Genomic DNA, 72,089 nt, shown 5'->3' with positions numbered 1-72,089 from the left:
TGTTGTTTACTCCTTTCATTTCACATTGATTTCGTTATGCAGATAGTATAGTTTTCCTGCAGAAGGAAATGAAACACACTTTGTAATGATGCTCCTAACTAAATATTTGTAATTGAGAGGGTCAGCACAGTTTAACACTCAAGCTGTTGACATGATTTTTACTACTTCCAGCACCTGCTGAAAAGATGAGAAAATTTTACAAGATATAATATGCAAAGTCAAGAAAGACCTTTGATAGAGCCAATTCACCTGTTCCAGTGTACAACATAGTCAGTCACTTCTGCTCAGCTGAAACTTTCTAACAAGTAGCAAATAATTTCTGGGACCACATTTTCTTCTTGCTGACATCCATTAAGATATACATGAGAATTTCCCATAATTCCTTAATAAAGACAATGAAGGTATTATTTAAAAACTTTTTTGTTTTCTTTTGGCCAATTAGTTGTTCTGTAAATAAGGCAGATAGAAGTTCACTGTAATTTCTGCTTTCAAAGGCAACTTAGTTCTTTAGAGAAGCTAGTTGCCAGTTAATAAAATTAATTTTCATTAAAATATGACATGAAAGTGATTTTAGGTGAAGTAACAAGTAGCTTTGTTGACAGCAAAAACAAAGTTTACTTGGAGAGATATAGTTCACTGGAGCCAAGTACCACTTACCTGATAATTGATATCTGAGAAGAAAAAAAAAAAATTAAAATACCAAGAGCTCCTTTAAATTATTCCCCGAGGACAGTAGAATTTTTTAGATTATTTGTTTTAATTTTTTTCCTTCCATGGAAAAGGTATGTTCCTTTATCTATGTTAGGTGAAAGGGAAATATGTGAGTGAAAATATTGCATACTTCTAGCCAGAATGCCAGAAGAGCCAGTTCACTGAGCACTTGGAAGGCTCTGCAGGCTCTCGATGTAAAGTGGAACCATATGTCATCATATTTATTAAACTGTACAAAATAAAGCAGGGGTTTTTTCTGTGGCTGGGTTCTTGTTGCTCTTAGAAATTTGGTGGGTTTAATGAACAGTGTTTGGCTGTTTAATTTTCCCTATTTAATCATTGCTTCAGCAGAAAGGCAAAAGCTGTCTGTTTATATGACTTTTGGCATTTTGATCACAGACTATGCTCCTTGTATGATTTGAGTTTTCTCTTTTTCCTCTTTAGGAATTCATTGTAGCAACTTCTGCTGTCTAACCAGCAAAGAAACTGCCTGACCACCAGAGATATGATCCAAATCTAAGTGTAATTTATGTGATCTTCTACCTGCATTTAGTAGGATTTGCATTAAATTTTGCACTTAGCAATATGCGCGGAACGTGGTAGGATGCAAACAGATGGTGGAAATGTGTTAGTTTAGGTGGTCAGAGATAGAATTAATTACTAAAATCCTTTAGAAATTTCTTTTTAGGTGGCAATTTTTCGACAAATATTAAGTCCTTTCAATGGTACTACTGAGGAATAAAACAAAATACTGCAAGCAATCCTTCTGGATTTTGGATGGGAAGAGATGGTCAAGAGGAGACCTTTCTTCAGTTACTTTTATGATAACAGAGAAAAAGACACACTATTTATGTAAATTGAGGTGGAAAATGAAAGTCATTACCAAATAAAGACATAATTTTCCTTCATCATGGGTAAAAAAAGTAAAAAATAAAAATTAAAAAGAAGGTTTGGTAGAAGTCTTAAACCTTCTGTTCACCAGCTTCTGACTGCTACTACATAAGTCTTTCCAGTGAAGCTGAAAATGACCCACAATATCAAAGGCTCAGCAGCTTCTGTGCCTTTTACTGTTTGGGAAGGCTTTGCTGTCATGACAGGCTGGATTTTCTGATGTTTTTGAGAACAAAGGACAAAAACAGGAAAGAATCAGAAGAAAAAACTCTGGAGTGCTGCTGGGAATTCAAGTCTTCCATCTCTCTCCTGACAGTCAGCGCCAGGCTAGCAGCAAATGAAAGAGAGAAACAATGGAAAACACGCCTTTGTTTTTTCTATTAATTTTCAATGCATGGACACGTAACATGCCACACGATGGCAGCACAGGCTGAAAAATGCAGAGGAGTTGCTGTACACAAAAAAAGGGACAAACAGATGATTTAATGTTGAAGCTCCTGTCTTGCAGAGGCTTCTGAGGGGTAGGGTATCACTGAAAATTACTGGCTGCAAAGTGAGGCTTTCCTGTACACAAGTCATGTCTGTAGAGATCACTTTTCCAGCAAAGACTGTCTCTTTGAGATGGTATAGGTATTTCTTCTCAGAATTATAAGGACTTTATTGTCCCTAGTGACCTTTTACTTTCCCACTGCCCCAAATTTTCTGTGCTTTCTTTAAACAGAAGTAATGCCTTCATCTCAGAATGCACTGCTGCACTCTGTGACCTGCTCCACCTGCACAAGGTGAAGGTTACAGCTTAGCAGGACAGGGCATACTTGAAGGTGGAGAGTGGTTCTAGCAGAAATCTTTGCTTTTAACATACATCTCTGGCACCATTTCAAAGATTTCATGTTTCAAAAGGAAAGGCAGGATGAACCTCAGGAAGGAAAATACATTGTAATTTTGAAAACTGATTGAAGGCAGGCTTGGGAGCTGTGATGAAGAAGGACTGGGTTTGAAAGCTGAACAAGGTGCCCTTCTCTGCTGCCTTTTTAACTTCCCCTTTGATTTTTTTTTACTTCCTTTCTGTCCCAGAAATCCTGGACATCTGACTTTGTGCTCCTTTTTCATCTGTTGGTGATTAAGTGGTCTCTAGCACACATCAAATGAAAATACAAAAATCATAGCACTTACTGAAAAGAAACTGCCATCTAGAAATAAAATTGAATGCATCACTTTGTCTGGATGTGGGATTATGATACCTTTTAATTCTATTTCACCCTAACATGATTTTGCGGTGTGTTGCTGCAACCTTTAGTCTGCATTTTGCTCGTTTGCAGCAGCCCAGGATGCAGTTTGGGTTGGAACTGATTATTAGAAGCTCTCTCTTTTGTGCCATCGCATGCTGCCATCCTGAGGCCAGTTCCTGCAGTGCCGGGAGCCGTGCTCACTCCGGGCTGGCTGTGTCGGGATGCACAAGCACCGTGCGTCCCTACCTGCTGAGAGACCACCCCAGATCAAAGTTTGAGTCTTTTGAGAGCCATGGCAGCTTCAGAGGTAGCTCAAGATAATTTTTAATTTTCATTCCAAGCAGTTAAATTAAATTTTGCTTTTAGTAAGCACTCAAGTTTATCTTGAGTTTGTATTTTTTAGTCTGAAACCGTGCAATTAGTATTTTTACAACTGAAAGTAAAATTGGTGTAGTTCTTCACTTGATTAATATAATTTTGCCAGGCACAATCATTCTTTGCCTTTTCTGGATCATAGATTATCTGCCTCTATTGTCTTGGTTACAGTAACTCCCTGAAGTACTATAGGCTGGGGATGGTGTGGCTGGACAGGGCCCAGGCAGAAAGGGACCTGGGGGTGCTGGTCCACAGCCAGCTGAACATGAGCCAGCAGTGTGCCCTGGGGGCCAAGGCCAATGGCATCCTGGCCTGTACCAGGAACAGTGTGGCCAGCAGGAGCAGGGAGGTCATTCTGCCCCTGTACTTGGCACTGGTGAGGCCACACCTTGAGTGCTGTGTCCATTGCTGGGCCCTCAGTTTGGGAAGGACACTGAGATGCTGGAGCACACCCAGAGGAGACAACAAGGGGCTTGGAACACAAGCTCTGTGAGGAACGACTGAGGGAGCTGGGGGTGTTTAGCTTGGAGAAAAGGAGACTCAGAGGTGACCTTATCGCTCTCTACAACTTCCAGAAGGGTGTTTGTAGCCAAGTGGGGGTTGGTCTCTTTCTCCAAGCAACAAGTGTCAGAAACAAGAGGACACAGTCTCAGACTGTGTCAGGGGAAATATAGGTTGGATATTAGGAAGAAGTTTTTCACAGAAAGAGTGATAAAATATTGGAATGGCCTGCCTGGGGAGGTGGTGGAGTCACCATCCCTGCATGTGCTCAAAAAAAGACTGGATATGGCTCTTGGTGCCATGGTTTAGTTAAGGTGTTTAAGGCACGAGTTTGATGATCTTGAAGGTCTCTTCCAACCTAGTCATTCTGTGATTCTGTGTATAAGTGGTGTATAACTCATGACTGGTTATCTTTGGGTCCAAAATGCTGTCCTAGAATTTGGGAGGATGAGTATGTCACCCTCATAGCTGCACACTCTTTCTAGTATATGTTTTGATCATAGGAAAAAGCCCTGAAATGAAAGTGAATGTTGCCAAGCTTTGGGATAACACACACGAAGATGAGTGAGGCAGCAGGAACTGGGAACTGTGACCATTAGAATAACAAAGGTCATGATGCCAGCCATGTGGGTGGGCATGGAGAAAGAGGCAGGAGACAAAGACTCAGGAGCAAGAGTGAGACTGTCGCTCGACTGGCACATGGGGAGACTGTGAGGGTAAAAAAGCCCAGGGGCTCCTTGGCTGGGGATCCTCTTCAGATGCACCAGCTCAAGCTGTTCTGTGTTACTGCACCGTGAATAAATGGCTTTATGGAGTGAGACATCTGGGACTTTGCCATAGGACACCTGGGGTAAAACTGGTGAGGGAACATGGTCTGACTGTGTGAGTGGGATGTGTGATGAGTCAGGTGGGGACTCGTTGGGTCACTGGAGCCTCCTGCTGTGAAAGGGCTTCTGTCCCAGCAGTGAAAATCTCTGGCCTTGGGAGTACAAATGTTGGAGAGGCTTGTGAATGGTCAGACTGGGAAATTTCCTTAACAAATGAGCTCCACAAGTTTCTATTACAACTCACAATGACAGAATGGGTAAAAAGACTGGGCTCAAAGTGACATTTGCTCTTTAGTTCAACTGTGGATTCCTATGTGCCAGGGAAATCATCTGCTTTGGTCCCAGTAGGAAGAATGAGTGTCAAAATGTAAACTGAGTCCTGTTATAGACTGGACTAGTAGTTAATGTAGTCCTATATTGTGTTTCTAAAATCAATTGCAGATGAACCATAAAACTAGTTAGTTATTAGTAATAAAATTGTTTGTTTCAACTAGTGTTGATCTTCTAAAATGAAACTCAGTTCCTTTAACTGCTGTCTCTGACATCCACCCCAATGTAGCTGCAGTGTTTCCTTCTTTGTGTAAAACATTAATTCTTTAGAACTAATTTCATAAGACATAGTCTGTCTCCATGTGGCTCACTTCAATATTTAATTTTAAATGTTTTCCTATTTAGGATCAGTGGATTTGTTCAGGATGGAGCTTTACTGACAAGAAGCACAGAACGGAGCTTGGAGGATCCAAGTTTCCCAGGTTCTCTTTCAATCAATAACTGCTATCAGGATCCTCAAAAAACACTGAAAAAAAACTCAGATAAACTTCTTTCCTGACATCTGACAGCAGAAGAAATGGAAGTGTAGCAGTAGAAAGTTGTAGGACAGGAGAAAGAGAACTTTCAGGCTGTCTGTTTCTCAGCTTACTGTTGTGGAGTACATTAAGCTGTGAAAGTGATTCAGGATCTTTATCCTGTGATCCTAAGTTAAACATTGAATGCATACAGCCTGTAGCTACATGCCATTTCTAAAACTTCTACAAACAAAAATACATTAAATATGGAATTATAATGTTCTTTTCTGCAGGGGTTTCTTTGGGAAAACTTGAAGTGCTAGATCTAGTGGAAGTCAGTTCTGGAATTATTACATCCCCTTTTAGCATGAATTGATACAAGTATTTCTTATCTCTGTAAGTACACATGGCTAGATTTGCATTAATTTTCATTGTTTGTTTGTTTGTTTGTTTTCTTTACAGCAAACTTGTGATATGATTTAATTCTTGCCTATAGAAGATTTATTAGGTAATAAATTGAGAAGGGAGCTTGGAGAAAATCAGCTCGTAACACATTAGTGAGAATATTATAATTAAAATATTCATGGCTTGTTGAAACTTGGATAATTATGAAAATCAATGCAGTAGAGACACTCAGTTGTCATATATGAATATTAGGATAAGAGGAGAAGCCCATATTACCTCAACTGAAATAGAGAGCAAATCTTTTCCTTTGTAGTAACATGAGATAGAGAAACATGAAGTGTGTGAATAAGTGTTTTACATAAACTATAATTATCATTCTGAGGGGAAAAAAGTCATGTTTCCTGTCGTAAGATGAATGAAAAATCTATGAGTACATGAGAGGAACAGTGTAAAAAGCAGCACCATATGATAAAATCCAGGTGGAATACTGAGGGGCTGCTACATCTGTTGACTGGAGAAGCACCCAGCTGTGTTAGGCAGTGTTGTACATCTGATAATGCTGTCCTTTGCCTTTCAATCAAAGTTCCTTGATTCACTTCTGTCGTGGTTTAACCTCAACAGGCCGCTAAACAGCTGCTTGCTCACTCCCCTACAGAGGGGTAGGGGAGAAAATAAGAAGAACAAAAGTGTGAAAAGCCATGGGTTGAGATAAGGACAGTTTAAAAGGGAAAGCAAAGGCTGTGCACAAAGCAATGCAAAGCAAAATAAGGAATTAATTCACCACTTCCCATTGGCAGGAAGGTGCTCTGCCATCTTCAGGAAAACAGCTCTATCACACATGAGAGTTACTTGGGAAGACAGATTCTATAATTCCAAATTTCTCTCCTTCTGCCTTCTTCCCCCATTTCTGGTCAGCTGGGGTCAGCTGTTCTAACTGTGCCCCCTCCAGCTCCTTGTGCTCTCCCACCCTCCTCACTGGTTTGGTGGGGTGAGGAGCAGAAAAGACCTTGATTCAATGTAAGTGCTGCTCAACAACAAGAAAAATACCCCAAACTTATCAATGCTAATTTCATCCCAAACCCTTACCACAGCACCATTCAAGCTACTATACTCCAGCCAAAACCAATGCAACTTATTTAGAGTGCATATAACTTATTTAGAGTGCACCTGCTCTGAAGTGTAGTCTCTTCTTTTTTGTTTTCAACTTGTACAGGGTAAGCACAGTAAATCTCTGACCTACGAGTCTTGCTATTAGCTGGACTACAGACAGTGCAGTCTTTGGCTACAAAGCAGTTACCAGCCCTCCTGCAGGAGTGAAGGATTGAGGCAAAGAAAATTTGCAGCAATACAAAAAGCACAAATAATGTTTCTCCAGCATGTCACACCATTATACATTTTTACTCTCAGCCTTCGTTTCAGTGGTGTAAGTTCACTTCCTTGTGTTTTTCAAGCAACTGGAACAGTTTATGCCGATATCTTGGCAAAAGAGTTTGTCTTAGCCACTGCTGTTCTAACTGGTTCATGTTCTCTGGGAATTGGCCCAAGAGATGAATGCTGCAAATCTAAAAGAGCACAAAACTTAGAGAACTGCCAACTTGTTCTTCCATGCATTTGCATCTTAGATAGTAGTGAAGTTCATGCGCTCCATCCTGGTTCACTTTTCCCATAAAGCTCAGGAGTTACTCCTTAGCCCTAAGAAAGATTTTTGGCATAATTTCTTTTGCTTCTAGTCTTCATTTCCTCTGATAGCTACTACACCACAATATTATTATTTTTTATATGAACATCATAAGGCATGTGGGAATGCACTTGTTAGGAACAACAGTGGAAAAAAGCGATAGAGCAGTTCTGGCTGCAGCGCACAGTGCAGACGAATAGGAACAGATCTGCACAGCAAATTGCCTGTTGTGGAGGGGAGTGTCCACCCTACAGAACAGGGGAATTCATGATCAGCTACAGCTATTCTCATCCCACAGGCTATGTGTCCCTGTGTGTTTCACTGCCCAAGGAGAAGGCCAAAAGCCAGGACAATGAAACAGAAAACACAGAGGAGAAACAAAGAACTTTGACAAGCAAGAAACAGAGATTATGTTGATGACGTGCACCTAAGCAAGCTAAACTAAAGATCCACCCTTCAGCTTCTGAACTCTTGCTTCCAGGCACTCACCAATCACGTTTGTGGTTTGGTGTTCTGCAACAGGTTATTCACTTTGAAGAGCTTAATCTTCCTTAGAGTTTAATCTTCCTTTCATATATGATTTTCTGATGATTGTGTTGGCCCAGTTGCCTCACAGGACATTGTATTCTAATGTTCCTTTCCAGAAGAGTAAATTCAAGACTTTACTTTTTGCCAAGTCTTTTGGCAAAATTAGCTTTACTGGGTGTCTCATGTGGCAAGAGTCAGATTTAGTTGCTCAACATTTCTCTTCTTCTATTGCATTTATGTTTGATCTTGTTCACAACTGAGTCACTGTTGAGAGAAATTTTGCAATCATTGTTCTTTGAGAATTTTTATTATCATAGCAACTTTGTTGGGAGCCAATTAAACCACGTTGGTAAAACATGTTTGGACAGTAAAAGGAAACTGCATTGTAGCAGCAGAACAGTACTCAGTAAGAGTGTCAAATCAAATCAAGCAGCAAACTTCACAAACAAATATATGAATTTCAGCTTGCTTTTTAAAGCAGGTTGCATGACCAAAATAGAAGCTAGTAAGCAAGTCAATGTAAACTAGATATTTGTACCTCTGTCAATGGATGCAATGCTTTCAAATGTATTTCACTTTTCTTTCTCATTGCTCATCTCACTTCTCCCTTCTCTCCTCATTTCTTTTCTTTTCTTTTCATCAATTTTATTCATTGAGCAACTAATAATTTTAATATTTTGAAAGGGTTGCTGGAGTATATGTTTTCTCTGCTCATTTCATATGTTTTCTCTGCTCACATTTATTTCCTGTGTGTACCTGGAAGGTAAAGGAGTATTTTATATAAATCACAAAGACAAATACATAGGAAATATCATTTTGAGAAATAGAAGATGTTGATTTCAGAATATGAGGAGGCAGTATTATTCTAGTAAATATGAATAATTTCTCAGTTCAATAAAATGCTAATGATTTTTATATAAGCTCAAAGATGTAGCTGATGCATTACTTAAACTTTTTTTAAACTTGGCTTGAAAATTGGTTTGAGCAACTCATATTCACACAGTCATTATCTGCATTTAATCTAACTAGTTTTGATATGTGCCTTCTGCCTTGATCTTAACTACTTTTAATATTCTCTTCATTCTTAGGATGATGCTATCAGTTGTCCCAGATTCTGCACCTACTATGTCATCAAAAATTTCCTGTGCTTCACTAGCAAGATGTTCACCAGTTTCTGCACAGCTACAGACTTACAAGTTGATCCAGCCAAACAAATCCTGTTTTCCTTGTGCATTTGAGTTTCACAGCCTAGGGTGAATATGACCTTAACTCAAATTATATCAACAAATTTGTCACTTGATGATTTTAAAATATTAAACCTGTCTCATTTCTTCTTTTATTGCAATGAACCTGTCTTTCCAAGTGGAGTGACCCAAATAAATGTGGTAGCTGTTGCTGAAGGCAACCAGAAAAATATTAGATCCTCATATATCTCTAAATTTAGTGAAATACGATAAGAAGTCCTTGATGAACATCACGCAATATGAACTTAGGGATGACTTCTTACAGCGTCAGACAGAAGAGAGCTTTATAGCAGATGCCAGGTCTCACATGCTTTTGACAAACTGCTGGCTTGCATTGGGCAAGGGTGCCCCAGTCATCAAAGCAGTTTCTACACTGACATTTCTCTCTAGAGTACTTTGACATAAATGTCCAAGTCACCCCCACTTACTGCATGCTGATGCAGTTCTCAGACCTGTTCTGGAAGCAGCAAACTGAATTTGTTTAGGAGGAAACTCAACCAAAATCTCTGCTCTGTGTGTGCATTAAATACACTCATCACTCCTAATGATGATACAAAGCTTCAACCAGTGAGCAGCCCTCAAATGTCCTTTAATCACAGGAAGGGGATGTTCCTGTCAGGGAGCCAGGTTAAATCTTGGCTGAGGTCACCTGAAACTGCCCTAATCATCCTCAATGTGTAAGTAGAAGCCTTGGCACCAAGCACTCTAAGGTACTGATCCAGTGTGACAGATTGTTTGGTAATGTGAAATTAATCTGGAATGCCTACAGCCCCTGTAGGATCAGCCTCCGGGGTTCTGGCCACGCAGTCGTGGAGTGTACAACATGGTTCTGGAAAACTCCCCTCATGCCAGCAGTTCTGAGCACCATCACACAATGGTCTAGCTGTTAGAATTTAAACAATATTTTAAAAGGAAGTGATTGCTCCCTTTTAACCGAGCAGATCTATGCAACGGACAAGTCATTTACAAATTTTATTTTTACTCAATTTCAGTCTTGTCTTACAATTATTAACTTGTGCTAAAATGCTTCCGTTTACTTTCAGTAAAAGGGTCAAGCAAGGTTTCAAATTTAGGTCTGTTTTCATTCTAAGACACATTGTACGTAGATGCTTATTAGGTCATAAATGTTGAAATTTTTGCCTAAATTTTGTTGCAATGCACCATAGAGAGGAAATCTATGCTCTGCATATCCTGTGATGGATGTGATGAGTGTAGGTCTGTTCTCCTAATGTCAAAAACATCAATTATTTGCATTTTTCATCTGAATTCACATACATCATAGTGCATTTATACTCTATCATACCAATAGCTGAATAATATTCTGTTTTTTGCAGTTCCTGTTTCTACCTTGTTCCCATCCTTAATGGAAACAACTTTCACTCATAGCTGTGGTCCTTGTTAACACTAACAGCACAGCATGTTAGTTTTCCATCAGTCGGGTCTGTCAGACTCTGTACTCACAGATTTTTATGTACATAAATTTATGTCAAACTGATGGCCACTGTCCCACACCTGGCTATAAGTCCACGTTTGAAAACACAACTTCAGCTTCCAGGATCAGCTGCAAATTATCTCGTGCTGCACAAGTTATCTCGTGCTTAAATCAAACCTTGTGTTTCAGCTGCAATAACAACAAATCAGGAGTTTATTTTATTACAACACCTGCCCTACTTTTTTTTTTTGACCAATTAAACCATTTCTTAATCTTTCAAGCAGAATTAATTGGTTTGCAAGTGTTTAACTGCACAACAGCTTTCAAGGTTTATCCTCCCTTTTGAAATGACATCACAGACACTCTTCACCCCATCTACGTGTTTTCCTTTTTTTTTTGTATATATTATTGTGTGCGTGTACATGTCCCCAGAAAAATATAGGAAGTATTTAATGGTGTAGAAAATTAGTTCCAAACTTTGTATTTATCAGCAGCAAACTGTCGTAGGTGACACTAGGCTCCAATATTAGGAGCTCCAGCTTTTCCATAACTGTATCGAGCGTGAGAAAATATATAGTGCTGCATTCTTGGCGGCTTTGCTGGCTGCACTCTGCTCTTCCCTGCAAACCCATTTTCAGAAACATTATACAGAGCAGAGCTGGCCTGTTCTCCCAGGCTTGGCACCTCCTTCGATGCCTGCCCGTGGCTCAGCAGCAAGGGCTGCTTAGTTGGGGCACAGGCTGGGAAGGGTGTAGAGATGTACACGCTCACTGCAGGGAGGGATGAACAAATGGAGGCAGATACTGCTGCCAGAACTCTCATTCCTGCCATCCTTTAGTATGCATTTCAGTTGACCTGTTCTCTTTCATGTTCCTAATTGAAGGGGTGAATACTGCAAAAGTGCTGAGAGCTGGTGAAGTGGGTTTTTTAAACACTCTGTAGGGTACTTAGAACGAAATGCATTCTCCTCCGAAAGTGATGGCTCTGAGATCTTCACATTGAGTATTATATCTCGGGTATTTGCATTGACACCCTATCTCAATACTCATGTATTGGGCTAACAGAAAGCAGAGCAGTTTTTGGAAAAATTATATACTTTTAATAATAATAATGAGGAAAATAAGGTTTCATCTTCTCAGTGTTTACACTTGATTTGACCCAAAGACAAGGGAGTTTTGCAGTGAATAAATTGAGCATAGCTATTTCTAACATCTTCCTGACACCATTTCTCTGGTAAGAGCAAACCATGCTTTTTTCCATTTTTTCCTGATATTCATGTTGCAGACCAGTGTGATCCATGCTAAACTGTCACCAGTACTCAAACAAAGAAAACAGCTATCCTAGGAAACAAATTATATAAAACATCACTGGTTAGAAAAAGAAAAAAGATTTTTTTTGTCTTAAACTAGAACAAAATAGGGTTAATATTTTATGAAAAATTTTCCTCCATACAATTTCTGTTAGATAAAAACTAATTAAGCTAACACTGCAAAGGTTATGTTTGTTTTTGTAGTGCTACCCCACAAAATGATATGATCTTTAAATTTTCCTTTTTTTAGTATTTCCTTCATAATTACTAAAAATAATTATCTGTTAATAAAAAATTATCTGTTGTGTAAATTTTTGCTGGCTCTTACTAACTCTGTAAGTCTGGAGTTCTAGACATCTGGGTAATTTCAGAGAAAACAACTAAAACCTTAGCTTCAGTAACAGACATCCACTGGTCATCAGAAAAGGTTTTTTATGTAAGTACAGAATTTATCAGTAGCATGAGAAAATCGTGTATCCTTTGATTACTACCTAAAGGCTTCCTGTATTTGCTTTATGTTAGTGTGATATACATAACTTCTTCCCTTTAGTTTTGTTACTGATGTAGTGACTGATTGAGCTGTGTACAAAACAAAACCAAGGTATAAAGTGATCTCAAAACCATGTGTTAGCAAGGCAAGGAAAAGGTGCCAATGGCTTTTGTGTTCTAGAGCACAGGGGGATCATAAAACCTCATCATATACTCTTTGATCTGGTCAAATTACAGCCTCCTCGGAGTGGGAGGAAAGAGTTGGGACTTTATGAGCTTATTTCATTTTTACTATTTATGTGAAAAGTTTGTCATGGTTTGGTTGTAGTTATGGAATGGCTTAATTATAGGTTGATCCAGCAAAGTTACCCATATTTAAAGAGTTGTGTAATGCAGCTGTGTTTGCCCAAGACTACTTTCAGTCTAATAATTTCAAGTGATAAAGATCATTTGCATTGAAAATCTAAGTTGTTTGGCATTAGGTGGAGGCTGACTTTTTTCTTAAAAAAAAGCATATTTAACTTTAGCTCAAAAATCTAATGCTTTCTTAGAGACTGAAAGAAAAAATCGTGTGCAGACATGCAACCTTCCTGTTCAAAAGTTTCAGCGTCTCTAGTTTTTCCAATAGAAGTTTGACTATTTCCATGGGATTATTCTCCTTAGTTATATGTGTATTTTCAGTTACGTGTGTATTGGTACCATGCCTGTCCCCCTTGATCAAATTAAGAGTCTGATTTGCAACTTGCAGACAGCCTTTGAGTGTCTGTTGGCTCATATGCAAAGAATGACCTTTCTGAAACACCCTTTGTCTAAGGATCTTCAAAGTTGACTAAGGCTTTCCTTTCAATTGCCACTGTAACCATAATTTTCTAACTGAAATTAGATACCCACGAAGTAGGACTCATTTAACCAAATAGAAACCTTTATCTTCAGATTGAATGAATCATGATCCAAAACTCCATTATCTAAATCTCTGCTAACTACAAATTCACTGTGTGATGACTACCTCATTTGTAGATGTCTACATTTTTAAAATGTAAGTTATATAAGTTATTTGCCTTTTCCTCACAGACCCTGTACTGGTGTGCAAACAGCCCTCTCAGATGCAGATTACACAGAAGCTAGACTGCAAGAAGAGAGGGCAAATTGCAAAAGAGGTGTTTGACAAATGAAAAAAACAAAAAAAAGACAAAACATATCCTTTGAGAGGTAAGAAATTATATCAGCATTCACACAGAGACATGTCCTGAGGCCAAGGCTGAGAACAAAAACAAAGGGGAAGAGAAAACTAGGATAAGAAAGGGATCTGGAGGCTAGAGCTAAAGAGGAAAAGTCCCAAAATAGTATGAGGAGGCTGGGATCAGAGAACAGAACAAATTGCTTGGAGAGTTGCTTGAAAATAAGTAATGTCATCTCTCCATAACTTTTGAAGCTAGTACTTTGGAGTTGCAGATTTCTTCAAGGTATTTGCTGATGGAAAGCATTGCACACAGAGTTTTCAACATGCCTCAGCCAAAACAATACTCTAGGCATTTGAAAACTGTTCAAAACAATGTACTGCTTCTGTAGATCTCCTTGTTTAACTTTGGTGATCATCAATATCACCAGGGCAACTTTAAATCCAGCAAATCTGATTTTTATATATAACCCCTTTTTGTTTAATGTCACAGATTTATCTGAAGATATTATAGACATTTGAATGAATATTCCCATTGTTCCACTTGAATTTATACTGAAGGGTAATAATCAATAAATATTTCAGTGGAAATCAACAATAATCCTTGTGAAAACACACACTGTACCCTAAAATAAGGATAAATCACAAAAGTTGTAAGGCCAAAACAAAAACCATTGCAAAAAATGATAAATTTAATGGTAGTCTATTTTCTGTTAGACAAGCTTGGTGCCCTTCTCATCTCAAGTACATTTTTGTTCTAATAAGATAGTGCTTTTAACCTAAAACACTTGTCTTATTTTCATTCAGAAGGCTCTGAAGAGTAAGAACAGCGTGCTGTGTAACAGTCTCCTGATAAAAGAACGCTTTGCCCCCTTACTCTCCCCCTAGGAAAATACATAAAATCAGGACAAATGCAAGATCAGTGAGAGACTTTGAATCCCATTTTCATTGTTATGCTTAAGTATAACTCCAGCTTGAGGCTGACTGAGGTTGAGGTGACTCAGTTTCAGGTCTTTTTTTCTTTCCCCTCCCACCAGTTTCTCCACAGCTCAGTCGCCCCAGCATAGTGGATGTATCCACTCTCCATCTCATGAATATGGCCAGGACACAAATGCTGAGCTCAGCCCTCTGATGCTGGCTGTTCGATGAGGCAGCATGGAGTGCCACGGACCCTCACCATGCTGTCTGTGTGACCTCACTCCTCCTCCGCCTCCTCCTCTTACAGTCTCACAGCACCAAAAAATACAGGGCTGGAAAGAGGGGCACCCTCTGTATGAACTGAAAAACACCAGTGGCATAAATATTGACAAGGAGTGACTATTGGGGCAGGTTCTCTGCTCTCAAAGCTAAGGAGGAACAAGGTGTGCTCTCAAGAGAAGCATCTGTGCCCGCTGACTCTGAGCCATGCAGAGGCACCAGGAGGAAACAGCAAGTGGGTGACAGCAGTGGGTGGCTCTCTGCTTTAAGGGACAGATAGACCCAGCTGTCAGTCTGACTGCTCTTGACAATTTTGCTCTTTGCTCACTGAAAACTTATCAGAGAGGATTAAGGAGTAGACAATGTGGGTGACAAGGTAACGAGTGTCTGCTATGCATCCCCTGACCAGGAAGGACACGTGCATGAGGCTTTCCATGGGCAGCCAGAAGCAGCCTCCCATCTACAGACTCTGGTCCTCATGCGGCATTTTTACCACCCTGATACCTGCTGGAATGGCATAAGCAGCAGCATAGGACCTGGAGCTCCTGGGGGGATATCATGAGTCAATGTGCTTTCCCACAAAGGAGGCCAATGACATTTTAGGCTGCATGTGGAGTGTTGCCTCCTGGTCAAAGTGATCCTTCCCTTCTCATCAGCACTGGTGAGGCCACACCTGGGCTGTTGTGTCTAGCTCTGGGCTCCTTAGTACAAGAGACATGGGCATACTGCAGACAGTCCAAAGAAGGCACAAAAAATGATGAAGGGATTGGAGCCTCTCTCTGATGAGAAAAGGCTGAGTAATGTGAACTGTTCAACCTGGAGAAGGTTCAGGGCTGATCTTATTAATTTATACCTGTACCTGAAGCAAAGGTGCATAGGTGGCAGAGCCAGGCTCTTTTCAGTGGTGCCCAGAACACAGGCAGCACTATCTGAAGGCCAGGAAGAACATTTTCACTTTGAAGGTGACTGAGCACTGGAACAGGGTTCCCAGAGAGGCTGTAGTCTCCATCTTTGGAGATGCTCAAAATCCACATGGTCCAGAACAACAGCTGTTAAGTGGCCATGCTTGAGCAAAGAGGTTGGGCCAGAGGACCTCCAGAGGTCCCATCTAATCTAATTCACAGCCATTCTGTGAATTTCCTTCTCCTTGAAGCTGGATAACCAAATTTACTTACAATTCCACTTGTCTGTTGACCATAATAACATAACCCCCACCATACTGATATTTTGCAGCTTTACATGCCAAACAAATTAACATTGGGTTATCTGCTGCTACTGGTTTTCAAATGGTTTTTATGAGGTTTGCAAAGCAGGCACTGTGTATTTTTTACAAATTATCAGCAAGATGACAGAGTAATGCCTTTGTACTCTTAATATCCTGAATTTGCCAAGTATAAACTTCAGTGAGATCCCCCTCAGCTCATGCTGCAAGGACAACTACTACTTGCATTACAGCGCTATAGTGGCACAAAAGCACTGCATTAAAATTTAAAAATTCAATCTCCTTCAGAAATAGGCATACTTATCTTCATTAACTGATCCATGTACAAGAAATTAATAGTTTTAATAGAACATCCTTTTATTTTGCAAAAAATTTATTACTCACTGTTGTACAAAATAAACCTAAAAATATGATGTTAAGATAATTTTGACACAGCTAGGTAGATTGCACATAACCTAGTTGCAGGGAAGAAATCTTCACAATTTTTAAGGCAATTCAAGACAGTAACAACAAGTGAATTATACATTTTGAAATATTCCTTTTATAAGATTTACACAAATGTTACCTGGTACTTGGTATCTGTAAACTTTAATGTTTTATACAATGTTTCCATTCACATAATTAGAAGACATAATGAAAACAATATTTTTGCAGTTCTTTTTTTAAAGCATCTCACTTCTAGTCTTGGTTTTACAAAAACAGTTGGTTCAACTCTGAATTTTAGTTTTTAAAAGATATGAAGGAGTAAAAGGGATTCCAGATTTCTAGTTTGTTTAAAATGGAAAAAAATAATTATCCATGTTTTCTGAAATGTAAAAAAACAAAAAATAACCAAAAAACCAAAACCAAATAAAACATTTTTAAGGTAAATTAGACTAGTAAGGTATTATTTTGATTTAAGCAATGTAGTATTTTAACTCTAGGATGGTAAGTTGACAACCATCTGCTTAAAACAGCCAATTCAATTTAAACTCATACAAATTTGGTCTATTCTTTCCTGTATTTCATGAGGAAAGAAACCATACTTGCAGAGTTTTCTCTACACCACCCTCCAAGTAATTTTCAAAAGAGTGCAGTCATTATTTATCCTAGGTCCTTCTGAACCACAGGATTTTTTATATAATTTAAAATACAAACAAACAAAAACACCACCAAACATTAAGAGAGGGAAAGGGAGACATTACTATTACCTTTAAAAGTGTATAGCCAATAACTAAACATAAAATGCAAGACAAAGCAGCACGAAAATTACTACGGAACAGATCTTCACCTGACAAAGTCAGCACAGCTCCACTGGCATCAGCAGAGAAATTTTGACTCCTGTCAGTCACAGATCTGACCGTCCATGCACAGTAAATCTTGTTTATGTCAGTGATAAAGATGAGCAGTGTTCAGAAGAGAAGTGTTAGCACACATTTTTTAAAAGAAGCAAGTTTGTAACACCTTGCTTCTCACCTAGTATTTTGCTGCTGATGATTGTCATTCTTGCCACTGGCAGTGTATTTACTTCAGGATGAATTCATTACCACTTTCAAATGATACAGGAAAATATATTTAACATTGGTCTATGAAGTTCTTAACCACAGCTAGTTCTTACTCAAAATACTCTGAAGCCCATTTACAGTGCAAAACATAGTTTTAAAAGTAGTATTTTATAATGTTGCTAAGTTTCTATCCTGTTATGGGTTTTCCCTGACTATAATTCTTATGGAATGAACTGCAACCACTGGAAGTCAGCAGTGACTGAGATTTAGAGCAGCATGACTCTTGGTTGTTAGCAATTATTACTATTACAGATCATTAGCTATAGTAAATTTTTTAAAATATCTCTAAGGCATATGTTTACAGAGCAAATCCTAAAAGCAGACTTATAGCTACAGAAATAAGTAATTGCACAAGTTTCTCATAGGCACCAAGATGTTCTTTTAAGGCACAAGAGAATTCCCAGAAAGCAGAAGAAAGATTACTTAACGAGGAGTGCAAATATTAAAAAAAAAACACCTAAAACCTGGGAAGCAGAGGTGTAATACCACCTGCTGCTTATGGCAGCATTCAAGTCACTCTACTGTCATCTACCAAAGGTATTTCAGACTTTTGTGTGTTTGTGTATATATATATATAGTGTATATGTATGCTTAATCTAGTACAGTAACAAAGGGGATTCAGATGGTTTCTGCCAGAGATGTGTGTAAACGCTGACCTCTAAACTACCCCAAACTACACTCAAAACAAACCAGTTTCTCCTACTGTATTTCTGCATCTCAATAAAAATGTATCTCAAAACCACATTATTAACACTGTTCTTAATCCATTTGAGCCTATCTTCTGTCAAGCTCTACTTCCAAAAAGAAACAGTTTAACAGCAGGGCAAGTAGAAAAGGTAGTGGTAGCTACACTGGACAAAACTCTTGGCAATGGTCAGAATTTCTGCAATGATACTATGTCAAAACTCACAAGAAACTGAGGTACAAACTTGTGTGAAGTAAACATGAGATTTATATTGCATTCATTTGAAGTATGATAGTTTCCTCTATTGCATGATTATTTTTTTTGATCTCTTATTTCCTTAAAAGAAATATACATCCTCGCATACAATGCTGATACCCTATGTGGTGATGCCATAAATCCCTTAGGATAGCAAGTTTGATGGGTGGTAACCCATTAGGAGAAAAATATACTTTTGAATATTATTTTACATATATACAATATATATATATATATTTAATTTTCAATCAAAAAGTAAAGTTTTCTTATATATTCATGAGTATTTTTATGTCCAAAATGAAAAAATATTTCGTATCTCAGCTCATATAAGTTAACAAGGTATTTGATATGCACCAACAACATGATTTGCTTCATTTCTACAAAATTAAAAGAAAACAAAGAAACAGTGAGTTATAAAGCTTTCCTTCTCCAAAGCCAAATACAATAAAATTTTGAAGCTGGAAAATTAATTAAAAGAACACAAAGTTTTGCATTGTGAGCAATCACAAAGAATGCAAAATGTAATCTAAGTAGAAACTAGCATTACTATATTAAACTAAAGAAAAGATATTTTGAATCCCTTTGTTCTGACAGAATGTGTCCAGTGTAAGAAAATGTAAATTTAAAGCAAGAGTCATTTACACTCTTACCAGTCTATCTTAATTTTGATAAACCTCTAGCCCTCTCAATTCCAAATTACCTAATATCACAAAGGATGACAGCCACTTATTTACAGGTTTTTTCAGCACTCTGAAAGGCACATTTATCTTTTGATGCATGTTTCTGCTAATGTCCTAAACTTGGGTTCCAACTGATCTAAGAAGTCAAGTGCCTCTTCTTCATGCTGATCACTGCAGCAGCCTACAGAGCCAGCCAAAGATCCTTTTCCTTCATAGTTATATGAAAGGAGATAATCTTCAGAATGCTTCTGTTCTTCATCCTGTCTGCATAGGTGCACCTTCTGGATAGGAACAGAACAGATCTTATCATTTTCTTAAATTGTTATCCTGAACATATTGCAAAAAAAAAATTTCTTTTTGATTTACCTTTCATTCAATTATTTTTAATCACAGTGTGTCCTCTAATGGATTCCTACATACAAAAAATGCACATGATTGGTCTATATCATTATGACTACAAAATATAAGTATTTAATAAAGAAATAATTTCTACTAATTACATATGTAACAATAAAAGAGGAAGAACCTGTTTAAATAACCTGTCAAGCAACTAAAATTCACTGAAAATTAAAAGACTGATTTATACATAACTAGTTAGACAAGTAGTGAGAGTTTTTTGATCTCCAAGAAATGGACTACATTTTTAATGCTGTACATTCATTCCTGCTCCATTGCTAATTAAAGTATGAGGTTTAAATTAGCATGAAGTAAGCAGTTAGACTAAAAGCAAACAGACATCCTCAGAAAAACTCACAAAAGCTTCAGTAATTATTCAAAATGAAAAACAGCACACTGCCTATAGCTTAAGCCAGGAGAAGAAAGTAATTTACACTTACGCCTGAAATATGTCAAGGATTACTCCTTGAAAGAGCAATATTCCAAAGGGGATGCAGAGGAGCACAGAGAGGAAAAATGAAATAAAACCAAAACCAGAAAGCCACCTTTCTAGCACATTTACATGTCTTCCTTCAAAAGCCTGTATATATTGACCATAACCACTACACTTCAAAGAAAATCAGTTTCAGAATACTTACTTCGCCTAAACGAGGATGTGTGAAATTATGCCACTCTGAATAGGAGTATCTACAAGTATCCATCATAGTCTGTCCTCCTCCTTCTTTAACTGATCCCAGAGTCTGATGTCCACTTCCCTTGACTGATTCCAAGGTATGCCCTCTGCCTTTTACCATTTCAAATGTTTGCTGCTCCCCTGTTTTTACTCCATACCCTCCTTGATCGCATGTACTTTGTAGAGGAATTATATTGTGATCCTAAACAAAAAAAAAAAGAAAAAAAGAAAAAAGCAGTAGTGAGGACATTTTTTTTCTCCTCATTTCCTTTTCCTTTTTAATTCAAAAAGAAGAAACAGCAATCAGAAACTTTCACAATTGAAATTTGAGAAGTCTCTTTCTTGGCACTGTGATATTTTGAACAAAGTGCTATCCTTAATGTCTAAAGATCAGTAAATCCTGGAAAGGATGCTATGATGAGAGAAGAGAGGATATCTGCATTTAAATATGATATGACGATATGATATCAAAGAATGGAAGTTTTATCCCAGTGAAATATGTACAATCCGTATTTTGAGTTTATAATGGCATTACATTATTCTTCATAGGCAACAAGAAATTTGACTCTTGCCACCACGAGTTTTTGGTTTCTTGGTTTTCAACATGAAAAATTATTTTTCAACTCATCTCCTCTTCTTGGGGAAGACAATGTCAGGGGGTGGAGGATGACAGAAAAGAGGTAGTCTAAAGAACTAAGTTATTCATGAATGCAGTCCTGGACTGAACTATGCTCATGGTAGACTGAAAGAAGCTTAGATGTAAAAAGCAAGAAAAATTTCATGAACACCTGTTCATGAAATCAACTACACCTGAGGTCATTTTTCAGGGGAAGGGAAGAAATTGCACCTGCAATTTACACAGCTATCTGCTAAATATAAAAATCCTTCTCCAAGGAAAAAGAATGTTTTTCCATTAACACATTTTCAACAGAGGCAAAATAATAAATTTCAATCTAATGTCAATGTTAAAAATGACTGCAAGGTTATTAAAATGTTCACCTGAAGCTGCCAATCAAATCCTTAAAATCTGGAAGAATTACAAGTAGCTAGCCTAACGACTACAAAGTATGTTTAAATGTATATGGTACTACCACCTCTGCCTAAAGAAAAATTTTCAAATTCTTATTAAATAGCAAAGTACATCTAATGATCCCTTCATTGTTTGCCTATTTCCTTTATCAAAACACTTACTTGCAGGTGGTCCTGTTCTCAAATTGCAATGCTATAGACACCACAATTGCGGGTTTCTATGTTGAAACAGACAACTTACCATCACTTCTTCTCCCGGAGCTTCTGTGTTTGAAATGATTAAATTGTGATTGGCACAATCATCAGTCACCTGCCTGTTCATTACCCCAGTGCCACAGCAGCCACAAATTGTGATCAGGATTACTATGGAAAAGGAAATAATACTATGAATTTTACCTCACAGTGGTATCTACTTATGTTGGATAACAAATTTTAAGGATCTGAGCATCAAGATTGGTTTAAAAAGAAATTCATTTCCAAAAATGCCCATACTTAAAGCTTTATATATTCACTTTTTTTTTTCCAAACAGTACAGGGAGTAATCACTGCATTGTTGAATTATTTCATTCTTCTAAAACACATCTGGTTATATAAAAGAAATGCAAGCATCCTTTATGAAAGCATTGTGACTTACTCAATTTCACAGTAATGAAAAATTTAGTCCAAACCCAGGTGAAAAATCGTGTCTTATGCCTAAAATTAGGTTGTACAGGAGATTATTTTTCATGTCTGAATATGTAAATGTCAAATTATATCATAAGACACTAATGGGCAAGCTAAATGTCCTAACACCAGAAATTTCTGCTTCATAGGAAAGGTCAGCAGAATCCTGGAGGACTTCCAGGATTATGCTATAGAACAATCTTATTTAATCCCTTGTATTCATTATATTCCTCTTAATAATACTACTTTTTGTTGTCAGAAACTCACCCAGAAATGACTTTGAATAACAGAATCATGATTAATAAATACCTTTCCTAAACAAATGACTAAACCTTTCATTCAGAGAACCATTCTGTTTTCTGCACTTTTCAAATTGCTAGCTTAAAAATAAAGAAGCCCATGAGGGAGAGTTCTGCCTAAATGCCCACTGAGAAATTTGATCTCTGAACATATAAACTTCTGTGAAAATTGGCTAAGAGCCACTTTCAAGATAATTTAGCTTCTCTAGCATCAGCTGTCAGAGAGATCTGCATCAATGATTCTAGCAGGTTGCCTCCTGATGCTGACAGATGGGAAGAAAACATCCGTGACAGCACTGAGCAGAGGATGCACAGGGTAAAACCTATCCACAGTAAAATAAAGGATCTATTTGTAAGGGATGCAGTCAAGAGGCAGTGAAAAAGAGGTAGGTGACATTTCACACAGTTCCTCTACTGCAGGTTCCCACATCTGAAAATTCATCTTCAGGATATATTCCAAATTTGAGTACCTGCCCCACTGAGATAAAACATTGATCTAGCTAGCCTTCAAAACATGTCCATGTCCCAGTGTTCTAGCTACTTAAGTAAGGACAGCTAGCTGAGATTCAACTGGAGCAAGACAGTTTTCCTATGACCAGAAAAAATGGATAAGAAAGAAGGAAAAAAACCCAAAAACCCAGATTCTGAAATACTAGATACTGCATGTCCTCTGTAGTTTTTAAAGATGTTATTAGTCAGAATAACATGACTGATTGTGGTAAAAAAAAAAACAACAAAAAAACAAACAAAAAAAAAAACCTTCCTTTTGCTTTTCTGTATCACCATCATTGTCTCACTGCTTAACAGCAATATTACTCTTCTCAGAACCTGTTTTGGATAGCTCCAGCAGCACAACAAATATTCAAGGTTTTGGTCTGTTGTGAACTATTCACCCTGTCCTTTAATGTTTCTGCACCTCAGATGAGGCAACCCTGGATGTGTTTGTAAACTGGGGAAAGAGATGCTGGAGAACAAAGCTGCAGAAAGGGACCTGGGGGTCCTGGTCCATGGCTCTGGAGGGAAGTGGTCAGAGCACCAAGCCTGGCAGAATTCAGGAAGTGTTTGGACAATGTTCTCAGGCACATGGTGTGATTATTGGTGCCATGGGCAAGGCCAGGATTTGGATGCACTGATCCTGATGGGTCCTTTTCAACTCAGTATATTCAATTGTTCCATGATTATATGGGGTCTTGTAAAATCCTTTGTGAAATCCAGTGTATCAGATACCCCATGTTTTAATCCACAGCACAAGAGAAATCACAAAATACTCTGGGAAATTGATTTCAGCATTCCTAGAAACAGAAATGTGTCTAGAACTCACAAACTTTTTTGAAGTCTTTTGGTTCAAGTGCTAAATGCAGGTGGTTTTGGCCTCACTTACCTGAACATACAGAACCTCTCACACAAAATATACTTAAACAAATAAACAGAAATCCACACACAGTAACTACAACACAAGATGAGAGCAGGAAGCCTGTGATACTGATATGAACAGAGCAGGTACATTAAGTCAGTGATGATAGCTATACAACAGCCAAAATAAAAAATGAATCGAGTTTGAATCCAGTTCTCTCAGCTAATCTTATAATTAAGTGACTTGTACTTTGTGTTTAAAAAAAATGTACTTACGCAGCAATAACAATGATCCTAAGATCATTGCAAGGATGGCCCAGAGACCAAGGGTAACATTTCCACCAGCAAGCTGACGAGTTCTGCCATCGCATTCAGTTGGAGTAACGCAGTCACAGAGATTAACTCTCACTATGTTCTCTCCTATCTTTCCTCCATTATCAATCACACTTACAGGAATTTCATAAATTCCATACGGAATATCACCCTTTGGTGAAAGATACCAAGAATTATCTGTAAACAAAAAGACAAAACCAAATCTAGGGTCAACGATGCTTGGAACTCAGTTGTCACAAATGTGACCATAATTACAATTTTTCCTTCTGTTACAGCCATACTGCTACCAGATCCACAGTAATGAGTTTCAAGTTAGATTAAATGTGTTGATACAAAACTAGATCTTGAATGGGTTTATACTTTCAGCACCTTTTAAATATTAGAACTGACAAAGCATACCTTACACAGCCCTCTGAAAACATATGATTTGAAACTCTGAAGTTGATTTAGTTCATTATAGGAAATGACACTACTTCAGCTCACTAGTAAAGATCATCAACTAAACTGACAGTTATTAAGAAGGCTTTTGGTAATGTGATTGGAATAATTAATTATAAACTTATACCCCTCCTACTCTTTAGTTATATTGCTGTATTCAGGGAGAATGACTATTTCCAGTGGGGGAAAAATCCATTTAATCTGCTGCCCTGTTCAGAGGCAATGATTAATGACCATATTCTTTGAGGGCCAAAAGAAATAATTTGTAAAAAAAGGTAAAAGACTGACACTGATGTACATACTGGTTGTTTTATGATGAGCTATATGAAACATGTATCATCCAAAATGTGATTTTCAATTTACCTGATATAAAACTTGAATCTATTAGAGGTCTTTGCTTTCAGACTTTTCTGTCTTTTGCCTTTCTTAGTGAGATAGAATGTTGCAGAATCATATCCTTTGCAACTAATTTGTGTCACCATAGCAGCAAATGTATGTGCTGCTCTTGTTGCCCTCATCCGGCAACCACCAGGAAACCACGATCAGCTTTAACTTTTTATATCAACAAATTTCAGGAAACAGTGATATCTTTGCTAATAAATTGTTTATCTACTGCTCAGGTCAGCTTTACAATAAGTGTGCTGGGTTACAGCAGTAGTAACATAAAAACTTCCAGAACTTTTTTTTTTGTCAGCCTATAATCAATTTTAGGTTAAGTTTCAGTTTCCCAGTCCTCCACCATAATAACAGACTAAGAAAAGTTCTATTTCTCTTTGGAATACCAGCCATTTCATTCTTAAATTCCTTATGAATTATGAATCTATGGTTCATTTTCCAGGTGTTAATGCAATGCATTATATCAGGTTTTGTTCCTTCTCCTGATCTTCTTACATCATAATTTCAGACAACAGCTGATTTCTGACCCAAGGATGCTTGGGACAGATTCTTCCTCTTCATGGTTTAAGAGACAGATCTTTCTCCTTGCCTTTGGAATGCCAACAATGTCATCACTGGATGAGAACTAGAGGAACCACTAGAGATCATCACCAAGCCCCAAAGTACCTCCACTGACTACACCAATTCCAAGCAGAGATTCATCCAATCTATTCTTTCAGAACACCCAAGTGAGAGACAGCAAAGCCTCCTCTGGCAGCCTGCAGCTGAGTGAGGAGGAGGAGGAGGAAGTTTCCACATACCATCGTGCGGAGTTAGCTTCCACATGGAAGCCAGTCTGCGGTCGTTTATGCGGTACTCGAAGGGTGCGCTGTACGGAGCCTCGTCGCCGTCCTGCGCCGTGAGGGAAATCGGGGTTCTGTCTCTGCACATGATGTGGTCAGTTTGAGTGATTCGGGGGAAATTCTTGTTGCCAGGCACGATGCAAACCTGAATTGTTCCAGTGCCTGTTTTACCATCTATGAGATAAAAATAACTGGGTTTAGCGCTTACTCCTAACATTGACACACTAGTTTCTGGTCTGAACTTTCACAATTAAATATCATCAACTGTAATATTCATGTTTAGAAGTAAGCTAGAAAGCAACTGCTGATTTAGCCAGAGAGAGAGGGGGAGTTCTCACAGGTCCTTCTTGGCTGCTTCTCTTTGCTTGGCTGGTTGCAGATGCATCAGCAGTTCCACATCTCCATATTCTGCATGTGCAGACTGTATTTTGCTGAGTGTGTGTGTCTGTGTGGAAACATATACTACTCTGACAGGTAGGAGGGGTAAGAGGAGGAAGAGCTCATAAACTAGGAGTAAAGGATACTATGACAAGCAGAGAAAAAAAGCAGAAAGTAAAGATTTCCAGCCTTCTAACTTCCAGAAGGAGAAAATTAACTACACTTTCCCTACCTTCACCTCTCTTTTGTGGGAAAAAAAACACTAAGGGAACAGAGCACTTCTTTCTGTCCTCTACCCTTTAATTTACCATGCATTCATCAGTGGCACATACCACGTCACCAAAGTCAACACACAAGAAATAAACGAAGTCTTCCTTCCTATTACAATTTTTCCAATACACAAATAGTCAATGCTTTTCATATACATCCCAGTGAAATGACATCAAGTCTACTTTTTAATCCTTTTTCTAGAAATAGCTGATTGCAGATGCCTATCATGCTTACTACATAGACAATAGAATTTTAAACAATTTAAATTTGCATTATTTACATTTGACTTTAAAATGCAAACTTTGACAGAGTTAGAATTGTTTGCTGCAAGTTCAATGACTTCTTTTCAAAAAGTCCTCTCTACTTTCTCTGTTGTCTAGCTCACAACTGCCAGGAGCTATTACTTAAAAAAGAATTGTCAAGAAATAGAAGAAATATACTCCAGAGAAAAATATCTCAATTTAAAATTACTAAAGGCTTTTAAATGGAGCATATAACTTCTCAAAACATTGAGATCATGCCTGATTTATAAAGGCTCTCCCTGCTAAATAATATTCCCTAAGCATTTGACAGAGTTATCACAAAGACAAGACGACAATGGACCAGGTGTGCCACTGGTCTGAACCACTACAGTTGTGCCCACACTACATTTGCACATAAACATCTGTTACACACCACAGAGACTCCAACAACATTTAGTACTCACTTCTGTCTATTGCAAGGACTGTGATATTGCATTGACCTCGTCTCATTTCTCCTATGTCTCGGTCCAAGACCCTAACAGTTCTGATTTCACCTGATTTGTCATCTATGTTGACCCAATTACACTGGCCAGGTGGTATCCGGTATCTGTGAAGAATAATTTGTCTTGTTAAAGATCCCAAACATAGCACACGTGTGTGTATACACAAACACATTTAGATACATGTATTCATATACACTGATAGGTGTGCAGGTGCACACACATACATACAACCTCAACAACTATTTCCTGTATACTTCCTGTATCCCACCCATGCTGTACTAAAAAAAAAACCTAGTAAATAACATAGCTTCATACCTTATGCCCTCACTATTTCCAGTTTCTGGATCTTCTGCTACATATCTCCCAATAGCTGTCCCAATATCTTCGCACTCTTTAACGTCTAAGCGCAACAGACAGGGTTTAAACACCGGTCCCTCGTCCACATCCAGGACATGCACAGTAACAGAGCAAGTGCTCTGGGAAAGTTGTTGGGAATGGGGAGCCAGCAGGTAGGGTGCCTCATTGTTGACTCCAATAACCAGGATCCTTTGCTTGGCAGCTTCATAGTCCAGTCCCTGTAACAAAGGTGAGGTGGTATTTTTTCCCTTCAAACCAATACAAAACCTAACATTCTTTTCACCACATAATTATTACAGCTGGAACTGTACCACATTTACAAAAGAAGCCAACTGTCCTCAAATAAGCCATTGAGACAGAGTAAAAGGACATGACTTTTTTTTAATGTAAAGTTTTAAGTTAGTCAAAGAAAAAGGCCTAAAAAATACCCAAGCAAGAAATATCACTGCAAAATTTTGGATAAATATTCTGAAAATTAGTTACTAAAAGAACAAAAAGCAATTAAATGTAGTGGGGGGATTTTCTTCTTCCCATTTAGTTAGTCATTATTTTAGCTTACACGTGTTTCCTTTTCACCAATGGTCAATCACACTTCTCTCTAGAAGCTACAAATCCACCTGAGAATTTATGGAGTTGACAGTAAGTAGTAACAATTTATTCTTCAGACATGTTCTCCAAAGTCATTTTATGCCTTTAATAGAGCTAATATTATCCTAAAGTCATAATATTCTCTAGTCTACTGCAGCATTACAATAAATGTAAGAAATTTCAACTATGTTCATATACCAGGGACAGAGCTTTAGAAAAAGTTCTAATCATTACTAGGAACAAAAAACCCATAATAAATAATATTAATTTAAAAATTACTAGCATCTCTACCTCTACAATTTCCATGTTCAAGTTTTAATACTAATCTTTTCTGCTCCTTAGAAGTTATTGCTTATTGCAGTTATAAAAGATAATGAAAAAGAGGAAAGGGATCTGCTGAAGGACAGATGCAATGGGCCTTTTACCTCACATCTGTAAAAGACTTATAACAAATAATTAAACTGACACAAATTCTTTTATGCATATCGACTTCCTCACATGCCAGAAAAGCAAACCTGAAGTCAGTACACTGCAAAATAAAACCTGGAGGGCTTTATGCTGAACGAGGAAGTCTACTTAACTCCCAGAGAGAACAAGACTGAAGAAGGTACTCAATCTTTCCCTGCTTTGCCACTCTCTCATTTCTGTTAAAAACCATGAATCATTCCTCAGTTACACCCCTAAGTCTAAACAACTCCAACTGTAGAACCAGGCCAAAGCACCAAGCTCTTCTGAAATGAAAAACCAAATTCTTTGGATTCTGAACACCAAAATTGAGGAACAGTCTGGAAGGTGAGCTTTGTGTGTTATGTTTTAAAACCAAAACCTGAAAATCCATAAATTTTCCCTTAGCCCTTCAATTTTTACTTACCTTAGTAACACACAGTATTCCTTCGTTTGTGTTTTTGTCTGTTGTAATTTCAAAGGCCTGATCATCATTTCCTCTTATAATTTCATATACTGCTCCTGAGCCAGGTGAACCCGGTTCATCAAGATCAACAACAGAGATTCTCAGTACTTCTACATTCACTCTGTTTTCTTCCACTCGTGTTTCATACTTGGAGTACCCAAAAAAAAAATTAATTTAAATCAGAGAATAGTGTTCCACAAGGCAAGACTGAAGAACATCATATTTAAATAAGACTACTTCAACCTAAGGAGTTAATTTACCAGGTTGATGCAATTATTTATTTTGTTTTCGTGCATTAGCGTATTTTTCCCATTCCTCCCTTATACCCTGTGTCAAACAATAAACATTTCCTGACAGCACAATTGAAATCTCAGCTTCTTCATACACTCAAACTACCACTGACACAATTAATTCTGGAATTCTCCTTACAGGAAAGGTAAATTAGCAGTTTCCCTCAGTTACATCAGCTATAGATTGTAATTTGGATTCAACATGATCAAGCTGAGAATTAGAAAAGGTATTGGGGTAAATGTTAAAAAATATATAAATAAACCAACAATAACTTGCAAAAATCCAAAATGGATTAAATACATCTCTGCTTTGATGGCAAAAGATAAAAGGATGTTTTGTATTTTTATGTTATTCTCTACAAGTTGAAGAAGAGCAGATAAGAGTATTCTCAATTATATTACTGATGACATTCTACAGTAGTGACCAGAAAGGGTAAATTACATGTATTCCTTATGAATAACAAATTCTTTTTTCATATATTTCATATTACAAAATCTCCTGTGGTATTTGAGATGCATACACAGTTGTTGAGACATGCTCTTTGCCCTGAATCATACTTGTGGCTGGAATAAGCAAAGACATCTATATTGGCATTAACTGTCTCAGGGCATTAGACTTCATATTTGAGGGACTGTCCATCAGGAAATTAGAAAGGAGATGAAAACACATTTTTTAAAGCTTTATACAAACATTTTACTCATGCAGACTTACTTGTAACTGTTTAAAGGTTGGTGCATTGTCATTCGTATCCTCGATTTTGACGACAACTGTTCCTGTAGTGCACAAACCAAAAGGCTGACCTGCCATATCTCTCACTTCAACTAACAAGGTGTAACTGGGCACAAGCTAAAAAGAAGAATAAAAGCATAAAGAAGTTTTTCATACTCACTTTTTTTAACTGCATAGTAACACATAGTTACAAAGGAGTAGAACTAAATATTTCATTCCTGTTCCATAATTCTGCTCTAAATTCAGTGTTTTCCAACAAAATGAGACAATTGGCTTTGGGGTTTTTTGCCCTATTGCTCAAAAGGAAAAGGAGCAAAATAATTTTCAGTGGCTAAGCAGTACTGAGTTCAGCCAGCATTTGTTAGTAACATGCATACTATATCCTGTATCAAATAAAGCTTCTCACAATGTCAGTGTTATTTTCCAGAACCTGAAGTTTTGGAAGATACAGATGACATACTTTCATCTGCTATTTGCCTCCCCTTTGGAGCAACAGAGTATTCCCTCAGGTTGTCAATAGGTGAAGTGTTTCAATGCACATCTCTTATTTCACTGAGGATGAAGAAAACTGTGCTGCAATCAGCCTCTGTCTGGGCAACACAGGTTAAGGCAATGCCTGTCATTTGGCAGGGTCTGGCACTGAAGGAGTCAGCATCCTTATCAATTCCAAGGGGATCCCCAATAGGAAGCAGCCCACTTAAATCCCTAACTTGAACCAGAACAGCAGAAAGCTTTCTTTTTTAATTTGAACAACCAAGGAAAGAGGGACCAGGGGGAAAAAAGATGTGGGCAGAGGGGAGAGAACATGCAACAGTACAGATGGGTTAGGCACAAAAAGAGAAAGTTTGTAAATCAAGACAATAACTCTAGTTCTGAATGCCTGGAAGTAGCACTGGTTTCTCTGGTGCAGAAATGAAATCTCCTGTTCTACTTCATAAGTTTATCTTAAAAGATAGGCAGTGGACTAGCTTTTCAATCCCTCCTTCCTTCAAGTAGTCACTGTGACAGCTTCCTCAGCAATTTTCTCCTGCTAATAAAGCTAAGCGCTCTAACTGCAAGCGCAAAGTTTTGCAACGTGATGTTTTACATGGATTTTCAGCCATGAAACAACACAAGTATGCCATAATATAGCTCCTTTTATCTTCAGACAAGTTGTGCCTGCTGCAATGTCTCCTAAAATGACTGTCCTATGCTAGAATTATTATTTTGAATTACACGCACATGTCATTTTTTTCCTAGTACAAACTATCTCACATGACATTCTATCAAAAAAAAAGAAATCCTGTATCCTATCTGTTTGAAAGCTAGCTGATAAAAATAAATGGGTGGAACATTATTTTAAGAAATGGTATGTTACTGTTTAGGTTTCAATTATTGGGAGATATTTCTGGTTAGTATAGGATGACTGACTACTTCTAGAGAAACCGGTTCATCTTCTCTGTGAAGAAGCAAGAAGCACCACAAATCGAGCTTAAACAGGAGGAAACAGTGGGTCATGGGATTCCTGAACACAGAAAGTGTTCAGACAAAAAAGTGAAAAATCCATAGGTTGAACAGCTGAGCAGTAAGAAGTTCTCTGCCAAGGTTAGCTAGAATATGGTAATCTATGCAGAAACTCTCTGGACTAATTACAGGTCTCTGAAAAGCTTCAGAAGAAGCCTTAGACACATAAACAAAAAAATGAGAAAGAAGCTGTCTGTTGATCCACATGCCAACACTTCATAGAGTCATCGAAAAGCTTGGTTTGGAAGGGATTCTAAAAATCATCTAGTTCCAAACTGCCCATGCTATGGGATTTCACCCCCATGAACTTCCACCCCCTAAATCAGTTTGCTTAGGGCATGGTACAATGTGGCCCTGAACATTTCCAGGATTGGGGCATCCACAACCTCTCTGGGCAACCTGCTCCAGTGTCTCACTACCTCTGAGTCAAGAACTTCTTCTCAACATCTAACCTAAATATCTCCTCTTTTGGTTTAAAACCACTTTCCTATTCCCATTGCCCTATCACTACCTGCCCATGTTAAAAAAAAAAATCCTTTTTTTATAAGCCCCATTTAACAACTAAAAGGCTGTAATGAGATTTCTCTAGGCTGAACAACTCCAACTCTCTCAGCCTCTCTTCATAGAAGAAGTGCTCCACCTTTTGGATTTGAACTTCTTCACACCCTTCCTCTGGACCTGCACTAATAGAACCATGTCCTTTCTGCACTGAGGAGCCCAGAGCTGGGTGCAGCCCTGCAGGTGAGGTCTCACAAGGGCAGAGCAGAGCAGTGTTAAGCTATCTGTGTGCACTAAATGACAGCTGAGAATGCTTCAGGAAAGATCACCTCTCTGTCCAGCTGTGGCAGCAACACAGAGATGACACCGGTGTCCCCATGTAAAGAGAACGCTGGGGTAATCGGTGGGGTTTGTGACACAATGCGGTATTTCAGCGTGGTATGCAGAGTATAAGGCTCATCTCTGTCCTCTGCAATCACTTTCCCAACAACAACACCTGTGAACACAATGCAGCAATTTTTAGTTCCCGAGAAATCTGCAAATAGTAAAAAAAAACATTTGAAAAGGTATTTCTGTTTTAAACATGTGAAGAGAGCTACTTGAACATTTACTGCTGCTCTTTGCAAATTCAGTCTTTGCTGTAATATAATACTCCCCAGGGAACCTCACTGAAATGTCTTAAAAGACAGGATCACACCTAGTCATACTGGTGTGTAACAAAGCTGAGTAGTGGTAAGTATGTTCAGAGACTTAAAACAATTCTTACCAGGTCTGGAATTTTCAGGGACACAAAATTCAAAAAGGTCTTGTGTAAAATATGGAGCATTATCATTGTCGTCCTCTATCCTGATTGTATGCACAAGTGGTACTTCTGGTGAATAACCATCTGGAGTAGTTGCAAAGCAGATGATCTGGAAGAAAAATTCAGTGCTTAAGCAACATGCAGAACTTTCAGTTCAATGGGGGAGTCCATAAAACAGAATTAAATACAGCATGCAAAGGACATCCTTCTCAAGACCAGGCTCTTCAGGCACATGGACTGGGATGTTACTGCTATCTTAGGAGTGAAAGCAGAACACAACCTCTGAATGCTTTCCAATCTTTCCCCCTTCCATTCTTCACGCACTCTAAGTACTTTAATCACTTTCTCCCTGACCCCTCCTCCAACTCTATCACTTTTTTCAAGTTTCCTGAACACTTTTTTTTCAGGTGTTCACAAAGCACCTCAGCTCTCAAAATGTAGATGCATATATTGTTATTTAGAACAAAACAAGAACAAGAGCAAAACTACTTGCCCCATTATAACATGACCTAATAAAATGCAGCAATAGGTACTGATAATTACGTTTTAGAAACTGTTTCTACTGGTTGACTTCTTACACTTCTCAGCCAGTAGAGAGAGCAGTGTACCTTGTTAATAGATCTGAACAGCCTGAAGACTCAGAAAACCATAGTCATCTAGAGTTTACCATTATTTCTGTTTTCTGCAGATCTTTTCAAACTTTCCTAAAAAATTCTTCCTAGAAGTGATGTAAATCCAATAGCTCACTATATTTATGCTGCAATTAGAGATTAAGCAGTGAAAAGCAAAACTACTTTCAAGATCTAGATGGCCAGCCATTTATTTGCTACTGATTTTATCTCTTCAACATCAAGGATATTACTCAGAATAGACAGGTGATTTCAGATCTTGTTTGCTACCATTTCCCCTGCAACCCAACTGTCAAATATATGCATGACAGATTTAAAATTATATATGTATATATTTAATTATATTTACACAACATAGGCCTGTACCTGAAAACTTGGATACTGTTCACGGTCTACCGCACGAGTAGCAAAGATATTTCCAGTTTCTCTTTCTATGTAAAACAAACCCTTTGGATCTTGATCAATTCCTGGTCCACTTGCAGAATAATAAATTGTGTAGTTCTGAGCTGTGTCTGACTGGACCTATAAGAAGATATTTTTAAGCCCAAGGAAAAACATCAACAGATGTCAATACATTTCCACCTTTTCATGATCATATTTAGCACAAACAAAAACTCCTAAAACGAAAAAACCAAACCTGATTTACTGTTCACAGAACAGTAGGAGAACAGCTTGACATGTGACTGCCTTCCTTTATAATATGTGTACATAAGAAGGGGAGTTAATTCAACTCATAAATATTTAAAATTATCAAATTAAAGAGAAGACTTTATAAGGGAAAAAAATTTTGAAATCCAATCTATAGAATATCTCACACAAGGCATATTCAGATACAGATGGCTTATTTCTGGACCTGTTCAAGAGACTTTAGTGTTAGTGCATTCACTGAGAATGTGGTTTGCACCTAAAGAAAAAGTGAAGGAAGGCAAGAAGGAATAAAGACCACATAGAGTACAGTTCAGAGATATGCCAATTCAGATAGCCTCTGCATCTCATTACAAGCACCAAGGAGGCAACATTAGACTTATCTATTTATAAACACTCTTCTCCCAAAACACTTTCCTTATTTACTGAATGCCAGAAGTTAGCAGGGTAAGATTAGTAGAAGAAGGATTGCTCTGCACAGACTCTGTTATTACACTTGTCTCTACACATCTGCTACCAGCTAGTCTGTAATCTAGTGAAGGCTAGATGGATCTATGATAACTTTAATTCTTGCATTTCTCTTTCACGCCTACTTGTTTTCTCCCACTAACTACTTTTCTGAATAACACAGGCCATACTCAGTCTTCAAGGCTGAAGGTGCACACCTCGAGCTCCAGAAAGGATGTAGACAAGCAGGCAAAATTTACCCCAGTCTGTGTTTACAAAATCCTTTTCTAAGCAATGTTTAGTGGATGGTTATTTGCTGCTGCTTTTCTTTTAATTACACACACTGATTTCCAGGCCAAAGAGCTCTCTTTGATAGTACGTCTCCTTTCTTTTTCCAACTTTTGCACAATGCCATTTGACTCCGACAACTAAGATCACAAGTTATTTCAGGTACAAGATCACGAGATATACAATGAATAGGACAGAACAAGACAAAGGAATAATAGCAGGAATGTCACTGGTAGATAACACAAGACAGCTCATCTTATTTATCATAAAAGTCACATAAAAACTAGCATGGGTGATAAAATTAAGGTTTATATAAAATGTACCTGCTGTATTTGCAGTGGGAAAGGTCCCAGTGAGTTCTCTATCATGACAGATGGAATAGGGCCCCACCTTCTTTTGGTTCTCTTCAGAACTGTATCCCTAGCATGCCTGGTATTCGGTGTCTGGGTCAAGAAGACAGAAAGACAGATGAGAATACATCCATATATTCTTAACTGCATGTATTTTTGCTTAACTGCCATCCTGCATTTCCATCTTTTACTCCCCATTCCAGTCTTCCTACTGACAATTTGTTTTTCCAAGGTCTTCATTTCTGATTATATCTGTGATAATATTCCAAGCTTTTTCATTTCTTGTGATACTTTGCATGAATAAGATCTGCTTTAATTCCTCAAACATGGCTTTTAAGATTCTTGACATTCCTGATTATGCTACTTGCTAGCATTTCCCATTTGAGAAAGAAAATCTGCTGACTCAAGCAACACAGTAATCAAAAATTGCTAAATAAAAACACACGCTACACCAGTATTTTGCCTGATTATTTGAATTCTAAAACTTTACTACAGATACTTATTATAAAGCTGTATTCTGTGAAAAAGTATTTCAAATAAGTAAGATATCTTGAAATTAGAACCTAACCTTTTTTTCTTCTTCCACCAAGTCAACATGTATTTTCTTTTCAACTTGTTCTTGAATGTCCTTAAGTATTATGGTAAAAGTCTTTTTCTCAGCAGACAAAGAAAGAGCAGATGTTGTATACACAGAACCATCCTCTAGAACCTTGAAGTTCCCATCACTGGAACTGATTAAGTCTGCAGACTGAAGGCATTCTTTCAAATCAACTGTAAAAAAATATTCAAACAATAACTCAAACAGCAAAAAACAATATCCCTCATAAAACAAACCCTAAACCCCAAGTAAAAACTGTATTTACTGACAGACAGAATCTTCAACAGCTTGTCACTCAGTATTTAAGCAACACCAATACTGATTTTAAAACCCACTTATGCACTCAAATTTGATCTTTTCATTTATTTCCACTCTTGTATTCATTAGTGCTTCCTAAACAACATGGGTGCTATAAGGATATCGTCCAACAAAACACTATTACACTGGTAAAATTATTGAAGCATCAGAGATGCAATTATGTACATTTAAATACAAAAATCCTTGCAGACATGCCCATTATTGGAGCAGTAGCTATTGCATTTGCCTCGTGCTCCATGCCCTACAATATCGGTGAAGACGATTAATTAATGTAAATGCCCAATGGAGATGTTACATCTTGGAAGTTTTGCCCTCAGGAGGAAAGCACTGACTGGTACTATGTGATTTAATACTCTTGGGAGGACAAAGGCCTTTAAATTATGAGGCAGACAGATGGAAGAGATAAAGAGTAACCCTAGAACAAACAATTAGCAATTTTTTAATATGCATGTGATAGAATCCCATACAGGCAATTTCAGCATACTTCCCAGGTATTTTTCATTGTATTTTATGTCACTTGTGGCTAAAATAGATTTTTTGACTTCAATAAACTCAGTTCACCAGCAAGTAGTTTAGTACCACACCTGGAAAAAAAGCAAAATCAGCCCTAAAAGAGGATGATTTGGCACGTTGAAAAGGATGAAGGTCAGAGACTCAAACTCCAAACAAATGATCATTGCAGAGCACAAGAGGTGTGTCATGGTCTCAAAACCAAAACTTTTCAATACTCTTTCAATGGTATCATAGTGGGTGGGACACTGCTGTATGAAAGCTGATTGCAAAATTCATGAAGATTCAGAATTACATCCTGTATATGTAAATGACATTTTCAATAAACTAAATTTCATTCCGCTTTCAAAACTGCAAAAACAGATGGGAACCATAATTTAAAATGCTATGTGATTTCTTCTTCCTCTTAAGTCTGTCCTTTAAATGCACAAATGAAGATTTCCTAGACTTTCTATGGTACTGCAGCAGTGACTCCTATCCTTTTTTCATCTGTACAGTGCAAACAGAGTATTGAAAAGAATATCACTGCCTCACTTAAATGTGCCTTATACTGCTGCCTATTACAGCACTGCATTTCCACAAATACCAGACTGGAGATATTGTTTCTGATGGTTATATGAGTCAGCCCTATGGTCCATTAGTTATAGTTTTGTGGGACATTTTTCTTTAAAAACTCTAGTATAAGATATAAAGTACCCTAATGATAAGCAGGAAAATCATGACTAATTTCACTGTCAAGGTATGGTCCTTTTATCAATTCAAAATATTTCTCCATAAATGCGTAAGTAATGTCTTTTGAGCTATAATGGTTTTGTTTAAGGTTTTGGGGGGGAAAAAAATTGAGTTCCGTATTATGCAAGTTCTTCCAAAGCAGTGCAATAACATGAAGTTCTATTTTTATATAAATGAAGTTTATTTACATAGAGAAATGTTAAAGTCTATGAAAACTCACTCACACAGCTGTAGCAGTTTTTTTTGTTTTAAAATTTAAATGTAAGATCAAGGAATTTTCACTATAAAGCTAGATTTTCTGAGCAATTGTGATGAACTACCAATTCACTTTATTTGTTCTTTCTACAGAAATATGGGTTAGGACTGCAGACTTGGAGCACACTTCTCTGTTGTCACAGGACCCACAAAGGGCACCCCTGAATCTCAAATTCAGTCTGAGGCAGCACAGAATCCTTCAGCACCTCCTATGCCACACCTTTCAAAGCTGCCTTTGAAAGACTGGTCTGAAAAACAAATAGGAGTGGGATGTTTTCTGGTCTCCTCTATTCCTCCCAGTCACCTGCAAGGTGCCCTGAACTGAGGCAGACTGTCCAGTCAGACAGGAGCACTCTCCCAACTGAGTGTGCATGCAGGACACCTCTGCACCACGTCCCCTCGTGTGCTCTGAATGCCCCAGCACTGCTGAGCAGTCACATCCATGTTTCACACAGAAGCAGCCTCTTGCTGCCTGGTTAAGCAGGTTTTGTCTTCTTTTTTTAAATCATTTCCTTCGTCCAAATGACTTATTCTCTTCTTCATATGACCGTGGGTTATGGGTGCAGTTTGGAATATCAAGCATTTATTTAAATAGTAAGCCTTAAACTCCAAATTTTGAAAATATTAAATTTTTAAATTTAGTTTTAAATTAAATCCTGTAATCTGACAATAGCTCTTTATGCAAAAGGTGAAGGGATGCATGGAGCTGGTGTTCAAATCCGTAACAAACACAGGGCGTATCCTTCATAAAAAGCTGATCCAGCTGTTTAGCTGGCTCTCCAGTCATCCATTCATTCCATTAAAAACAAAGTCTCCTCCACTGTTAACAGCATCTCCAGCAAAGGTGCAATGCTGTGTTGTTAAGCTGGGAATTTCATAGTTTCTCTCACCTCTGCCAACTAACTTGTCAGCCTCTAGTTCAGAAGGAACATGAAAAATTACTTTCTTGCAAGCTTCACAGCACAAACTCAGCACCTAGAAAACAAATGAAGAAATCAGGAAAAAAAACCCGCATAATTACATGGTATTTTGAACTAGACACTGATGCTGACTTTGGTTGGTTTGTTTGTTTGTTATGACAAGCAAGTGAAACAGCACTGAGAGAACTCCTCCCTAAAAATTCAGGTACCGGGCAGCACAGTACACAAAGTTTCAAACTGGAAACAAGATCTGACTACAGCTCCTGTATTTGTCCAAGGGTCGTGTTTAGGGGTTTTTTTCTAAAATCACTGGCATTAACAGTAAGATTTCCCTTTGACTAGAGGATTTTGCCTACAGTCCTGCTTCAGTAGAGATTCGATAAAATACAGCCTCGCTGTGCACTTCTTCTGACAGCATTCCTGGCCAGTTTAGATCCCAGGTTTCTAAGTATTAAGGTTTAAATGCACCAACACTCAGTTTATGAGAATTGTGGCAATGCTGAACATTAAAGGGACAAGTGTCTCATTAAATCACATGACGACACTTGCACTTATATATCACTTTGCATCTTAAAAGTGCATTCTCAACAAACTAATTAAATGTAGCTTCAGCAATTAGATATGACATAAATAAAACGTCGTGCATCACAGCAGTCCACTCCCATATAACCAGTTACAAAATAGGGTCCTCCTAAAATTCAGATGAGTAGTAGATAACCAGACCTTTTTCTAAAAAGAATTACATAGAGGTACAAAGATTTTCCTCAGCACAAGAGAGTGAATCCTGATCTCAGATTACATGTATGTGTTTTTGCCTAGTTTCTATCTCTGTGTTTAAAATTGTAATCCAAAAATCACACAGACAATTAAACAAAGACATAGAAAAATGTAAACAAATCTATCCACCCTTTTATGTGCATTTACTCTTTCAGGATGAAAGTCTAGCAAAAAAGGAAAAGCATTTTTATTTTGCACATACCTTTAGGATTAAAGGTATAACAAAGTGAATAGCTAATGGAAATCCTGAAAATTACTTCTGATGCTTATTAAGAAAATATTTAAATAAAAATACTTTAAACTCTGAAAGACATTAGGACCCTTTAGAAAAAAAATGCTGTGTCTGCATCATAAAAGCTCTTCATATAGTTCCATATATATATATATATACGCAGATATAAAAATTGCATATATACAAATAATTTAAACATCCCTGCTTATGTATTAGTAGGCTTTCCTTATTAATAGACAATAAAAAACTCTCTCCTGAAAGTCAGTGCACTAATTTTTTAAGTTATTGGAATCACAACATATTTTTACACTGTTCTGAAATATTTTAAGAGTCAAGGTGACATCTAATTTTAAAATAGTAATGCCAAGCCCAGTCTGATGTCAGCATAAAAAAACTATTGAGGAGTTAAACAAAAGTAAGTGGTAGTTATTCATGGACATCAAGACATAAGGGTAAAAAAAAGTTGCAATGTCCTTTTCCCTTTACACAAAGAAGACACCTCAGGATTTTTTTCCTTTGAGTGTTGTTTGGTTTTTTCTTGCTTGACAGAAGAATTTTTTCCTTTTTTTAATTAGATATATGAATAAAGGTGCTTGCATTTCTTTCAATTTTACTTTAATATCCTGGCAAAGGCAGGCACACAGTGTCTGAAATAGTAACATTATCATTAAAATGTGCATATATAATTAATATTACAATAATAAATTCAGTGCTTCAACACTACCAAGTATTTTTCTTTCACAGGCTCAACCGACCATCTGCCCTCTTTTTGTGAATGCAATGTTAATACGGAGGAAAGGGGCTAGGAAACAATAGAAAAATCACTTTTACTCATCTACTATAAATTTAAAAAAATAAAAACGTGAGAGAGAACTACCACGCTTTGCCTGCCAAAGGCCTTTCTGGAGCTGATAATTATGTACAAATACAAGAAACTGAATGCAAAGGAAATCGCTGAAAAGTGTTTCATGCACAACCAACTCTTTTAGGGCAGCTCAACACGCTCCACACTGTGTAACAATCCTTCCCACGGAAAAAGGAGAACCAGGTGGGGAGAGGCAGAGTGCGAGATTTAAATAAAATCAACTGCGGTATTTTTTTTCCTATGAATATCCAGCAGCAGCATCAGCGACCCGAGCGTGTGCCCGTCGCGTAACCTCGCGGGAGGCTCCAGAAGCCACCGGACCGCCTGTCCCAAGGCGAGCCGCGCATCCCGCTGGATTCCTGCCCGCGCCGAAGCCCCCCGAGAGCGCCCCGCGGCCGCGTAGCCTCCGCGCTGCTCCGCGCCCTTCGCAAGGGCCCCGCCGAGCAGGAACCGGACTTGGAGCCAAGAGCCAGGCAGAGATCACCGCTCGGATGCCTCCCCTGAGCGCTGCGCACCCGCGGAGCAGCAGGGACAGCGCGGGGGAAAGGCGCGGCCAGGTGCGCTCCCCTCGGCGCCGGCGCCCACCCACTCATCCCACTCATGCCAGCGATCCCGCTCGCTCCCTCCCTCACTCACCAGGAGGCCGAGGACCAGACGGGGGGCTGCGGGGGCCATGGTGCGCGGGGCCGGGCGGGAAGGGGGGAGCCGCCGCCGTCGGTGCTGCCACGGCGGGCGAGGGAGCGAGCGCGAAGTGGCGGCGGAGGTGGCGGCGCGACTCGGCGGGAGCGCGGCTCTGCTGTCCCCTCCCGTCTGCCACGGGAGCCGGCCGGTGGGGAGGGTGGGACCGCGCGCGGCAGCGGCGACTTTAATTACTGCCTTTTTTTTTTTTCCGCCTTTTGGGTAATGCCCGGCCCGGGCCCGGCGCTGGAACACCCCGCCCGCTCGCCGCCCACCTCCGCGGCCGGGCGCTGCCCGGGCCCTCCCTTCGCTGCCCCGCCCCGCCGCGGCGCCGGCTGCGCGCAGAGCCGAGCGGAGCCGCGCCCGGGACAGCGCTGCCCCCGCCCCGGCGTGCCGCTCCCGGGCGCGGCTCCCTCGCCTGCCTCCCCTCCCTTCTCCCTGCCCTTCCCTTGCCTTCCCTTTCCCTGCGGGCCGCGCTCCGCGGGGCGCAGGTTCCGCACGGGCGGGTCCCGTCCCATCCCATCCCGTCGGGGCGGTGCCGGCCGGCGGCCGCCATGGCAGGACATGGTGCCCTGCGCTCAGAGACAAAGTTTGGGATTTTCGGCCGTGTTTCTTCTTTTCGGGAGGATTGTGCGAGGCCGCGCGTGCTCGCCTGTGGCTTCTGGGCTTCGAAGTGGCTTCAGGTGAATAAAAGCCGAAATGACAGTGACAAACCCGGAGACGCGGGCTGCACACGCAGGAGGTGGGCTTCCCATGGGAGCAGCCTGAGCTCAAAAGACCTTTCAGCCTGAAGCAAGGAATGGTGTTTCTATTGCCGCCTACACTTTATCCACGTTTTGCTTTAGAAACAATTACTACTGTAGCCAGTCAATTATTGTAGCCAGTCCCAAAGCACGCCAAAAAGGAGACCAAGTAGATTGCACTATTTGTTTACATTCGTGTACGTTGAAATTCACAGTTCAGGAGCAAAAATTCTGAAAACTAAATCTGTTTTTTACAATTTTTTGCTAATAAGGAGAGATCAGTTGAATCTGGCAGCATGAGACATTCACTGCTGGAGGTCACCAGTAGTGACTGTAGGTGGCAAGAAGGTAGGGAGGGGTAAAAAGATCGGGCAGTGGCAGTGGGACGTGCACGTTTGTATGGACATGAGAATGCTGGAATGCCCAGAAGCATGGCCATGTGCCCCCCTCTAGTCATGTGGGCATTCAGAGAGGTGTATGAGCAGCTGGTTACATAGCAGTGCACTGCGGGCACGGGGCACTCTGTGGGTAACCTGTGGTAACGTGTGATAACCTCTGATAACACTCACAACTATGTGCTGCAGTACTCCATGGCATGTTGGTGTTGTAGGATGGCTCTGCTGATGGTTGCACCCTAAACATTGCACCGAATAACATCATGCAGACTCAGTGGGAGCAGACAAAGAAAGGCTGTGTCACTTCTTTTCCTTTTTTTTTTTTTTGCTTTTTTTTTTTTTTTTTTTGAACGGGTAAAGCATGATTTGTCTTAAGAAGCAACTCACAGTGGCTGTCCGACTTGAAGTGTTCAGATAAGCACAAAATAAGAGCCCTCAGTCCTCTGCAGCCCCCTGCAGCTGCATCAGACCCTCCTCTTTGCCTTACCGAGGTTTCCAGCCTGGTGGGAAGCACAGAGCCAAATTTCTTACTATTTTAATTCATTATGCTCCATTCAAGCACTTGTGGACATAGAAAGGGAATGAATTGTCTGGACCTGCAATAATTTCCATCCAAACCTAATAACTCAGAATATTTACCTTGTGGTCAAAACTTCATTTTTGAGCTTTTGAATTCTTTGCTTAGTGTCAGTGTGGGGCAAACCCACATCTGTCAGAATAGGTGCCTAGATTGGGTTGACCCAGACTGTCTATTCCAAAGCCCTAATTAACAATCTTAAAATTCTGGCCTGGCCTCGTACCACTCGTGTTTTCCTCCTCCTACATGCTGTTCAGTACTTGCAGTAACACACTGGACCCCTACACTGTATGTGATGCTGCTGCTGTGGTTGAGAAAGCAGGAATTAAGAGAAGACAGGGCAAATGCTGGAAGGAAAGATATAGATAGAAATAGTAATGAGATGGGATTGTGGTACCCTCAGCCCAAGGCTGTCTTTTTCTGGTTGTTGGTTTACAGCCAGAGCTGGAGAAAGCACACTGGGCTAGAGAGGCCATTGACTTTGACACAACTTGGCTGGTCTTTCATGTGCTGCTGTGCTACCATTAGCTCCTCACAGAAAATCTTGGGTCTTCCTTAACGTCAGTTGCATCAAAGTCGCTCAGCTGTTCAAAAATCCAGTTGGAAGTTCCACCTGAGCAAATGCCTTTTAGTCACAGCACTTTTTTAGAGTCATTCACGCCTTCCTCATCACCAGGGAGCATTTGTACAGCAGAGAGGTATTTGACAATGGGCTGTCCTGCCCATAGGAAGAGCAGTATTGTGTAACTGTAGTAAATCCCTGCCCTATGAGCTGTGTGTCCATGAGCTTATACACCGATTTCAAGGCTTTGGTTTGATCATGAGCAATCTCTCATAGCTGGAGCTCTGAATTAACCTTCTTCTCACACCATACTTTTGACCATAAGTGTGCATGGATATATTTATGTTTTAAGTTCCTGCGAGTGCTTTCTTAGGTCTAGAGTCAAGCAACAAGAATGTGGGGGGGAAGCATCCCTTTATTTCCATGCTATTTTGGGCATAGACCCCCTACCAATTTCCACAACAGAATCACATAATTGCAGAATAAATCCTCCAGCAGTTTTATTTAAAACTTTGACATCACTGGTACATGTGATAGTCTTGGGGGAAAATCTTTGACAAAAAAAAACTTACTTGTAATTTGATTATCTTGGAGACCAGTTAGTATAAGGAATTTTTAAAGGGTGGGCTTGGTAAGCATATGAAGTCATATGAAATATTGGAGAAGAGTTAGCATTACTGTCATAGAGGGCTGTTTCATCTCAAAAATCAACCAGAGTGTAAGACTGGACTCAATACATAAATTGCTAAGCTTCACCTGTTCAGTGCAGGAGTTTTATCCAAGAGCTTGATAAAGCCTGTCACCAAAAACGATCCTAAATTAAAATTGCAATAGGACTAGAGGTTTTTCTGTGATCATAAATGGTTTTAAATAGGGAAAAGAAGAATTATGTAAGTTGTGTTGTAGAGGAGATTGGCAGCTGGACATGACCATCTTTTCATAAAGGATGTGTGAAAGGAGATTAGTACTAACACAGTAACAATGGAGAATTTGTTGTATTCATGGCAGCCACATTTGAGGCTGGCTACCCAAAGTAAAACAAAAATGTTACCATGTTTCACTCAAAGGGGAGTTAAAGTTGCTAAATTGATAACTGAAATTTTAAATTAATATAGTAATGGACTTAATGGGATGTGAATAGAATGGCAGGCTCTAGCCTTGCTGCTACTTTGCTGAGAACAGGTTCTCTGCAAATATGTTGAGCTCAGTGGCTAATGTCAATCAAAGGGAAATAAACCAGCATAATTCTTTTGAAAGAAACAACATGAACCTCTTAATGTTTAATGTTATATTCTCTGTAGCCACAGGTACCTCCATATATTGAAAAGTGTATATTTGCAATTCTGTTAAGCTATTTCATAAAAGGGGTAGTAGAAACAAAAACAGTACCAAGAAAAGCAACAAGAAAAGACCGTAGCTGTGAAGATTAAGTGGACTGGATTCTTGAGCTTGGAAAAAAGAAGGAGTGTGTTAGAGGGATACACAATTGGTAACAATAGAGAAGACAAGCTGGGAAGGACTGCATACTTTCTCATAGTCTAAATATCAGAATAATTAGATCTTGGATATTAAAAGCAGTTTCACCTTTCATTCAGAAAGTTCTAAGATGCTAATGTTTGGAAGCTGGAAGAGATTATGTATATTTTTTATAGGTAGGAGGGATAATTCAATAATTTATTATTTCTACTCTTTTTCTGTAAAATCAGCTACTACTGCTGAGATAGCAAGCTATTGAGATAGAATGGCAAACCAGTCCTTACTGCTTCCTTTGATAGCTCAGAGTGCTTTTCTGTCTGGCTGTGCTCACTACACATGAAGCAACATGGCACCAATAAAAAGTTTGGAAAACATGGAAGCCACTTTTCCCTGAGCAGCAGGATGGTGCAACCTTTGTTGGTCGAGTAGCCAAGAACCTGCAGCCAGATGTTTATGTTGGATCACATCCTTGGATGTGAAATTTACTTCCTTGGCCAAATGTGATTCCATTCCATTCCTTCTGAGGCCACCCCAGAAGAGAGAGGCACAGCATATATTTTGGTCAGGGGTTTCTGCTACTGTGCATTATTAATAAAATGTGCAAAATGTGCCTAATTTAGGTCAGGCATACTAATTACCTTAAGAGTTCCTGAACAATAAACAACAATGACCCTTACTGAGAAACTAATTAGCTTTGAAAATTTGGCTTTCTTAATCATCAAAGAAGATGGGTTAAAGCTCATCTTTAATTTAGAGAATAATTATTATCAGTGGTCTGAAGCTTTCACATTACTCATTCCCACAGGAGGGTTGGATTGAATAAGGCACTGGAGACTATAGCCTCATACTTTTGCACTTCTGTTTTTCTCATATTAAAATACAAGCATACTCTGAAATTTAAGATAAAATTCCCAGTTTTGAAACTCTTTTCATTTAAATGCTTATCCAAATTTTTATTTATATCAGTTTTACATTAGAGAATAATAAAATGCACCCTCTGTGCTTAAGCCTGCTTTTCTTGTTTGCACTTATTAATTCTAATTACTATTCTTATATGAAAACCACTATTTGTCTAGCAAAAGGTGTACTTTTCATGATCTGAGTTTACCTGTTGTCACAGCAGATCTTGATTTTCATGTGCTTTTTTCAAAGGGGAAATAATCAGGTATTTCATAGAGTAATTTCAAACAAATGCTAGGTAATTTCCTTCTTTGCCATTTAAGTATATATACCTCCAGATCTTTATATAAAAAACTTTTATGAATTTAAACATTTTCATTTTATTAAATAGTTCTTGTTTTAATAAAATAATTTGAAATACAGATAATGAATCTTTAAATTAGATTGAAATAGTTTATTTAAAACTGCATGGGCATTTTTAACACTTGGTTGAAAAACTATGTCTCCCAGTAAAAATCCAGGAAAATTTTTGCTGCTATATCAGTTTATTTGGAAGTGAAAATCCAGAATTTTCTACCTCCAAGTGACAATGAAGTAAATATTATAGGCAAGGGGTTTTGCCAAGTTCAGGCCAAAACCAAGACCAAAAGGAAGCAAAAACTCTTATTAAAACTAGGGGGTTTTTTCAAAACTAGTTCAAAAACTTTGTCCAAATCAAAAGATTTTAAAAGGAAGTGGTTGGTGGTGAAATGTCATAAGCTCAACTAATGAAAAAATTGAGCAGTAGAAGGCAAAATATGTCTTGTAGGTAAGAAAGTAGGGCAGCTTTTTTTCTGTGTTTAACAAGTGTTTAGCCAACTGATCTTCACGATTACCAAAATATAAGTGATTATTTTCTGCAAGTGTACACACTTGGTCCTGAGTTGCAGGAAAAGGCATGAACAGCTTTCCAATGCAGAAACCCCTCATTGTAAAGGAATTTTTGTTTCTCAGAAAACCTCAGGTCATTACTCAGGGGCATTTGAAAAGCAACTGGAATATCAAAACTTATTAGAAAAGGAAGAAGGGGGATGCAAAATTGAAAGCAGAATCCTGCCACTGTGTGAATGCAGGAATATACACTGAAAATTCTGCATGCTAGTCCAGGCATCTCAGAAAGCACCTACAGGAGGCAGAGAATCTATCAAGAAAAGAGCTAAAAAGTGGTTTTCTTACAAGGAAACTGGATCCAGAATCAACAATGGAAGGCAGTGGGTAGTAGGTTAGATAGGTGAGGAAAAGGAATATGACAGGGAATTGCAACGTAATTAATGACATATGGACAATAATAGGGAATATTTAATCACAGTTTCTTGCAAGCTGAGAATTTAAAGGTCTCAACGGGAATGCCAAGGCAATAAGATAAAAACAAGTAAAAGCAGGCATGTTTATTTTTATAGTAAATAATCATATGGTGCACCTTAGTACTATCTTATTATAAAGGAAAGAAGCATAAATATGTCAGAAAAAGGATCAGAAAAAATAGCATAAGGTGTGCTCATCAGTGATTGCTAGAGACACATTCCTGAGTACTTGACTTTGGAAGTCCCTAAACACTGATTGGCAGAGTTGAAGAGTATGCTGGGAAAAGACAATGCACACATGCTTTGTTTCTTATACTATCAGTTTTCTACTTTTATTCTGTGAGAGATACTATGAATGTAATGGACCTTCAAAAGGGTGGTAAAGCGGGTTAATTTTATTTTTCTCTCATAATGTCTATCTGTTGTATTTTCCTAGACATCTAGCAGAGGTGAGGCCATTAAGTGTTATGAGACAAATGCTTTTGTGCCTCTTATAAAACACATTGAGTACATTTAAAATCTTGAATTAGTTCTGTATCACACTTTCATCTCAATTTTTTCTAGTTACATACATATAAATCAAGAACAGAATGACAGCAGCTTGTCAAATACTTTGAAACCGGATATGTTTGTTCTGCACAGCTTTATTTTTTCTCACATCAAAGATGCATAATAAAATTGCATAGGAGGGGCTGATACAGGAGTTGCTTGAGTGTTACTCATCATACCTCTTTTCATGTACTATCTTTATTAATCCTATGACTCCTTTTTACTCACAACAGGTGTCAAACTGAAACTTCCCATAGTCATATTCCTAGCATGTAAGAGAAAAATTAGAGAATGAACTGAAAGAATATGTTGTCTTTAAAGAAGCCTATAGCACTCCCTAACACATTTTATAATCTGCAAAACAGAGTTTTATATGTGCTAGAAGACTCTTAGAAACTATGAGAGAAATATATAGATTTCCTAGAAATGGTTTTGACAAAAAAAAAATAGCTAATAAGTTACAGTATTAATTATACTGTGACAGAAGCTTAGATGTTCTTGGAGAAAATACCAGACAAATTTCTTTAATAAGAAAAGAATTATAACTACCATGTTACATTTACTTTAAAAGCCATGAATCTTAATTCAAGAGTTTGGACTGAGCTGAGAGAAATTTGCTTTGAGACAGTATTCTTGGAATGAGCAAGTACAAATAGGTTCAAAACTCCCACAATAGGCTCAAGAACAGGGTAGACAAAGATTAGTAATAGTTAAAGCTTCCACATTTTGAGGCAATAAAAGCAACAAAGAGGCACTCATAGACTAAAATGCAAATGACCCATGGAATCACATGAAGAGAAAATTTCAGTAATCTGGGGTTGAGTTTTAAGCAGCAGTATGTAGAAAAGAAAGAACTATGGGCCTGCCTGGACCACTAAACACCTCAAACTGGACATAGTAGGTGATCAGGAAATTTACTGAAATGAGATTGTCTATCAGTGTGTAGGTCTGAAAAATAGAGTCAAAAGGTCAAAAATATTTATCTGAGCTAGATCCTTCAAAGAAACAAAACAAAAGTGTAAGATTTCTAACCACAGTACTATATAAATAATATGAAAATCACAAGTGATGTCATATCCTGAGAATCAGATGGAGATTAGGGGACATTGAATGTCACACATCTTAATACTTTGCCCCAGTTTTAATTGAAGAAATTATATAAATGACTAAGAAAAGATTATCCAGGAATAGGAAATGGAAATTATAACATCCATGGTGAATTCAAAAATAAGCAGGTATTGTGTGAAATCTGAACAGCCTGGATAATGTCCAGTGAGTTGTTTTAAAAGAAGCTGCAGTTTTGGTCATGGCACTTTATTGCTTCCCATTAGAAGCAAGTGAGCGTGATACATGTATCTGATAAGGAAGAGTGGAATATCTAAAAGACTTCTCATTTATATTTAATAAAATATGCAGATTTTATATGGAAGAGTAACCAAGAACATGAAGTTTAAATAAGATAAATTCAATATGGTTTTGGCAAAAGTAGGTTGTGTCATGTTATAGTGCATCTTTCTTTTATATCCTTCAGGTGGGATCAATGAATTCAATTAAATAATTTATGTTTCACTTAAGCAGTGACTCAAGGAATCAAAATTGATATCAAAGGAAAGGAAATGAAAGTGGAAGTTAAAACAAGGACTATGGAATTATTAACATGGTAGCTGAAGAGAAGATTACAATGATAAGAGAATTTTCCAGATGGATAGAGGCTAGAAGTTATATTTTCCAAGGACGACTCTTAGAAAAAGTTCTGCTTAATATCATTATTTGTGACACTGCTTTAAAAAAATTGGCTTTAATAAACCATGGTGAGGATGATGTAACACTGGAAAAATCCAGCCAAAGTTGACAGGAACAGGTGGACTGCACATTGTGAATAGGAATTAAAAATGTAGGATAAAATAGCATAATAGAAAGTAAAGAATATAGAGACTAAATCCAGAAGTTTTAGTTTAAATTGAAGGCTTAACTGGAGTTGGCACTTAAAGAGAGGGAACTGCAATTACTGGAAGGTTACAGGGAGAACTTTCAGTAAAATTGAGGAATTTTAGCATTACAGTGCATAGTATTAGCAAGAGGTTCCGTGTTTATAAAATAATAGAAATTTGGATCAAAATAAAGAAATACTAATATAATAATAGAAAGAGGTATTTTAGAAAGTTTAGAAGGCTATTTAAGCTATCAAGGTAGATAAAGAAGTGTAGTTTTTTTAGGCATGATGATCTTACAAAAGGCATTGTATATTTAAAGTCTGTAACTATTTAAAGAGGGAAACCCTGTATGGGCTTTTCAAATGAAGTGGTAGGCAAGAAACCCTCACTGTTTGAAAATTATACCTGTGAAGTTTATGAGAGTTTTACAGAGTCATACTTGCTTTTAAAATGCAGGAAATATTTATTGCAGTGTCTTTTATTGAATTCAGTTTATCCCATGGATAATGGATTCACTTTGTTTGTACATAAGCCAGGAAATAATTTTTACAAGTTTTGATGCACAGCATATACTCCAGGGAAATTTTAATTCCTTTTCCTCCAAGATTGGAATGTATCAAAGACAGGCAACAGCAAGGGATAAGATATTGTCAATCATTGACTTAGAATCAGAAAGTAACTTCTCTTCAGATCCAAGTATCATAAGTCCTTGTTTTGGAAAGCCCTCCCTTTGTTTTTGGGTTTGCTTTTGTTTTTGTTTTCTCTAGAATGCCTGATATTTTAATTCTTTGGATCAGATTATTAATAATATTTTGCACTGTCAATTTTTTTGGTGACACAGACTGAAGCAACATTCCTTCTCTCCCCGGAGAGAGAGAGCATGCCCCAAGATAGAGCTTTTTATTAAAGATCTAAACCTTTTTTAGTAAAAGCCAAGAAGTCTCAGTCACAATCGAGAGTTAATGTACAAAGGACAGGTAAATGAACAAGATTTTCTAATGGATGCTTCTGGAATTAACATTGATTATAGACCCTAATGCCATTCTCTACTGTGATACTGAGAGCTAGCTAGAGTTTACAACAGGAGTCTTAATCTCAGTTCTGTACTGCAACTTCCTCATGAATACTGTTTCTAAAAGTCATTTGAGTTTTGCAGGAGTAATTTTGAGATACCCAGGTATTTGCTAAGCAATTTTTGCTGTGGCAGAGCCTAAGACCATGTAGTTACATTTTAAGAGGATTTAATATGAAGAATCTAAATATAAGTATCTATTTTAATAGTTCTGATCACAATATATGTGACAACTATTTTAAAAGTAATGAAATATCCTTGCTGGAACACAGCAAAAGGAAAAAGTGACAGTCTGATGTTGAATGCTGGCCAAAATAACTATTGTTTAACTCCAATTAATGAATCAAACACTATTTGTTGAGGCAAATGAGGACACTAGTTCAAAGTTGCATGTTATTATTTTTTTCTGGTGAAAGATTTGGCTAAGTTCCTAATACATTTCTCTGTCATTTAGACTGGTTTCTGTTGAAAGCAGAGCTGTAGTTTATGTGCACTTCATGGAACTGTAGGCATGTTCCTCTCTTCTCTCTCTCTTTCCTACAGCATCAGATGAGAAATTTTTCTGGAAGATGAATCTTCATAGAAGGGGAACCCCTTGAGACAATTTTGTGTATTTTTATATAAAACAGTAGTATAAGGAAAAACTCAGGGATTGCCAATGAGAATAAAAGCCAGAACAAAAATTAGTCATGATCATTCTGGATTCTGTGTGAAAACACAGAATAGCCCAAGGATGTCTTTCCTTTCTTTTTCTGTACAAATTTATTATTTAGGTTCATCTAATTAAGAAAAATAGTTATTTTAACAAATAGAAGTATGAATTCAACAAAATGTAGGTATGCTTGCAAACCTTAATTTTCTTATAATCAATAAGAAAATCTTTAATACTCTAGAGAAAACAGTATTTTGGTGGTGTTTATATATTGTACATGTCAGAAAAAAAATAATGTTAGAGACACAAGGGGGAAAGTAGAATGACTAAACAGGTTTTGTAAATATTACTACAGCTGATACTAGTTTTGTAGCTTTATTGTTTTGTAATTCTATTACTACATCTTCTACTGCTACATCTAGTACTGCTGTGTCTGGTCTGCTTCCTTGCTCTGCTGAATATAAATATCCTAGGCAAGGGTAATAGGAAATAGGGTTTGAGGAAATATGCAAATAGCATAAAGAAAATTAAAAATGTGTACAGAAATGTAATCTTCAGCTAATGAATGGCATGCATTTAAATAACCTTGAGAATCTTAAACAGTCATTTGCCAAAAAGGTCTCTTTTAACAGCTGTGTATAGACATTTTTATTCAATTTCATTAACTGTTGAGTATCGCTTTCCCATATGTAGATGAAGGTAGAAAATTGACATATTTGCAGGGTATTGTTTTACAGCATTTCACCTTTTTTATAAGAAAATAACTAAGCCCCAGTGGTTTTTTTGCTTGTCTTGGCACAGAAATTTGTGCAGCTCTAACTTACTTCTTCGTTTTCCTCTCACACAAATAATTGCATTTAAAAGAGTTTCCTAGGACATGTCTCCCAAGTGGCCTTGAACGTGGCCTTCTCTGAGAACAACATAAACCCAAGGGCTTGCCCTTTTTTTTTTTCCTTCCCTGAGGATTGGTAAAATTTGCAGATATGAATGATTTTTGGGAATTACAACATTTTATAAATCTCTGTGCAGGGCAATGGGAATTGCAAAAGGGCAATAATGTCTCTTGTGAATGAGGAAAAGGTAATTGTTAATCTCAAGGAGAAGAAAAGAGGGGAACAGAAAAATTTAAAACTCAGTTTCCAGTGTTGTGCTACTGGAGCAAACATCATGATCCTTTATTTCACAGTTTTGACATATTGCAAAATGTTCCTTCCTTATTAATTTTCTTTTTCTTTAAGCTCATGTGAACTTCTGTAAATGTAGGTTACTATCATTAGGCAAATTCAGTTAGTGTAAATAGGAATGTCGATGAAATGCCAATGACATATTTGTTTTAATCAAATGGAGCGTCTGTGAGTACAATTAAAAGACACAATGGTACCTATACATGTGACAGGTTAAAATACAGGCAATATTTTGACTTTCTTACTGTTACTGTTCTCTGTGCATCTAGAATTGTTACCAAAATTAATGGAGAAGGTTTGCAGAAGAGATGCTGTTTCACTAAATATGGGATGAAATAATGAGGACTTTCCTAGAGTGTAAATTAGATGATGACTAGATGAGATGAACGCTCTATTTCTTTATTTCTGTTCAAAAGTATACACTCCTGATCAAACTCTTCTGTATCAGTGTGACAAGTTTAAGTGGAAAGTGCTTCAGAGAGTTTTGCTTCATTGCCTTCTTAATTTAACTCCATAATATTTAAAAAATACCCTCTTTAAATGGTGCTATGGATAGTTTCTTTCTGTACACTGAAGTTAACATTTTAAGAGAAAATTTAGTCTGTGATCTCTCTAATGCTACTGTGCTATCCACAACATAAGAAAAAGTTGTATATCTGATTAGCTAATGTTTGTAAAAGAAAATTTCCCAATTAGATTGTTTACATTTGGATTCTCCTCAGTTCTCTGTGGCCAGTAAGTTTGTTTACATTTGGATTCTTCTCAGTTTTCTGTGGCTAGTAATGAACAAAAGCAATTAAAATATTTAGAGAGATTACTTCTAACCAGTAACATCTGTACTTTTAGAACTAGTTTAAGTCTTTAAGGTTATTTCTCTATATGTTTACCTAACTCTTTAGTTGACTTCAGCACTGCAAAGCAGGGTTTGCCAGAACTGGTACTAGTCCCGTATATGTGATCAACACTAGTCTGACAAAGGGTGCAGTCTGAAAAAAACCAAGATGGATGTACACCTTCCACATACCATCCATTCTGCAAGACCAGCTGTAACCTTAACCAAGACTATTAAAAATCATCCTTCAGGAAGACAAGGAAACTGAAAGCTGTTTAGCTGAATTGCACTGAAATGTAAAATTCTTTATCCATATGTATATATCTTAAACATTATTTAAGGAAATATAGAAATTATTCAGAAGACAACACTGGCATTGGTATTCAAAGTCGATAAAATGGAGTATTGAGTGTACATTCTTAGAGATTTATATTAAGATGTATTGTGTTGTGTAGCTTACATGGAAAATCATGCAATGTCCTCACTGACATTCCTGCAGTTGGATGTGTGGCTTCACTGGTGGCTAGGGTATATTGATCTCCTGCAAAATTTTGCTACACACTGGAATACATGTAGGATATTTCTTACTCCACTGATTTTCTTTCAAATTACATTTATTCCTAAGCTCATTGCACAGCTGGCTTTAGGATAGAGCAAAATAAGCAGGTACATAAGGTGGCAAACTTCTGGGACAGTGTTAAACTCTTTGCAAGAGCCAGAGGAAGTGGCTGACTGTACAGGCCAGTCTACCTACACTAAATTTGGCGACTGTTGTTCTCCAAAGAACCAGTTCAAATCAATGGTCAGCAGCTGGTTTTAGCTCCTTCTTGCAACAGTTGTTGCATCTTGCTCTGCTCATCTCTCAGGCTTTATTTGAAGGTCAGCAGCTCCCTTCTGTCCCTGAGCCCCCAGCCCAGCTTCATCCTTTCCTCTTTCTCATGACACAACATGGCACCAAGTGTGGGAGGATAATGCCTATAAGCCTTCAATAAAACTCTGTACGGGAGGTTGTGTTGGCTGCTATCTCTGATTATTAAATCAAATCAGCTTGTAAGTGGAATTTTTTTCAAGGAAAAAAAGTGGGAAAGGGATTCTGGACCCTTTTGACACTACGGCCTTCTGAAACCTCCATGGCCTGTCTAAGGCCTCTCCCCTTCTCCTGGGAGAGGAAAGCCTGGAAAGTCGCTGAGCTCTCACAGCCCCCATAATCCCCACAGGCCTTTCCTGTTTCCTCCTATGCTGCTTCCCTAGGATTTCCTGAAGCCCTCTAAACCTTCCTAGCTCAGCAGATATACAGTGCCTATTTCAACTCCCAGATTCCTCCATCCCAACTCACCTGCATGTGAAATGCCCTTTGCCACCACCTAGTTTTGCCTACATTGCTGAGGTGCCTCAAGACACTTCTGAGATTATTTTTGAGATATACATGCCCAGAAACTCTTTGCTACCCAGTCTTTATCCTACCATAACTCAGACAAATAATTATGTCAAAACAGCTTTCATAAAACTATGAATCATTTATTTTGTTTCCAGGCACCTGAAATTGAAATTCACTGAAAATATTAGAAGCTTTTAACTCTGGTCTGTGTTGGTTTGAAAGATTGTCCAAGAGTCTTTCTTGTGAAGTTTAGATACTGATTTCACTGCAGGTCATGAACACATTCTCCTAAGTTCCCTCGCTCCTCTGTAGGGTAAGATGGTCCCTCTGTAAAAATGGTTGATGCTGGGGGGATTCACCTCTGGGAGATGCTCACCTCTACTCTCAGTCACTACTTGTCTAGGGATCCCAGCTTATTGTCCCATATTAAGTACTGTAAAATCAAGCAAATAAGTCCTTTGTTATTTGGGGGAGGCAGTATATAAAATAATAGAGTCTTAAAAAATAAACACATAAACTTTTATTTTTCCTTTTTAGTAATTTATCACTCCTACTTTCCCTGTCACTTTACAGGAAAGTATCTTGTACCCAGCTTTAAAATTCTTTAACCTTCTACTTCTATTTTTATTATTGTCCTGGGGGTTTTTCCTGGCCCTAACATGTTTGGTTTTAAGTGCTTCATGCATTTCTGTATCAATTTTTCCAGGAATGGAATACCTTTATAAAATTAGTTGTGGCATCTGAAAGCAACTTTCAATTAATAAAGACTAGGGAAATCACCCCTGAAGGCTTTTCAAGTTTTCTTCTTTATGTACAATATCTTGAAAATAATAAAAAAAAACACATTAAAATAAAAGGTGCCTATTTGTAGGAAAAGCAGCGTTAGGCTGCACCTAACAGTGTGATGCTATATCATGTCAATTACTTATCCTGTATCCTGTCATTTACAGAACCACAAAATCACAGAATGACTGAGGTTGGGAGATACCTCTGCAGATCATTTTATCCAAACCTTGTATTCAGAGCAGGGCCAGCTGGAGCAGGTTTCTCAGGACTGTGGCCAGCTGGATTTTGAATATTTCCAATGAAGGAGACTCTACCGACTCTCTGGGCAACCTCTGCCAGTGTTTGAGTACTCTCAAAGTAAAAAAGCTTTTTCTTTCACTTAAGTGAAATTTCCTGTGTTTCATTGTCTCTTGTATCACTGAGAACAGCCTGGGCCCATTGCCTTTGTTCCAACCATCAGGTGTTTATGCACACTGGCAAAATCCCATTTGAGACTCCTCCAGACTTAGAAGCCACAACTCCCACCCTCTGAGTGCATGTCAGAGTCAGATGCTCCCAGATATTAATTACTTTTGTAGCCCTTTGCTGGACTCTCTGCCCCTGGCCCCATTCCATCTGGATGGTGACTGGACTCTCTTGGGTATCAGCTCCTCATCTGTTTTGGATCATCTGTAAATTTTCAGAGGATCCACACTCTGTCTTACCTATGACTTTGTCCCACTGTCCAGGTCGCTAATGAAGATGTTTAGCAGTACCAGATCCCTCAGTGCCAGCCTGAGGTATTCCAGTACTGCCTGGCCTTCAGCTGGCTTTGGCACCTGATTGCATCCCTTTGAGCCCAGAAGTTGAGCCAGTTTTCAATCTACCTCACTGTCTACTTATCTAGCCCATACTTCAGTGTTTCATCTAAGGATGTTATGGCAAACAGTGTCAAAAACCTTGCTAAAGTTAAAGCAAAAAATATTTCACTGGTTTTTTTCCCTGTCCACTAGAGTAGTCACTTCATCAGGTAGGTCAGAGAGGATGTCTCTCATAAATCCATGCTGACTCCTTCCAGTCACATTCTTATCTTTAATATGTTTGGGTATGGCTTCCAGGATTACGTGGTCAATCACCTTCCATGGGATTGAGGTGAGCCTTACCAGCCTGTAATCCTCCTGCTTGACCTTCTTGAAGATAGGAATAACATTTGCTTTCTTCCAAGCCTTGGGAACCTCCCGCAATACCCACAGCCTTTCAAAGATTATCAAGAGTGGCTTTGGAATGTCATCAGCCAGCTCCCTCAGCACTTGGTGCCATGGATCTTTTTATGTTCAGTGTGTTTAAATATTCCTTGACCTGATCCTCCTCCATTGTAGGTAAGCCTTCCTGGCTCCAGACTTTCCCTCTGGTCTCAGGGACATGGGATTGCTGAAGGCAGGTCTTACCAATAAAGACAGTGACAAAGTGTGGCGTACCTTGGCCTTTTTCACATTGTAGTAGAGGAATTATACAGGAGCAACAATTGAACACAAGTTTCCGATGTTAGCACTCCACAAAGCAGAGTTAGTAGGGCCCTCAGATAGGATATGGAGATTGGGAGAAAGAGACAGAGAGTTTACATCTGTATCCAATTCTGGTAAGAACACTGCTAGAAAAAAGCACCTAATACTAATGGTAAAGAATTTTAAAGCAACATCTAAAAAGCTGCACTTAGGATTTGAAAATTGGTAGATACTATGTATGGTGAGAGATTATAAAAGCTCAACATGCTAAAAAAAGAGGGGCGAAGGAGTTGGAGACTCATGCTGCTGAAGACCTTAAACCAAGACCAGAAACCTTTAATAATTACTTCCTAAGCCTTAAAGTATTACTCAAGAACAAATTACTGAGCCTATTGGTAGAGGAGTTGACCCAAATGTGGGAGAAGACAAAAGCTCAGGAAGCATTTTTTTCTGTTAAAGTTCTCATAATTTCCAGTGGAAATTAACTGTTACATTCTGTATACTATGTGCATTCTTAGTATACATTCTGTGTATTAACCCTAACCCAAGACATTGACCCCCACTGAAATGTCTAATGACAATTGAAGAAAGAAGAAACATTCTTATGCTTGGCATAATTTTAGTATTAGACAACAGTGCATTCTCTGGGATTTTCAGCTTGAAAAAGAGAAGGCTTTGGGGTGACCTAATTGCATCCTTTCAGTGCCTGAAGGGAGGCTACAAGAAAGGTGGAGAGAGACTTTTTACAAGGGCACATAGGGACAGGACAAGGGAAAATTGCTTCCATCTGAAAGAGAATAGGTTTAGATTAGATTTTAGGAAAAACTTCTTTACTGTGCAGGTGCTGAGGCACTTGACAGGTTGTCCAGAGAAGTTGTGAATGGGTCCATCCCTGGAAGTGTTCAAGGCCAGGCTGGATGGGGCTCTGAGCAACCAGGTCTAGTGAAGGTGTCCCTTTCCATGGCAGGAGGCTTAGAACTAGAGGATCTTTAATGATGCCATTCTGTGGTTCTATGGTTTAAATAGTGAGCCTGGGTGTCCACAGTGCTTCCTGCAGTCTTGACCTTGTTCTTGTCCTGAGAAATCTATTGTGACCTACTGTCATACAAAGGGCTTTCCACATGCTCAAGTTCTCATCCAGTGGAAATCAGGACACAAAGGAGATGGAGAGATGGTGGGAACATGGGATGATTTCTTTCTTTTTCCACAGGACATGGTAGGGGTTCTCTGATGTTGGAGCACTCCTAAGTCTTACTATATGTGCTAGAATATAGATAGAATTTTTGTACTTGAAAATCTGCTTTCAAATTGCATAACAAGTATTTACTTATTGATAACTTCACATGTTTCACATTGACTATGACTTCCAGATGACTTATATTTGGTAATTTTTTTCCCATCTACTTCATAATGCACAAAAAGAATCTCCAATTATGTGTCCAACTTAAAAAAAAAGCAACAACATTGCCTTGCTTTACTAGGGCAAAACTTTGAACATGGAATTAGATATCTCAGTCTCTACTTGATGCTTTGGCATTCATGAAGAGATACTCTTCCTACTGTGATCATTTTCATGTTCTATAGAATTTTGTTATGATATTCTGGTTTGGTGGCTATAGAAACCACAAAAGATCCATTGTGACTTCTACATTATGTGGATAAATGGACTTCTACATCTTGGATAAATTTATAATTCCAGAAGTAGTCACTTATTTCTTCATGCTGACTCCATCCCATATTAAAATCTTGCAGTTATGTCAGTTTAATGTCATAAGGATCTCTCCTGTAAAATCTCAGCATTGTGGCTTACATTCACAAGAATTGTTAAAACTCTGACAATAACAGAGTAATTAACAGATGAAACGCTTGTTTAATTAATGTGTTGATCAGATCTTATTTTGTCATGGAAAGAGGAAGCTGACCAGGTCCACCTCATCCACCCTGCATTAGTGATACATTAATTTAATATCATCACCTTAAGTAGCTTATACACACGCACATACAATTTTCTTTCACTCACTCACGCTCTTTCATGCTATTCAGTTCTACATGCTTTACAAGGATAGGTGTGGTTGTTCCTTTATTTCTCTAATTCCCTTGCCATGGTCTGTTTAAATTATTCCATTTGTAAGCATAGACAAGTTGATACATGCGCATTAGTTTCGGCACACGTTTAACATTTATTATTTTAGATGTTTTTTGAGATTATAGAGAAAGATGGCTGCAAAACCAAAACACTTTTCAGTCTAATTAATTTATACCCTTTCTTGTAATCGGTTTGGTTTATGTATCTTTTTTCTCTTTCATTTGATCTCTACTTTTGTCTGATAATCAAAAGAATGAACATCTTATTAAAAAAATAAAATTAAACTGTTTTAATTTCCTTTTTCATTGTGTTGCTACAAGCAAAGGATGTTGAAAAGCTTTTATCTTTACATTGTTGCATTGTTGACTACCAAAGAATAAAAGAGCTTTAGCTAATTATGAGAAAATTAAGCAGATCTGTGTTCAAATTATATTAGAATATCATATACTATTGATAATACTATCTGTTCATAATTCTCCTATTGACCTACTCAAATCCAGCAGATCTGCATTGTGAGAGTGCACGACTGTATGGACAGCATGAACTGTCCATTACAGGACAAGCTCTTTTGGATTTTCCACCTTGAAACTTGTTCTAGAATTTTTGCATGAAGAATTAAACGGAGTATTAGAACAAAGGGTCGATCTGTCAGATTTCAGGTGATATCATAAACCACTGTTTTGCTGGTTTCCAGTATCAGAGATATGGTGATGACAGTCCTCCTTATGGGTCCGACACTTCTTGGAGCTTTTAATAGAAATTCAAATCTTTGTAAAATAAATGCAAATTAGGTGTTCTTGTTTTAAGACTTTGTCTTCACTTTTTAGAAAACTATGTAAAAACATGAAGATGGTTGCAGAAGAATACAATCATGTCACATGTCTCTTTCACATAAAAAAATTAGGGAAAAGTTTTTAAGGGGGAAGACATTTTTTCATATTTTTCTGTTACAGGGAGCTACAATGAAAATGTACTAATCAGGATGCGGGAAGGAAGAAAAGGAAGAAGAAAGGATGAATACAGAAATCAGATATTATTGACATAACTGGCGATGTTCAAACACACAAGTAGAGATCCCTGAAATGAGTCATCAGTATTCCTAAGGATTTTGATACAATATTGTTTATGCATCTGTAATAACTAAGCCTGTACCTGCAGTAAAGAAGTTTATATCTCAGACATTTAAAAACAAAAATGTCCTTTTTTTTCCAGTTAAACTTATATGAACTGAATTTGTAATATACACCTCTTTTGCTTGGCTATTGTATACTGATATAGGAATTCATGAGAGAATTCATAGCATTGGACTTATTCAGACTCACAGACACAAAACTCCCTCAGCCTCACCAGCTGATGGTCAATGGAAGCCAAAACATTTATAGTGCCACCTTATTCAATTGTTGATATTCATGGTGCTTGAATTCCTCGCCTTTATCTATCATCATCTTTACTCTCCAGCCCTCCAGTCTTTCCACATCCTTTGTGCTCCACCCAATGGCTTTGGGGAAGTCCTCTTTCATGTTTTCATACTTCAGGGAACCACCATTCCTCCAAGGCTCTCATTATCCTAGGAAAGGAGGTTGCTGCTCAGTATAGCGTACAGTGAGTCAGTCAAACTGTGTTTACGGACTTTGCAAAGATAGCATTTCTTTTTCCTGTAGAACAACAGTGTGCTCAAGTCAAACTCCTTCCTCATTTTCTCTCCTCCCAGTCCTCTCCCTTCCCATCCCCAGGGACTGAAAGGCTGAGCAAGCCATACAGGACACTGCTTGAAAATTATGAAAAAAATAACTACAGAGAAATTAGAGGAGGGATAAGGATAAAAGGGGAATATGAGAGGAGAGCTGAATGAATAGGTGGGGAAGACATTCAGAAAGACAAAAGGAATGAATGACTAGAGAAAGTGAGGTAACAAGATGGACAAGAAACAAAATAAAATAGATGAATCAAAGAATATGGAAATATGAAAATAATTAGAAAGCAAGAAAAGTTGTACTAAAGTAACATAAAGCTCCATTGAAAAGTCAGCTTCAAAAAAATACTTTTCAGTAGTGGAGAAGAAATAAATACTCCTTTGAAAAATATCTCAGCATAAGCTAGGGATATGAGTCACAAAAACTGAGATATGAAAACAAGGAGGAAAGTTGCAAAAAAAAACAAGATGGAAAGTTGCTAAGGGAAAAAATAGCAAGGTAAGAATGGAAGGTAGAAGAGGAGTAGTGAAGGCCTTTTTCATGTTTGTTCTGCCTCCTTTCCTTAGTAATGAGCAGGGAGTGTTTGCCTAATGGAATCTCAGCCCCAGGGCAGACAGGAGTGCCTCAGCTCACCTGGTAGCAAGTACCTCTCCCCATTTCAGGAGTGATGTTCACAGGCTTGAAAGAGACTGCAGGAGAATCCCAGCACATGCCAGCAAGAAGAGGTGCACATCTCCATACCAAAATTCTTGCCCCCCTCCTCTAAACAGAAGAAAAAGAAGGTGGCTTAGTGTGGGTGGTAGAGTTCAAAAAGCTCTCAACACTTCTCCCCTGTGTTTGGTAATGTAGACCCCTGAAGCGTTTTTATAGATGGGATGGGGAGGACCAGTTTTCTTCATCACCTGTGCTATTTTCAGTGCTATAAAACCAATGGCTTCGTGGTAGCAACTGCATTTTCACCTCTATTAATGTCCTCTGTTGCCTAACAAGGCACTGTAGAGCTAGGCCAACACAGTGGTTTGTGCATTATTCAGCAGTCCAACCAATTTAGTTTAAGTAGTTTCCAGTCTGTAAGCAGGCAAGTAGACTGTAAGGAAAACAAAGTTCAGGTTAGACTTGTCTTGTCTACAGAAGGGAAATTCAAGGGTCTGTACCCTCATTAGCATACGCATATGTTCTTATGACTTTGATTTGGTAAAAAAAACCAAAAAGCACACAAACAAACGAGAAACACAATACTATAAGGGTTTTCCCTTTTTCTTTGCTTGTTCTTCATGTGAACATGTTTAGTCAAAGACTGTCAAACTCCCCATGTACCTCAGGCATGTGTATGCAAGTGAAACTATCATCTCACACTTACTAGAACTGGACAAATGCATAGGTGGTTCCCACAAGCTTATTTTCTTTTTGAATGTGCTATATCACATCTGAATAGTCTAACCATTAACAGAACACCGTGAGATTTTATAAGTATATGGTATCATTTATTCTAATAAAATCTAAAATATATAGTTTTAAAACAAACACATTCAGTTGATGAAGAGATGTTTTGAACAAATTTAAGAGAGTTGCAGCAAGAGATATCATTTCTGATGAGTTCAGCAAGGCAAGCTCAGTCATGCCAGCTTGGTGAGAAAGCTGAACCTCACCCAGCTGTGAGATTTTGCACTAGAACCTCAAAGCATCATGAGCAATTATGTTTGAATGTGGGCAGCCATTGTATCTAAAGCAGCAAAATACTTGGTCAGGGTGAAAAAGCAATCTGCCTAAAGTTAGCTTAGGTGTTGTGGTTATTTTTTTACCCAGAATGAGTTATTTCTGTGTACATGAAATATGCCCAGCCTTTGCATGGGTCTGCAAGAGGGGCTGGGGGCAGCAGGGGAGGGCCAGCCAGGCTTGTGGCAAGTGGAGACAAACACAACCCAGGTGCAAGAACAGCACCAACTGCTTACAAGAGATCCTATCCTGCATGTAAAAGTCTGCACCACTCAGTTTTAAAAGCTAGACTTCTACAAAAGCAGTGAGAAGGCAGAGCTGCCGAGTTTCCCTGTTTTCAAGGCTGACTCTGATGCAATCCACTGGTAAAGGAGTCCTTCAGAGGAAAAGATGAAACTTCCACTGCTAGTGTTTATGGCACTTAGAAGTAACTTTCAGCAGAGACTTTCTGCAAAGGCAGAATAATGTGACAAAAACATATCTTTGAGGCCTGCCACGTTTCCAGTGATTAACAACTGAGTTGTTACCTACTATGATCTAAGTTCCTCCTTCCAGGTGCAGCCAGAATTTTAGTGGGAAATGCCTAAACACCTGTAACATACTTGGCTCTGCCAGAGCAGCCATGTGGAGAAGTATTTACAGGTCAGCACCAACAAAGTAGTCAAGCAATGGTAATAAGAAAAAGAAGAGCACATAAGTTATGATTTTAAATTCTATAATTAAGAAGAGTGGACAGAATTAGAAGATTTGTCTCAGTGCATATTTAATTTACAAAACTCTCCAAAATTTCTCTTTTTTTGTATCATTTTTCACATCTTTGGGTCATCATCTTTTCTTTCATGTTTTCCATGTCAAAAAGTGTTATTAAGACATATACGTCTGAAAATAAATTCATTCTATCTGTAATGAGAAACATTCCTTAAGACTTAAAATAAATCAAATTCCTATGAAGGGTGAAACTTCTCAATATATGTTCATTTCAAGGCCTTTCTAACATGAGCAATATTGAGTCTCATAGTATTGTTACATGAGTTAAAAACACAAACTCTTTGAGTACGGTTACACAGAAGAATCTCAAATGTCACTTCAAAATTATGTATTATTGCCATGGTTCTAATTGCAGGTATATGCAAATGCCTGAAGATCAGAATAATAACAATAGCACCCTTTGAAAACCACACTTTCCTTAGGAGAAATGAAGTCATTTGGAAGTGTTCAGTTTTTAAATTGTGCATTTATATTGTCAGAGTAATAAAGCAGAAAAGCATATTAAACACATTTAGTATGGGGTTTTTTCACAAATAAAGAAAAGCCAACAATATCATTCTTGTTATTTTCTCTTATGAGATGTACATAATTTTAAAATTATGTTGTAAATATGGTAATAAAGATTATACATCTGCACAGAAATCTGTGCGCTGTAATATTGCATGATTAAAGGGGAGATGAGAAAAAATACATCAGTTTATATTATTTCAACACTTAATGTATACTTCTAACTTGTTTTTTATTGCATTAATACATAGTTCAGTATCAGCTTCCATTTATGTCTGTAAATTAGGTGATGTACCATTAATATTAGTGTCTTGAAAATAATTTATATGAGTACGAAATTAGTACCTTTGCATGCCCTTAGGAGACTTTTCCATTTGTATAAAATATTTTTTTTAAATACTGTTTCTTACATTGAGTATTTTCTGAAAACAAAATGATGAATTTCTATTATTGGGCACAGTCACCTGTTCAAAACATTCATAACAAGCCACAGCTAAAGTTGCTGGCTATGTGATAAATACATGGCTATGTATAAATAAATAGCCCTCGGAAGTCACACTCTAGCCTTCAAGGGTGATATGCAACTTTAATTTTTACAAGGCAATGTTTTCCAATCTTGTATCAAAAATACTACAATTCTTTGCCATGGAGCATTTGAAATATTAATGTTGATTTATAACATATTTAAATACCACTTTTTGTTGTTCTGAGGAGCACTGAGCTTGTTCTTTTCTAGAGATGCCCAAAGCCATCATTCCAAGAGGAACTTGGGAGCAGGCACATTAACTGCTCCATGGAAGACCTGAGCAGGGCTGACCAAACACAGTGCCCACAGAAGACCAAGGCAAGTAGACAGGTACCTAACAAAAATATTTATAGGATATCCTAAATTACTGCCTTCCCCAACCTTAGCAGAATTAAGGTCACATGTTTTTATTTCCTCTACAACTGTCCTAAATATCAGGTTAATTGGGGTGGAGCCACTTTTCCTATTGGTCAGGAATCGACAGTGTGGGGAATCAAGAGGGAGCTTAGTGATTCAAACACTCAGAGTGGCCTAGTCCTATTAGCCAGCACATTCTGTACATTTAATTTATTGGTTATTTGAGACTAGCATATTTCAAATAGTAGCTATGGGCTTGATGCAGATTACAGAGTTTAAACCTTTGTAAAATAATAGTCTCATCTGACCTTGAAATCTGTGATAGGTTAATGCCTTTGAATATGAGTAATAATCCTAAATTTCTAAAAATCCTTTTCCAAACATGATGAAAATGTAGTTTATTAATTACTGTTTTAATCTAACAAACCACATTGCTGGAACTTTACTTGGTTTCACTGGTCAATTGCTGATTTATATCTATTTATTAGGGGGTTTAAATTGCAAAGTCAATAAACTGAAATTGTGAAGGAGTTTTTGAAAAATTTTCTTGTGGTCAGCAAAAACCCCATTTCTAATATATTCCTTCTTTGAAAGAAATATGCTCAACAGCTAGGTTTTTGTAATGAATCTATCATTGCAGGACAGTTTTAACTAATATTTATGATCTTAAAGACTTCATAGAGTAAAAAGCAAAATCTTATAAGAGTTGGGGATTTTTCCGGAAAAAAAGCAGAAAAGGAGTTCAGTTTTGGAGAACTGAGCTTTCTTCAGCATTCTGTGGATTTATTGTTGAGGGGAAGGAGTGAAGATTTCATGTGAAAGACCTAATGTAAAAAAATAAGGTTTTTATTGACTAAGACAAAGTGAATTTCTACAATTATATGCTTGTACATACTATTTTATTGATCTGAATGTTTGTACCAGTGTCAGGTGAATAGTTGCAAGAATCAGAGTATGCTGAAGCTCTTTTCTTAAAAGGAACCTATTGTATGGAAAAAAGTTCGTTATTGATGTTTCTCATGGGCTGCAAGTCCACACACATGAAAGCTTATACACAGTCCATTTTATAATTTATACTCTTTGTATATTATTCCATGAACATTGAGGTAATTTAAATTCAAGCACACTCATGTCCTCTATATTTGAAAACATTTCTTCACGTGCTAAACTGAGATTACTAATAGTTTTTATGCACATCATTACATGTTTTCAAGACTAGGACATTTTTTGGTCAGGGAATTAAAAAAAGATAATTTACATATACTTAAAAAATATCGTTATATTGCATAATGTACAAAGCTGCATAAAATGTTGGCAGAACATGTTTACTGAGTGACAGTGAGAATCCATGCTGAAATATCTGCCTTTCTTATCATGACTTGAATCAAAAACTGAGTAGTGATGAAAAAATGCTCTTTGGAACACACAGCCAGAGTACCTAAATGTCACAAAGGGACTAAGAAATTTTGAAAATAATTGTATTTCTCCTCTCTATGACTGGCAATAACAGAAGGAATGAGAAATATTCTGAACTGCCTTGACATAAAACACAACTCTTGACACTTCGTGTTTCTCTTCTCACTGTTAGAGAAATGTGACTATGTGAAGACGTAGCTGTGATGCTATGGTCACTTGCAAATTTAGAGATTACAGGTAAGAATGGATTTTCAGTTAAAAATAAGCAAGTGATTACACTTTTAATGCAATACTGGAAGGAGCATTTGATCAATAGGTTAGCTGCCTTATTGGATAGGAAGGAGCAATAGTGTCACATCATCTAAGTACTGTAAAGTAGACAAACAGTTTTACTGTTAGTGTGAAGCAAGTCATTAGAGATGTTATTCACAGCACAAAGCTTAGATCTTCCTTTTACCTAAGGATTAATGGGAAAATTATCTCTGATTATGCTACTAACCAACATTTGCATTGCATTTGGTTGGAAAGCTGCTGTTCAGATATCAGTCAGATAACAGTGTATTTTTCATCTCTATAACATTTATCTCCTCATATATTCAGTTGTAATTAAGCAGTTATAAGTATACTTAAATTTGTGCCTTTTTCTAAAAAGGACATTATTAAACAATGTTAAATGTTCAATATTTAAATGTATTTCATTGTATCGTGTGTTGTCAGATGCATTTCAGGGTGTTACTACTGTCCATCTCAGCAGCTGTACATCACTTGTCCAAACAATAGAACAAGAGGCAATGGGCAGCAGCTGATTCACAGGAAATTCCACTTCTTCTTGGTGGAGAAGTGTCCTTCCTCCACCAAGTGTGAGGAAGAGCTTCTTTAATATGCAAGTGACCATACACTTGAACAGATTGCCCAGAGACTTCTTGGAGTCTCCCTCACTGGACATATTCGGGAACTGTCTGGTTTCAATCTTGTACCACATACTCTAAGATGGTTCTGCATGAGCAGAGAGATTGGTCCATTGTGGTCCCTTCAAATCTTATCCCTTCTGTGATTCTGTAATTGGCTATGTTAAAAAAAAATCACCTTTGAGAAACATGTCCTGTAGTTGAAAATTGAAACCTTGAAGATGACAGAAATCTCCACCTGTGGCCCTCATAACAATAAGTATTTTTATTGCCTATTTCCACTAAAACTGTTTATACTGGCAAGGAACATATTGTATCAGTAGGCTATACTGATGCATTTATGTGAACACTCCATCAACATGCCCACACACACTGAACTTACTGGCACATATGCAAGAGTGGTCAGAAATTGGTATATGAAGATGTGGCTGTCACATTATACATCAGCATGGATATGATGGCTTTTCAAAACACAGGTGTGGTTTGTAGCACATCTACCACAATTTCTAAATGTCCATTTAATGCAAAGTGTTAAAAATCCTTAAGTACAGAATGGTTTTAAATAAGTTTTGTGTAGAATCATAGAATCACAGATTTATAGAATGGCCTGGTTTGGAGAATATGTTGAATATCTTTTGTTCCAATCCCCCTGTCATGGATGGGGACAACTTCCACCAGACCAGGTTGCTCAGAGACCCATCCAGCTTGGCCTTGAACATTTCCACAGATGGAGCCTCCACAACTTCTCTGGACAACTTGCTCTGGTCCCTCAGCACCCTCACAGTAAAGAATTTTTTTTCCTAAAATCTGATCTAAACCTATTATCTTCCAGTTTGAAGCCATTCGTCCTAGTCCTGTCACTACATGCCCTTGTAAAAAGTTTCTCTCTGTCTTTCTTGCAGGCTCCCTTCAGGTACTGGCAGGCCACAATTAGGTCACCCCAAAACCCTCTCTTTTTCAGGCTGAATAATTCCAATTCTTTTAGTCTTTACTCATATGAGGGATGCTCCATCTCTCTAATCAACTTGGTGGCCTTCCTCTGGACTCATTCCAATTACATCAGATTGCCAGAAAAACAGTTTTTTGAATGTTGAATCTTAAGGTTAATGAATGCTATTCTAGCAAACAATCTGTGCCTCTAAATTGGTGGGAAAAGGTTGCTTTTCACAGTGCAGAGTGTGTGGCTGTTCTAGTGCTTTGTCCAGAAGATGCTCTGTGAAGGTCTCTGAGAGGCTGGCAGGGGGCCAGTCCACTCTTTCTTAAAGTCTATGGGTGTTCACTTTGAAGTCGCAAAGAGTTGGGCCATCTTTCCCAGGAGGAGTATTCAAGTGCTCCTTCTGTGTAATACCAGGTTTGATTTTGCCTTTCGCTGGAAATGTGAGATGTCACTTCTGTAGCTGTTCTGTCCCCACCTACTTTCCCTACTGCAGGACCAGGTCTGGGCACCAGCTGGGCAGCATCCGAGGGCACCTGTGCCACATTTTTTAGTGAAACTCATTATAGCCCCAAAAAGCTATTGGGGGATGTTCTTGTGATATCTCAGAATACAATTCTCTACCATTCCTCCAAAGGAATTTTCTACCAATGGTCTGGTCTAGTTATATCTGAGCACCTCAATCAAATCAAACCACATTGATACTTATATTTTGTAAAAAGGAAGACAGCAGCCACACCTTCCCCTGGGCAGCAGTGCTTCTGCTAAAGCCTTTATCCCAGGGAATAGGCAGCCAGGTGAAATCCTAACATGACTCACGTGTTCTTGCAACTGAATTATTCATTGTAGGTGTAGTCACTGTACAGAAGCTTGACTTGCCTCTCACTTCTGCAAGACCAGATTTTGAAATGGTAATAGTAGTATATACATGCCAGAAATATTTTATCAGATATTTCAGATTAATGAGGAAATTTCATCTGTTGTAGTATTTCCTAATTGTGTTTAGTACTTTAAAGCTTTTGATCTCTTTATTTCATATCAAGGGTCAGGAAAATAATTAAAACTTCCATATGATTTCAAATATTAGATCTGGAAATACTCATGGATCACTGATCACTGATCACATCAAGATCAGTGACTCCTGTGTTTCTTTATTTCTCTCTCAGAGATCCAACTCTATTCACAGACCACTAGGGTTTACCTAGATACATTTACAGAAAAACATAATTTTGTGTCTTCCTACTAATTAGGGCCAAAAGCTTTGGACAAAATACAAACTTTTTACAATGTATGCATGACATCAAGAAAGATAACTGCTTTGGAAAACTGTCAGGAAATTCCCATTTAAGTAGCATCTTATTCCCCAGTTCCTAACTATGAAGTTGCTACACACTAATCACTGGAAGTAAGCAACCGGGTAAACAGTCTGTACAAACAACTTCTCTGCCAGAAAATATACCTTCTGGCCACACAGGTGCTTTAAGATAGAAATCCTTTTTGAACGTCCTGATTATATATTCTGTTACCAAAGTAGGACTCTTAAACCATCTTTAAGTCATGCACATTGAAGTACAATACAGTTTGTACTGTCTAGCCATTTTCCAGGGGAGATAAAGGAGTATTTTATAAATATTAAAATGTTTCTTTGGTTTTAAGATGTTTGCTAGCTTCTATCTCCCATTGTACCATTGCTTTCAATGCTGGAGGTTACTATTGTAATTCTGAATCTATCAGACATGGATTCACACCTTGATTCCTTTCCCTTTGGGAAGAAGGTTCAGTTAGCTTCAGACAGTGACACAAATTAAATATATATCTCATAGCTACCCTTCAGAAGACATAATAAAACAACTGCCCTGAGAAAGACTTGTGATATATGTTATGCAGCTGTCATAATTTTCCAGGCATAGGTTGCTTTTCAAATTTTGCATTCACAGGTACACACGCCTCACTCCTAAACCTAAATCCATCTTTCCTACATTATTACAAAATTTGACAGAGAAAAAAACAGTAAGAGAAATCTTGACATTTCTTATTGTGATGCTGCCAACAGTCCACAGTCTCTCTACCCACCATTTCCTCCCATATTGCAGGTTTTTGTGTTCACCTGCCACCTCAGCCCCCTGTGGTCCCTGCCCCTAATTCCCCTGGAAATCCTCCTTGAGATCCCCATTTTGACTGGAATCTGTCTCCCTGCTTGTGAGCCAGAAAAGACGTGACACAAAGTGATGCCATCTTAATTCCTCCTATGGGATTTTCCCTGTTTTGTGGATCACCATGATGAAAATTGTGCATCTCTCTCCCTGCTTATTGTATGTGTTGAAATAAAAGGGTCAGTACAGGAAAAATAAAGGCATGTGGAAAAGTCCTGGGAATGTGGAGGCTCACCATAAGCTTGTAGCTTTACTGGAGAGAGTCCAGAATTGCAGGGCTTATCCAGGTCTATAGTGATGGGCCTCAGCTATGGAGATCTCATGCATTTCCATTGTCAAATGAACAGTCCCTCTTCCAGCCCTGGGTAATTAAGAGAGGAGCTTTGCAGGTTGACATGAAGCATGTGTTTTATACATAAATATAAAGCCAGAATTTAGACTGGGTTAGAAAGTGGCTGGGGAAAACTGAGCATGCAGGCAAGCCTTTTGTTTCTGGGCATGGGACCTGAGCTCAGCTTAGAAGGTGACACTTCTTTGGTTTTCTTTTTATCAATTTTATACAGGGGAGGTATGAATGGGCTGGAGCCCATTTAAATCTGTTTTTAAAACAGTTTGAGTGTTTTAACTAAACATCAATAATGCTTTTATGGCTACTCAATGAGAGAGTGATTCATCAGTTCCTTGCTCTTGCTTTGCTGCTACAGACTTGCAGAAACAGCTTGGGTTCTTAGGAGAGAGATGCAGGCTGGGCTGGAGTGAAGAAAGGATGTTTAAGGCCACTTCTCAGAACTGGGGCGTATGCTGCAGCTGTGCTTGCTCCTCCTTAGCCCTGTGTTTGAAGCACTGTCTCTGCCAGGTCCAGAGCTTCACAGGATTGTGCTCTAGGGCTGTCTTGGCTTGTTTCAGTTTGCCCAGAGGAAGAGACTGTACTTGCTATTTGGCACTGTGGTTATTGTTCATCTTCATTTCCAGCGCCATTAGTTGAATCCTATATTTTTCCAGCATTTCATACTCACTTTTTCATCTTTTTTTTCCCCATTGCTTTTGTTGGTTTTGTGTGATCTGATTTGAAAAAGGAATTTTTTTTTTTTAAATCTGACAAAACCTAACAATTTCTACTCTACAATTATTTTTTTTTTCTACAGACACAGTAAATTGTGAGAAATGCAATAGGTTATATTTCCTTCCTTTCATTGGCAGCACTGTGAAGTATTTTCATGTGAGTCTTTGTGTATTCTCTGAAGCATAGGAACAGAGTGATGTGCTGTTGGTCATTTTAAATTATTTCTTTGTTGGTTTTTTTTCAAATGAACACCAAACTATAATAAAGAATAAATCTATATTATTATTGTTATTAGCAGAAATCTCAGTTTTCCAGCCATGGTGTGGGTAGCACCAGAAAAGAACAATTTAAAAAATGTCTTTGTAGTTTTTACCTTTTTTTCCTGTTTCCATGTATAATTTTTGTATCCTTTTAATCTGTGTCCTTTTGAAGACAGCTGTGTTAAAATGCCTAATTTAACAGGTCCTTACTTGCTTTCATGGCACTAACTGCGTTTCAGTTATGGCAGCTTTTTGTAAGGGCTCAGCTTTATATTGGTGCCCAGTTATTATTTACAGTTATGTAATTTTATGCTGTATTTTTTTCAAAGCATTTGAGACAGCAATAAAATACTGAAAAGCAAAGGCAAAGATTGCAAGTATGTAGTACACTGTACAGCACTGCATACCCTTCCCTTAGCTTGTAAATGTAACTCATTAACATGATAGGTATGTGCTTCTGCTTGCATTTGTTCTGTTTCTCATACATATCCAACAAAATACCTTTCAGATTGTTTATTATCATTCTGTATTTCTCTTAACTGGGGGATTTCCTTCCTTCTCTGTATACCTTTAAAAATATCCTAATTGACTCAATTCATCATATAAAATTAGTTTGCTAATAAAAAATTTAAAAGTGAAATGATACGTTCAAACAAGCAAGTTATACATTTTCTTTCTGATGTTACACAACACTTTTGGCGCAGTGTCACCTGACTGCAAGTATCTTGCATACTAGCTAAAATATCAATTTCTAATGCTGAGAAGAAAGGAGATTGTAAGAAAAAAAAACCCCACAGGTTTAAATTATTTTTTAAATGAGTTAATCTCTAAAATACTGAAGTCATAAATTCCATGGCAGAAAAATGGCAATTGTGGTCAGCTTTATATTTTGAGGTGAAAAAGTGATTCGCAGGTGCAGTCTATGATAGTAAT

General features: G+C 38.0%; 1 protein-coding gene across 1 annotated transcript; it reads right to left on the bottom strand.

Annotated features, from left to right (window-relative positions):
- Positions 1–18,950: 18,950 nt before the first annotated feature.
- On the bottom strand, positions 18,951–35,690 carry LOC128942523 (desmocollin-2-like). The gene is made up of 14 exons (XM_054285058.1): positions 35,585–35,690; positions 34,990–35,109; positions 33,653–33,808; positions 32,622–32,766; positions 32,185–32,351; positions 29,837–29,971; positions 28,796–28,981; positions 27,295–27,554; positions 26,941–27,083; positions 25,545–25,760; positions 23,854–24,087; positions 21,504–21,625; positions 20,199–20,435; positions 18,951–19,445 (listed from the first exon to the last, which is right to left on the bottom strand). The coding sequence occupies exons 2-14, from the start codon at positions 35,032–35,034 to the stop codon at positions 19,248–19,250; spliced, it is 2,244 nt and encodes a 747-aa protein (XP_054141033.1). The 5' UTR covers positions 35,035–35,109; positions 35,585–35,690; the 3' UTR covers positions 18,951–19,247.
- Positions 35,691–72,089: the final 36,399 nt, after the last annotated feature.

Source organism: Melozone crissalis, unplaced genomic scaffold (assembly GCF_028551555.1).
Source record: "Melozone crissalis strain CALT ecotype California unplaced genomic scaffold, PUWL_Pcris_2 ptg000042l_1, whole genome shotgun sequence".
Taxonomy (NCBI): domain Eukaryota; kingdom Metazoa; phylum Chordata; class Aves; order Passeriformes; family Passerellidae; genus Melozone; species Melozone crissalis.
This window is presented reverse-complemented; position numbering and strand designations above follow the sequence as displayed.

Excerpts from the sequence above, each read along its gene's own strand:
- LOC128942523 (XM_054285058.1), bottom strand. The coding sequence starts at position 35,034 with ATGATAGAGAACTCACTGGGACCTTTCCCACTGCAAATACAGCAG. Across the intron at positions 25,761-26,940 it reads AGTCCTTGCAATAGACAGAA|ATGGTAAAACAGGCACTGGA; the intron begins GTGAGTACTAAA and ends TTTATCTCATAG. Across the intron at positions 24,088-25,544 it reads GAAGCTAACTCCGCACGATG|ATAATTCTTGGTATCTTTCA; the intron begins GTATGTGGAAAC and ends TTTTGTTTACAG.